Source organism: Salvia splendens, chromosome 6 (genome assembly GCF_004379255.2).
Source record: "Salvia splendens isolate huo1 chromosome 6, SspV2, whole genome shotgun sequence".
Taxonomy (NCBI): Eukaryota; Viridiplantae; Streptophyta; class Magnoliopsida; order Lamiales; family Lamiaceae; genus Salvia; species Salvia splendens.
In genome coordinates, this window is record NC_056037.1 from 12,725,189 (window position 1) to 12,794,522 (window position 69,334).

At 37.8% G+C, this 69,334-nt stretch overlaps 10 protein-coding genes and 2 non-coding genes across 14 annotated transcripts; 6 read left to right on the top strand and 6 right to left on the bottom strand.

Moving 5' to 3' along the window:
- Positions 1–216: 216 nt before the first annotated feature.
- LOC121809782 (thioredoxin-like protein HCF164, chloroplastic) lies at positions 217–2,292 on the bottom strand. Its single transcript, XM_042210582.1, has 4 exons — positions 2,070–2,292; positions 1,789–1,998; positions 1,061–1,164; positions 217–600 (listed from the first exon to the last, which is right to left on the bottom strand). Exons 1-4 carry the CDS (start codon positions 2,235–2,237, stop codon positions 318–320), a joined length of 765 nt encoding a protein of 254 aa, XP_042066516.1. The 5' UTR covers positions 2,238–2,292; the 3' UTR covers positions 217–317.
- Positions 2,293–3,980: 1,688 nt separating this feature from the next.
- On the bottom strand, positions 3,981–4,053 carry TRNAR-ACG. The gene has a single exon. It is a non-coding gene; the product is annotated as a tRNA-Arg (tRNA).
- Positions 4,054–4,471: 418 nt separating this feature from the next.
- On the bottom strand, positions 4,472–7,342 carry LOC121809699 (NASP-related protein sim3-like). Its single transcript, XM_042210456.1, has 6 exons — positions 6,946–7,342; positions 6,424–6,641; positions 5,604–5,798; positions 5,395–5,485; positions 5,047–5,275; positions 4,472–4,973 (listed from the first exon to the last, which is right to left on the bottom strand). The coding sequence occupies exons 1-6, from the start codon at positions 7,245–7,247 to the stop codon at positions 4,629–4,631; spliced, it is 1,380 nt and encodes a 459-aa protein (XP_042066390.1). The 5' UTR covers positions 7,248–7,342; the 3' UTR covers positions 4,472–4,628.
- Positions 7,343–8,999: 1,657 nt separating this feature from the next.
- TRNAR-ACG lies at positions 9,000–9,072 on the top strand. The gene has a single exon. It is a non-coding gene; the product is annotated as a tRNA-Arg (tRNA).
- Positions 9,073–9,284: 212 nt separating this feature from the next.
- LOC121808563 (oxygen-evolving enhancer protein 1, chloroplastic-like) lies at positions 9,285–10,772 on the top strand. The gene is made up of 2 exons (XM_042209117.1): positions 9,285–9,563; positions 9,923–10,772. The coding sequence occupies exons 1-2, from the start codon at positions 9,342–9,344 to the stop codon at positions 10,676–10,678; spliced, it is 978 nt and encodes a 325-aa protein (XP_042065051.1). The 5' UTR covers positions 9,285–9,341; the 3' UTR covers positions 10,679–10,772.
- Positions 10,773–24,140: 13,368 nt separating this feature from the next.
- On the top strand, positions 24,141–25,778 carry LOC121808284 (senescence/dehydration-associated protein At4g35985, chloroplastic-like). The gene is made up of 5 exons (XM_042208688.1): positions 24,141–24,774; positions 24,879–25,006; positions 25,075–25,241; positions 25,324–25,408; positions 25,477–25,778. The coding sequence occupies exons 1-5, from the start codon at positions 24,172–24,174 to the stop codon at positions 25,640–25,642; spliced, it is 1,149 nt and encodes a 382-aa protein (XP_042064622.1). The 5' UTR covers positions 24,141–24,171; the 3' UTR covers positions 25,643–25,778.
- On the bottom strand, positions 25,247–29,500 carry LOC121808283 (4-hydroxybenzoate polyprenyltransferase, mitochondrial-like). Of its 2 annotated transcripts, none has more exons than XM_042208687.1 (9): positions 28,740–29,500; positions 28,259–28,394; positions 27,903–28,024; positions 27,310–27,379; positions 26,967–27,116; positions 26,293–26,428; positions 26,104–26,200; positions 25,761–25,844; positions 25,247–25,580 (listed from the first exon to the last, which is right to left on the bottom strand). In XM_042208687.1, the coding sequence occupies exons 1-8, from the start codon at positions 29,144–29,146 to the stop codon at positions 25,775–25,777; spliced, it is 1,188 nt and encodes a 395-aa protein (XP_042064621.1). In that variant the 5' UTR covers positions 29,147–29,500; the 3' UTR covers positions 25,247–25,580; positions 25,761–25,774. The 2 variants fall into 2 exon arrangements, with proteins under 2 accessions (XP_042064621.1, XP_042064620.1); XM_042208686.1 differs by having other exon boundaries at positions 25,247–25,589.
- A 143-nt stretch (positions 29,501–29,643) lies between these two features.
- On the top strand, positions 29,644–31,953 carry LOC121808285 (cytochrome B5-like protein). 2 transcript variants are annotated; one of them, XM_042208690.1, is made up of 7 exons: positions 29,644–29,800; positions 29,996–30,085; positions 30,163–30,200; positions 30,704–30,781; positions 30,886–30,977; positions 31,164–31,253; positions 31,635–31,953. In XM_042208690.1, the coding sequence occupies exons 2-6, from the start codon at positions 30,007–30,009 to the stop codon at positions 31,228–31,230; spliced, it is 354 nt and encodes a 117-aa protein (XP_042064624.1). In that variant the 5' UTR covers positions 29,644–29,800; positions 29,996–30,006; the 3' UTR covers positions 31,231–31,253; positions 31,635–31,953. The 2 variants fall into 2 exon arrangements, with proteins under 2 accessions (XP_042064624.1, XP_042064623.1); XM_042208689.1 differs by having other exon boundaries at positions 29,645–29,800; positions 31,654–31,953.
- Positions 31,954–32,499: 546 nt separating this feature from the next.
- On the bottom strand, positions 32,500–34,874 carry LOC121808526 (uncharacterized tRNA/rRNA methyltransferase slr0955-like). The gene is made up of 2 exons (XM_042209064.1): positions 33,013–34,874; positions 32,500–32,745 (listed from the first exon to the last, which is right to left on the bottom strand). Exon 1 carries the CDS (start codon positions 34,632–34,634, stop codon positions 33,030–33,032), a length of 1,605 nt encoding a protein of 534 aa, XP_042064998.1. The 5' UTR covers positions 34,635–34,874; the 3' UTR covers positions 32,500–32,745; positions 33,013–33,029.
- A 5,984-nt stretch (positions 34,875–40,858) lies between these two features.
- On the top strand, positions 40,859–44,524 carry LOC121809994 (receptor-like protein kinase HSL1). Its single transcript, XM_042210865.1, has 2 exons — positions 40,859–43,786; positions 43,859–44,524. Exons 1-2 carry the CDS (start codon positions 41,167–41,169, stop codon positions 44,272–44,274), a joined length of 3,036 nt encoding a protein of 1,011 aa, XP_042066799.1. The 5' UTR covers positions 40,859–41,166; the 3' UTR covers positions 44,275–44,524.
- Positions 44,525–61,550: 17,026 nt separating this feature from the next.
- Positions 61,551–62,973, bottom strand: LOC121808811. Its single transcript, XM_042209385.1, has 5 exons — positions 62,622–62,973; positions 62,417–62,501; positions 62,149–62,323; positions 61,944–62,089; positions 61,551–61,890 (listed from the first exon to the last, which is right to left on the bottom strand). The coding sequence occupies exons 1-5, from the start codon at positions 62,971–62,973 to the stop codon at positions 61,551–61,553; spliced, it is 1,098 nt and encodes a 365-aa protein (XP_042065319.1).
- A 4,797-nt stretch (positions 62,974–67,770) lies between these two features.
- LOC121807234 lies at positions 67,771–68,618 on the top strand. Its single transcript, XM_042207452.1, has 2 exons — positions 67,771–68,200; positions 68,285–68,618. The coding sequence occupies exons 1-2, from the start codon at positions 67,986–67,988 to the stop codon at positions 68,502–68,504; spliced, it is 435 nt and encodes a 144-aa protein (XP_042063386.1). The 5' UTR covers positions 67,771–67,985; the 3' UTR covers positions 68,505–68,618.
- The last annotated feature ends 716 nt before the right edge of the window (positions 68,619–69,334 follow it).

Genomic DNA, 69,334 nt, shown 5'->3' on the forward strand with positions numbered 1-69,334 from the left:
GCATCGGGCATGCTATAGTCCGCGTCGCCCTCAATGGGGCGAACGATAGCACGCCCGATGCGTGTTCCATGGCCTATCGTCCGCGGACGATCCATAGGGCGCGGACGATGCATCGGGCATCGTCCGCATAGCTACAGTGGCTGACGATAGCACGCCCGATGCATCGGGCGGACTATTGTCCACCCCACTGTGGATGCTCTAAGGAAATACTTTGCATTTTTAAGAGTGGCAGTTTGTCAAGGCCTTGTTCTGAAGGAGTGTAGTTTAGTAGTATTCCATTTTCATACAACGGTTTGGCCAAAACATGCCTAAATTGCCTATCCATGACTTCTAGGATCAACAACTTGATGAACTCTTCTTGCTTCAGTACTTGAATATTGTCCTACAACACGAGCATGAGGCACGTTTGCTTCCCCCCGAGCCAGGGCATCAACATTTTCAAGCAGGTACTGTCGTGGGAGGCGGCCGACCACATTCCCCTCCTCATTACCATCTTTGTCCAGAAATGCAAAATGGGGAATACCCTCAACACCAAATTCATCAAGCTCTTGTTCCCACTTTGTATTATCAACGTTCAACATAACAAAATTTACCTTGTCCCTGAAAGCATCAGCCACAAGTCAGAGTAGGAGAGTAACTTTTAAAGAAAAATTACCATGAGTTGCCATTCAACTCCATATATGAAATGACATGTTTGAACTATCATACTTGGATGCAAATCATTCACAGAAATTAAGTGGTCAGGTGTCAATGTAACCAAGGAACAAAAATTCAATAACCTGAGTGATTTCTTATCTCATGAAACCATAATAATCAGAGGCAGAAGGTAAAGGAACAACAAACAACACAGGCATTGAAGACGTTAAATTTAAACTCAAATACTAGTGCATCAAACAGCAAACATTTCAAATGGTGGCAGATACATATAATAAACAGTAGTTTAGAAAAACAATTGGATGTTTAGCATTAAAAAAGGTTAAGATACACGTACACCACACATGCATTCACAAACAATTGTGACGAGCCAATACATAACATGTAGGAGCCTTAAAATACTTACTTAAACTGTTGTTTGACTTTGTAAACATCCGGTGCTAACTCACGACATACTTCACACCAATCTGCATAGAACTCAACAACAGTGGGTTTGCCATTTGCAAGAGCCTGTGCAGAGAAAGGCAAAAGCAAAAGGTGATTGGTTACAAACTCATGAGTCGAATAAGCATTACATGATTCAGAGTTATAAATCACGCAAAAACAGCTTCAAGTGCAGCTCCTTAGTTAAAAGAGTGAATTAGTACTAATCTCTGAAGATATTTTGAATACATCTAATCCCATCAGTCATGAACCAAATAGTTAACAATGAAATCTCCCAATACTTCAACAGTCTCTCAGTTTAGGGTGCATTTACTTATCATGATTAACATAAGATACATGATTGAGTAATTGTATCATCAATACTAGGATTTCTCCAATCCCAACATTTCAATGGGATATGAACCAAACCAAATTAGCTGAAATGAGAGAGATCACCAAGGGCAATATCCCAAAGTTACAATCCATTTTAGTAACTTATGGATTAGCCTATTTATATCTTTCTAGGTTAATCCTCAAAAGCAAAGGCGCTCATAAAATTAAAAGAAGAAACGCAATACAGTCAATCTCAAGAAATCTATTTAAAGTAAAAACTGCGTGCAAAAAGTCATTCAATACATGGAGCTAAATGTTACTAAATCTAGGAAACAGCGATTAATTGTTGGAGAAGTAGTATAGCAAATAGGAGCAGACCTCTTCATAAGGCAATGCTATGGCGGAGAGATCCTTCAATGATGTGCCGCCAAAGTCCAATCGCGCAGAGGCGAACAGTCCAACAGCCCCAAGCACAGAAGCCACCGCAACTCGGCGGTTGAGATCCTTAGTTGGATAGGCCGGCAATCCAGCGCCAACCGACGAGGTCGTTTCTGTCGCGGCGGCAACAATTCCAGATTCAGGCTTCTCCTGCAAAAAATTGGTTATGTTAGCGAAATAATCGGTGTTGGTCAACTAGCGGGAGACAAAATCAGCCGTACCTCCGTTGGGGAGGGATCGGAATTGTTTACGCAGAAAATCCTGTGACGGCGGAGATCAGTGTTCTGAAAATGTGAGGAGAAATTCACGAAGAGCGGAGGGTGGGGATGAGAGTGGAAAGATGATGAGCGGAATTGGGGAATGGTAGTGGCGCTGGAGGTTGAAGCCATGGACGGTACGGTGGTGTTTGTGTCACAAAAATGGTCAAAGGTACTACACTTAGTTGCCTTCTAGAGTTGTACTACAATACTTGTACTTTGCGGTGGTGTGGAACAAGACACGTCACTTACACAATTTCAAACGCTACCAAAGTATTGAAGTTTTATACGGAAAGATTTAATAATACAACAGAAAACAATTGATAAAATTACAAACTTTGATCAAATTTTATAATTTTTAATAAATTTAAAAGTTAATTAAAATTAAAAAATATCATAAACTTTGATATCGTTAAGCCTTTCTCAAAAACATTTCTACATTTCTTATTAGATAATCTTGATGGCTTAAACAGAATTTAGTATTTCTCGTATGTCATGTTTCTTATATTACACTAATCTCTTTCCATATCAATATTATGCTCTTGTGCAAAATATGTTTTCTTATATAATTGTAACTCCGTTATTTGAAAGTTCATATTATACTCTGTTCTCTTGAGAATATCATGCATTCTTATATTTGGAGTTTCAAAGTCTATAAACACATACGATGCATTTCATTCATTTATTGTACTTTTATCTATCAAAAATTATATTTATAAATTTTTCTATCAAATATTGTATCGTTATTTTGGAAGTATGTTTTCAACTTCAAATTCACATAGATTATTTATTTGACTTTCTCCCGTGAACTTAACCAGTGTTAAAAAGATGGTAATAAATAAATTTCGAGTTGCATATTGATTTTTTCATTAGACTCACTTTCCCAATTACAAATTTCAACAAAATAACGGAGGGATTATTATGTACTATTACTACGGTTATGGCTATCACACAAAAGGCTTCTCATGTAACAATTATGGACTAATCACTTTTATTATAATAAATAGATATGGTAGTATCTCATGTAACAATTATGGACTAATCACTTTTATTATAATAAATAGATATGGTAGTATTTCAGAGCATCCACAATGGCGGCGAGCGGACCGGCTAGCCGATTCCTGACGCTGGCCGGTCCGCTCGCCGAACCATTGCAGCAGGCGAGCGCCAAATCGGCTAGAAAAACGGCGAGCGCACGCCGATTCCCGGGCGCTGGCCGATGCGCTCGCCGATCGGCTGGCTGCCATTGCAGGCTCCCGATCTGCGAGCGATCGGCCAGTCGATTTTTTATTTATTTTATTTAATTTTCGAAATACTATATATACGTAATTTGCACGTCATTTTCATTCGCACCACTTGTTTTAACGAGTTTTCTCTCTATCTTAACGGGTATTTTCTGTAAAGTAAATATGTAATCCAAATTCAATTACAATGCCAAAAAAATTACAATCTTTGAAATATCTGCTTTAAATAATCATATGAGCTACATTTTATAATATATTACTAATAAAAAATTACATTATGATTTTTAAAATATTAAAATCTTAAAAAAATTACATCATGAAGAGCAAGTATTAAAATAAAAAATAAAAAATTATAAAATATCAATATATATATCAGGTATTTTCGGGACTATCGGAATTACCCGGAGGCGGGGGGGCTCGTGTGTGGAGGAGGAGTTTTTTTTTAAAATTAATGTAATTTTTTTTAATTAATGTACTTTTTAAAATTTTAATATTATTATTGAATTTTCCTATATCTGTGTCGTAAATTTAATTCCATAGTTTGTGGCTAGGCTATGGCTGGGCTATCTCTATTGGAGAGAATAAGAAAACAAAAATAAGTAATCATTAAAAGTTAATAAGATTGATTCAGTGACTCTGCTGGGGATCGAACCCAGAATCTCTGGTTCCGTAGACCAGCGCCTTATCCATTGGGCCACAGAGCCATGTGTGATGCTTATGAAACGACTGAATTAACATACTGAAATATTTCTAACCATTTTGACTCACTTAATCAAAAGAAATTATATATGCAATATTTAATTTTTAATTTATTAATAGTACTATCTCATAAGAAAATTTTATATAAACTCCCCCTACACTTGGTACTTTTGACCTTGAATGCCAAGAAAAATAGTTTATTTTAAAAGATTAATGGAAAAAACGTTCTATGAAGGTGCTAAAATGTTATGCTTTCTAAATCGAAAAAACAAACAATAAATGGAAATTGGTGAAAATGGGTTGTGACGATTTTGATGGCATGTTTTCAAGGACACTACTGCTAATGCCCTTATCAGTTAGCAATGTGCTTAGGCTACCACTAGCCCACTAGGTCGTTAAAATAAAAAGTAACAAAAGGATAGATTTAAACCATAAGGTAGACTTTATTTTATAGCCGGACATTAAATCTGCAAACCTTAAACCAGAAGCTGAATTACATTATCTTAAGGGAGTCCAGTCCATAAAATGAAGCATAGATGCAGCAAAATAGTTGAAGACAACATATAAGCATAGGCTAAAACTATTCATTCTTCTCATTCGTTCCTGCATTGATGTTGGCATCACCATTGTTTGAGGTATCGATTGCAGGTTTCTTAGCAGGGCTTGATTCTGCAGTCGAACTCATCACAACTCGCTTGACTCCTCTTCCCACCACGCCTAGATGTGTCACTCCAGCATCGCCACTTGTGTGAGCTGTAGAAACAGCTGGAGAGTCTGCGCCAACAGTGGTGACAGTACCCATCTGTGATGAGCTCATTGCTGGCTCATTCTTCTCAAGAGCCCTAGCTTTTGCAGACATAATCCCGCCCAGGATATCTGAGAGGATAGATTTCGGGTTTGAGACAAGCTGTTGAAGGTCTTCAAGCTGCAACCAAATAAATAATAGTTAATACAATGTCAAAGAAACTCTTCGTGCGTGGTCCTTTCGGTCGTCTTACCTTCTTTTCTAGTTCCCCACAGAGACCAATCAGTGTTTCAATCTCTGACTTTTTATCAAGAACAGTTGGTCCTGTCTCAGAAGTGGTTGATGCTTCTGCTGGTAAGCTCTTTGCTTCATCTGAAAGTCGCTGAACTCTTGACTTGCAAACTGAAATAGCTTTTTGACAATATGGAATAGCTTCTTCTGGTTTCGAACCAATTTCAAGACACAAGCACATCCTAAAGTTCCTGAATTCCAGTTAAGGAAGATAAACTTTAATTTTCTGGAACATGCTTGGAACACAAAAAGTAATTCTATATTTACACCTACTAATCAACTTGTAAATATACAATTAAAACAAGGATACAGTTCAGCAATAAGCCGACTATCAGGTTCAACCAAGCGCTCCAACATAGAGAGTGCCTTCAAGTAGTCACTCTGTGAAGTCTCAACATCTTCTGTGGACAAAGAAAAAGGCTCTATAATGAGCAAAGAGAGACCAAATGACCACTCTCCATTGGATAAAATGCTATAGTAACGATTGTTGTGAAAAAAGGAGGGAAGAAAGAAAAGGACCTCTTTCTAGAGCCACTTCTGCCAAAGCTGACAATATGTCCACCTTTTCTATTGTGTCGCCTGAGACCTTCTCAACGATGGCACGAGCAACATCAAGCATTTTCCAAGCCAAATCAAGGTCAGACTCATCCTCATCACCATCAGGCTGGTCTTCAGCATCACTTTCACTGTCTCCTTCATCTTCCGCTTTCACATCTAATTCCCATCACAAGAAGTCATCAGCAAATGTACATACAAATAGTAATAACTCCTATTAGTAGCACATGATCAGATATACCCAGTAAACAAAATCATTATTTTGTCCACAGTAATTGAGGAACTAGGGCCCACAAGAACTATGTGAAGCCGCTATTGGTTAACACTTCTAACTAGGTTAATATTTTTTGGTTTTGTGATGTACATAACATATGTCACAAAAAAAATTGAGGTGATATAAATGTTACTCATGTATTCTAAGCATGAAATGGGATAAATATCAGCAAATCTAAGTACAAGAACCACATTTTTCTCCAAAGCAACATGTAAGTTGTAACCATGATATGAACGTGCTCTGAACATGTATCAAAGCCAAAAATACATGAACAAGCTACTACTTAAATGCCTAAAACTGTTACTCATGTTTAGAACGGCAAATGTAAATAAATCTTGATATATCGTTTACAAACAAAATCTACTACGCACATATTCAACAGCACAATTAGCTCACTTAAGTTAAACATGTCACATGATCCACAAAGATACTATTGAGAACATCACCACACATTGAAAAGGAGCACAAACTGTTATTGAAAATCCCTTTGTGATAAATTTGCATTTTCACCTTGCTCCACATTTTTTGCAGGTGAGGTATCTGAAGATTGGCCATTGACGTGAAGTTTTGATGAACTTTCTTTACTGGAATCTTCACGAGAGACACCCTCCTTTTTTGGCATAGAACCCAGGGGATCAGACTCCTCTTGCGCTTTGTACAGCAGAGCACATCCATATTTATAGTAAGCAGCAACACACTCTGGAGCAAGTTCACCAAATTTCGCAACCCTAAAACCAACCACATCCAAATTTCAGGCTAACGAAAAAAAACAAATCACGCGAAAATGTCTGAACACTGTGGAATACTTATTATACTCAGTAAGCTAGAAATAAATTAGAGAAGTAGCAGAAAAACAACCATAGAATACAAACATAAACTCTCCTCTAACTAACTAAGAAAATTGAATTCTCTAACATAGGAAAATGTGAGGTTCGGCATCCGAATTCCCTCCATGGCTCACCTAGAATACAAAAAAGCCAAGTTCCAGCTCTAGTGCAAATATACACACATATACATATATGATGAAATCACCTGATTTCTAGGGCACGGCTGTAGCAATCAGTGGCTTCGGCATAATCGCCATCCTTGGCGGCTTTAGAGCCACGAGCCATCAACTCGTCGGCGAATTCCAAGGTCTGTTCTCGTTCATCGTCGTTAGGGACGGCGGAGATTTTAGAAGCATTGTTGTTGTTGTTGTTGTTGTTGTTGTTGCAGGTGGATTCTGCGGGGCCACCACCATCGCTGGACTCAATCACCGCATTGACAGAGTTGGGGTTTTGATCGTCAGCGAGGCCTTGCACTATGGAATCCGCCGCAGCATCTGCCATTTTCATATTAACAAACAAGAAACTGGAAAAATCTCTGGTTCAATTTCAAACGGGAAATGTAAAGCAAAACCCTATGGCGCAAATCGATTGACACTTGAAAAATAAGTAATGAGTTTATATAAAAAGCTCGCTGGGTGAAACGACATCGTACCCTGTTTTTCAGGGTCTCTTACCGAAAAATAAGTTGGCTCCTAATATACAGAAAAATAATTAGCAAAATTGATTTGGAAAATTATACTTGTACTAGCTTTTTTGCTATTAAATCTTCATAGTTAGTAATTAGTATATGTCCCAATTCACCCTACTAGAGTAACTTTTATTTTTTTAAATCGTTGATGCTTTAAAAAGGATGCACAGATCCACCCCTCCTAATGAACTCAAAGTTATTAAAGAAACTTAATATTCACACTTTTTCAGTTTTATTGAAACCACTTATTTTAGCATTTTCATATATAGTTCTTTGAATGCTTTTCCATAAATCTTGAAATTAAACATTTCTTCTTGGCATTTTGGTTGTAGATATTGGTTCAGAACTATCAAGGACTCAATAAAGATGATCTTATGTTTATGCTTTACTTCGTTTTAACTGTACATTTAATAAAGATGATCTTTTGTTTATGTTTTGCCTTGTTTTAACTAATGGTGATAAAATGTCCACTAAAATGTTATATCAAAATTAATCACCAATTTTGAGTTTCATAGAACCGAAAATATATATACTAGTAATATTACATTAATCAAAAGAGACTAATCAAATTATTAGTATGCTTCCTCTTCGTTTTCCTTTATAAGAAGACGTGTTTGCTTTGTAAAAATTGATTTATTATATGGACTTCAAATCTTCAATAGACAAGCGTAACATGCGTTGGGAGTTGAGCCACAAAATGCTTTGGCATTCCCTCCTTAACCACAAAGCAAATGTTGAACTTCAAATCTCCAATAGTTCGAAGCCCTTCTCCCATTGGAGTTGGTTTCGCTAGAGGTAGCAAGCGTTAGTGATTTTAGATTGAAGGTGGTCGCAACATGTCACTCGATGATATTTATTTACTCGGTGATATTTATTTGTTTATCGATAGTTTAAATCTTTATATTAAATTTTCGTAAACTCTTCGAATGCTTCATTTTCGAGTCTAAATTAAATCAATCGCGGCAACCCTTAGTTTTGTCTCTATAACGTCTGATGTCAATGTCAGTTACGATGACCCTGATTTACGCTAAAAACAGTTTAGTGATTTCTTATTATGACATATGTTGACTTCAAGATATCTTGGAACCACTTTAAGCTACTCAATTTTGTAAATCAATGGGTAGTTCTCATCGTCATCATGGAATTTCTCGTAAGTCGTAATATGAATATTTTTGTGTGATAGCATGCTTGTAATAGAGGTTTACTATCTACTTTGTTCAATTTTTTTTTAAAAAAAACTAAGACATATCAATTCGAACAATCTAGTGCTATAGCTTAGAAATTTTGCACTCTTACTAGAATTATTTATTTGTTGATGGAAGACATAGTAGCTCTACTTCATATGCAACCATTACCATATTGTCTATTTTCTTAAGAAGACATATTTGCTAGAAAGAATACCAAGTCAAGAGTTACTACTGACTTGCAACATATTTATGCTTAACAGTTAACACATGTTATTGAATAGAATTACAAAGGATAAAGAAAAGTATCGATGAAGATACGAAAAAATATCAATGCATTAAACACCATGATGACAAAATTACATAGCGGTACAAGTTCACATGTAGGACTCTGTGGCCCAATGGATAAGGCGCTGGTCTACGGAACCAGAGATTCTGGGTTCGATCCCCAGCAGAGTCGATACCATTTTTCCATTTTTCCATGTAACCGAATCTTAATTAATGTGCATGGGCCATTTTGTAATTTTTATTTTTCTATGTATATACTAGGAGTACTTGAAAATTTAATTTTCTATATGTCCACGTCAGGGAGAGGTTGAGTTGGACCAATGACAGAAGCTGTTATCCTATCTCTTTATCTTTGAAAAACTTTAGAACCATACAAAATCAAATTTATTTCAGGGATTCGCAGTGGCATCTCCTCTCCTCTGTAATCACCACAAAAAAATCATGGCAACGTCATCGTTACAGGCGGCCGCCACCTTGATGCAACCCGGCAAGGTTGGCCGTAGCAGCCTCCAGCTCCGCCCCGCCCAAGGCGTCAGCAAGGCCTTCGGCATCGAACCCTCTGCCGCCAGATTGACTTGCTCTCTTCAAGACTTTGCTCACAAATGCACCGACGCTGCAAAGATCGCTGGTTTTGCCCTCGCTTCTTCTGCCCTCCTCGTCTCGGTATTCATTTACCTCCATCTTAATTATCCTTAAATTCAAGGTTTTATGATCTGTTTTATGTTGTGTATTCTCACACTCTTTGGCTCTTACTAAAAATATTTTGAACTATTGAAAATATCAATTGAAATCACTAACTATCATGTACTCCTATTTATTAAATAGATCCAGGATATGAAATCTATGAAAATGACTAGGCCAGAATATGAATATTGCCGTCAGTTCATAGTTCATAACATAACTATAATTGTAGTTGCACTTAATTAGGTAGTAGGTATTTATATGGTGATGGCATTTTTGATAAAATGAAAATGATTAGAGATATAATCTGCCGTTGGTTGCAACACCAATGTTGTTGGTAGGGAGCAAGCGCGGAAGGCGTGCCGAAGAGGCTAACCTTCGATGAGATCCAAAGCAAGACCTACCTGGAAGTGAAAGGCACCGGCACGGCCAACCAGTGCCCCACCATCGACGGCGGCGTCGACGCCTTCGCCTTCAAGCCGGGCAAGTACAACGCCAAGAAGTTCTGCCTGGAGCCCACCTCCTTCACCGTAAAGGCGGAGGGCGTGAGCAAGAACTCCCCCGCAGAGTTCCAGAAGACCAAGCTGATGACCCGCCTGACCTACACACTGGACGAGATCGAGGGCCCCTTGGAGGTCTCCCAAGACGGCACCCTCAAGTTCGAGGAGAAGGACGGCATCGACTACGCCGCAGTCACCGTCCAGCTCCCCGGGGGCGAGCGTGTCCCCTTCCTCTTCACCATCAAGAACCTGGTAGCTTCTGGGAAGCCCGAGAGCTTCGGCGGGGAGTTCCTGGTGCCCTCGTACCGGGGCTCCTCTTTCCTCGACCCGAAGGGCCGCGGTGGATCCACTGGGTACGACAACGCGGTGGCGCTGCCGGCTGGAGGGCGCGGGGACGAGGAGGAGCTGGAGAAGGAGAACAACAAGAATGTGGCGTCGCTGACGGGGAATATTACGCTGAGCGTGACCAAGAGCAAGCCGGAGACTGGGGAGGTGATCGGAGTGTTTGAGAGCATTCAGCCCTCGGATACGGATTTGGGATCAAAAGCGCCCAAAGATGTGAAGATCCAGGGCGTGTGGTATGCGCAGCTTGAGTAATGTTTGTAATTGAAAAGGGATAACTCAACTCCTTGGTGTATATTAACTTTATGATTTTCAATTATACGTATTTCCCACATACAAGTTTTTGATATTTTGAGGCCCTATGTATTTTGCAAACTCATGCATAGAGCCTTTTTTACTCCATATATTGTACTATGCTTATGATCGTAAGGATAGAAAATTAGCTCATAACACAAACAAATAAAATAGGTGTATCTAGCAAACTGTAATTAAACATCTTCATTTGGTGAGAGTAGTTACAGAGATTTCAATCAGCTTCCAAACAGTCCAAAATCAAATACCAATTGTTGTACAGCAAAACTCGGCAATAAACCTTTTATAATAAAATATTTGAATCCTAGATTTCACTTGTGGAATGAATGAATTGATGAATATTTGATTTAATTGAGATCGATTTTTATACATAATTTTTTCATTTCCATTAGTATAAAACAGAGGGTCTAACATCATTTCAATATCCGGAAGGAACCGCATTAAAAAATAAATAGGTAGATGCTAAAATATTAGAGCATCTCGTGCTCTTGCCAACGAGAACGGATGTGGGCCCGGACCCACTTTTATTACTTTTTTACTCCCTGCTCTTAGGCAAGAGTACAACACCCATATCCGTGCCCTTCCGCAAAGACAAGCTCAAGGGTCCCACCATTCTATTATTCAATTTAAATAAAAACATTTTCACAAAATTAAAATGCATTAAAAATTTCCGGAATAATATTACAAATTACAAAAAAATTTAAAATTACATAATTAAAATCCTAAAAATTTAAAATTACATAATTAAACACCTAAAAATAAAAATTACATAATTAAACTCTTAAAAATAAAAATTACATAATTAAAGGCTAAACCCGTGGAAGACTATTCATCCGGTTCTACCCCCAATGTTCTTTGGAGACCCCGTATCATTGCCACATGCGATCGAAGTTGCTCGGGGGTCATATTTGACCTATCGGCCAAATTGAGTTGGGCCAAAAACCCCCACAACGAGTTGGTGAGGGGTTGGGGACGCACAAAGGGAGCGGGATCGGGAGCGGGGGCGGATGGAGTCGCGGCGCGACGGCGGTTGGCCGCCGACTTCTTCCTTCCTTGCGGCAGGCGTTGTGAACTACTCGGGCCGGCGTCCGAGCTACCCAAGTTAGCTCCGGCGAACTTGGTGGACACCTCATCGGAGCCGACATCGGATAGGGATACCGACCTCGACTGGTTGTCGGAGGAGCTAGAGGAGGATGCTACACCTCCCATATACTTCGGATGCCCACGCACCTCCTGCCAAACATTGAGGTACTTGAACCGTTTGTAGTGTTGGGATTGGTAGGTCGCCAATGCGGTACTGATGATGTCGACCTCGCTTCGGCCGTTCCCCGCCGACCGCTCTTCTTGGAGGTAATACCCCTAGAACTTTTGGATTTCTTCGTTTGCTCTGTATATGGCATTGCGCACCATACTCTCGTTGCGATCGATTGTTCTACCCGGCCGGTTTTCATTGTACCGGCGACAGATGCACCACAAAAAATAGTCCCGGATTGGTTCGTGCCAATCTCCGGATCTTCGGAGATAGACACGAACGCTTTGAATAATTGCTCCATCTCCCCCGGAGTGTACGAGGTGCGGACACCACGAGTAGGAGTTTGAGAGCTGCCGCTCCCTCCCGCTCTAGGTACGGGTGGTTCGGGTGCCCACCCGTATTGCCCACCGGGGGCATCTTGGTTGTCGAGTGGGTAAGGCCGGTAGCCACCCGGAGCTTGCGAACTTTGGGTTTGAGGAGGGGCCGAAAATTCCATTTTCGGACTACGAAATGATTGTGAACCGAACCATTCGTAGTTCCAACCATGGGAGTCGGAGGGGTGATCGCCGGAGCCGGACATTTTTTTGTTAAGAGTGAAAGAAAGATTGAGAATTGTAAGAATGGAAATGAGAGAATTTAGATGAGAATTGTGTAGTGTGGCGTGAAATTTTTTGTGTGGAAGTGGGGGTATTTATAGATGAAAATGTGTATTTTTGGGAAAAAATTGAAAAATAAATTAAAAGTGGGAATAAAACGGATATAATTTTTTGGAAAGTGGGAAAATATTTTTTTTAATTTTTAATCAGATTTTTTTAATTAAAATTCAATTTAAAAAAAAAATTAAATTCCAATGGATTTGCCGGTGGTCAATCAGGAGCCGCCACGCCAGCTGCTCGCTGGCACGGACGTGCTCTTAGCTAAGAGCAGCGACGCGCCAGCGGCAAAAGCGCAGCGGCGAGCAGCGTTCCGCCGCGCCGCTGGCACGGACGCCGTCCTTCTACCGCTGCGGATTAGTACTAGTATTATTGATTTGGATCCTCAATAGTCAATACATGCTGCTACCGACAGTCCATCTATAAGCTAAAACATATTGCAATCTTAGAACTCTTAACTGGTTGGCTAAGTATATATATATACTAGAAAGAAAAAAAGGAAAAAAACAAGAAGCAAAATCTGAACATTTGTGAGGATCGATCTGATCAGAATAAGAAGTCAAACAGAAGAAATGGTTCCCGGCGGCGAACAGTTTTGACGGCACAAGGGGCAGGAACAGACGACGGAAAGCCACCTCAAAATGCAGTCATAATGGAAAACATGGCCGCAGGGGATCCGCTTAGCAGCCCCGCCTAAGCACAGCCCCTCCGAGCAAACTGCGCAGTCGCCGCCTCCTTCCACCGTCGGCAGCTGATCAAGCAGGCGGGTGGCCGCCTTGGCCTTCGACTCATATTCTACTTCTTGGTGGCTATCGATTGGCTCATCCGCCATCGTCAACGCTGCGTCGAGGTCGAACATCTCATCAATGGGGATTTGGGATGCCAGCATGTTCATCTTAGCAAATTAAATTCAGTTTTGAGATGTCAGCTGTGTTTGATTGCTTAATTATTATATAGCCAGCGAGTCATATTTTTAATTATTGAATGGGACTAATTCACCGTGTAAAAAGGCCGGTTTCATTTATCTCACGTTACACCCAAGTGGATTGGGTCAACACTCTACTTGGAACGAACCAAATCTTTTTGTGATACTATAGTTTTTTAAATATCAAAAGTTGTGGTTTTTTATGTTTCAGGACCTAGTTTTTACATAATTTATATTAAATTTATTGCTTTGTTTAATCACTTCGACAAGATATTGACAAGGTAATACACATAAACCTAGTTATAGTTAATTGAATTATTGACCTAGTTAAAGTTAGGTCAGGTGCAACTATAAGTTTATTGGTATAGACATAACAAAACTGGCAAGTATATATACCATGATTTAATAGTACTATAAATATATCCCTAAACCGTGACGGCGTTGTGCATACATGATTTTTTTTAACATTTACTCAAATACAAATAATAGTACTAGTACATTTTTTATAGTGTAATTAACTTACATTTAGATTGTTATAAAAGATTTTTGGAGTATATTTGACATAGTCAACGATGTGAAATCACAAGCGACATTATTTTCAAGGCAATTTGCTCATCACTCTCTAGATAATTTTCACCACACTTGCATATAAATACAGAAGGTTCCACTTCCACGTGCAACAATCAATCACCTACAACTAACTCGTTGTGATACCATTCATTTTGTAATTAAATGTACATAATTTTGGCAGTGGCTATACTAGTGCCAACCAGGACAAGATCAATGCAGAAGAAATAGTGCAAGAGACAGAGCAGCAACCACGTTGCCAAAGATTAGTTTAATCCTGAAATATTAGTTTTTTAACCGAACAGGTACTACCTGTATATATCTAATTCTAATATCATAGAGTCTGAAAATGTACAGAAAGAGAAGAGCACTCAAGAATATTGCCGTTTCCTAAACGAGTTTTGGTGGATTGTCATTAAGAATTTAAAAGGTGATAATTGTGATTCTCTATTTTTACTTTTGGTGTTCCCCTATCAATTTTATACCTCTACTTCAATCTCGTTTGTTTAACTTTAATTTTAAAATTATGCATCTGGATTCGTTAATCCAAACCCAAGGATGCATCATTCACATACAATAGTTAAAAAAAACCAGATGCCGTTCAATACTAATCCATTTTTTTAACCTAAAGTAATAAAGGTTTAAAACTTACCAAAGAAGTAGAGAATAAAGTCACAAATTATAGCACCAAATCAAATTATAAATGTTTCCCTCTGCATGATCATTACCACACATAAAATTGTTTCAAGAAACAGTGTTTAATAAAAAGGCTAAAGAAAAGATGAGCAGTTGCATACCAACGAAATCAACAACCGAGAGAAACTTATGTCAGCAAACATCAAACCCACAAAACAACAATAGTAGTATTAACGTAACACGCGACATTCTTGTGAGAATCCCAGAATGCATGGTTATTCTGATGAACGAGGGCGAAGCCGGGGAGGTTGCCGCGGGCTACTTCGAGCTCCAGTGGATATCAGACGGCGATGTAGCGCTGGCCGCAGCCGCGAAGGTCAGGGAGGAGCTCCAGTGGCCGCTGACCAAGGACGAGCCGGTAGTGAAGCTTGACGCTCTTAACTATGATGAACGACGGCCAGCCTCTCAGCTACGGCGTGGCGTTTGCGGAGACAAGTGGCGGCCACTTGGGACAGTTGGATGCGTTGCTGGCGAAGCATTGCTTGTTCACCGCCGCACAGAACAAGAAAAATGTTGGCATCGATTGGAAGAAGTTTGCGCCGTCGGTGGATAAGTATAATTGCCAGAGGCACCGGCCACGTTATTAGGGGCATCTTCAACTGCACAGATGCTTATACTAATAAGGTAACTATCTTTCTTATTCCAAATTTTTGCTCTGGTATCATTTATTTTCAAAAATAGTCATGGACTAGTATAAAATTATATGAAGGCGATGGCTTGATACTAATGAACAACTTGTTAGTATTAAAAGTGAATATATACTTGACAGGTGCAGGAAATAGGGGAAACAATCCTGATTCCGGCAGTTGGGGAGAATAACGCAGACCAACCTGAAAAAATATGTGACAGTGGAGCAAACAAAAACAAGGCATCGTTCGTCCCTCAACAAAGCCTTGATACAGTATGTATATACATGTATGATTAATGATCTTCTTTCACAATATATAGTCAATGAAAATGAAAATAAAAAATTTGATTGGCAGCGCCAAGAAATTGACAAAGATGACATATGAAATAACCAAGAGCATGGTTGATGTGATTGACGAAGCTTCAGAATCGGTTAGAGAAGCGCGTGTGGCTTCTTCCATTGAGGCAGTTCGTAAGTTCATTTCAGTTCAAAGCCTAGCGCATAAGCTTTTTAATCTGTATGAGAATTATGTTGTGAATCCACAGAAAAGTTACTAGAGGCGACTGAAGAAGCTAATAAGAGAGCAATGGGAGCCAAGCTGCCGTCACTCGTAGGTAAGGAAGGCAGTCGTTGAGATCTTCCATTCCCATCTCATCATGATCAATTAATAGTAATAGTGTTTCATCTTCGGATTATGCTGCGGAGAGAGAGCTGGGGAGAAGACGAGGCACGTATTTGACATTGTAGGATATTGTGGCTCTACTCTTTGCAATATATTCAAGATAAGAAAAGCCATAGTCAGTTGTTGGACTGCGATATGTTGTTGTTCAAAGACCAACAAGAATTACATCAATTGGAGCAGGTCAGTTGTTCCTCAGTTGCTCATCGGCTCGAATTACATCAATTGGAGCAGGTCAGTTGTTACAGCTTTGATTGCTAAGAATAAATTGCCGTTTGTTGATGGATCCTTGGTGCGACCATCCGATGATGATCTACTTTTCTCCGCTTGGATTCGATGCAATAGTATGGTGGTTTCATGGATTAGGAATTCAGTTTCCCCTCAGATCTGTTCAAGTGTTATGTACCTTGACAATGCTCATGAAATATAGTCAGATCTCAGAGATCGATTCTCTCAATGCGACTCTGCTAGATCCTATCAATTGAAACAACATATCATGTCTCTGGTGCAAGGTCATTCGGATGTTGGCACCTATTTTACAAATCTTCGAATTATTTGGGATGAATATAAGCATTCTCAGCCCGTTGCTTGGTGTATTTGTAACAGTTGTCGTTGTAATAGTGCAGCTCGTTGGCATACTCACCAAGAGAATGACTGCACAATGCAGTTCCTGATCGGATTGAATTCCTCATTCTCTCTGCTCCGGTCTTCTGTTCTGTCAATGGTACCGTTGCCCTCCTTATCTAAACTCTTCTCTCTTGTTGTTCAGGAAGAGAGACAACGGAGTATTGATAGCAACATTGCAATGCCTATCTCTACTCCTTCGAGTGAACAACCATTCTCTGTCAATGCCGCTTCTTCGAATTTTGGCAGAGGAAAACTCTTGTGTTCTCATTGTGCTCGAACTAATCATACTGTTGATATGTGTTTCTCTCTTCATGGCTTTCCTCAAAGTTATGTTAGGGGCAAATTAAAACCTGGCTATAAGGACTTCTCTAAGGAGTTTTCTAACTCCAAAGTTGTCAATTATGTTGATGATTTGGTACCTGAAGGTAGTGAGAAGATGCCTCCAACTTCACTGCCTCAGTCAGCTATGCCTTCTCATGACCAATTTCAGCAGTTGATTTCTCTTTTGCAGACACAACTTGCTTCCACTTCTCCATCCTCTTCATCACCATCACCATCTCCATCTCCTGCTCATGTTTCTGCCGCACAAACAAGCTCAGTCCCTAATCCTCTACAAACTCCCTTTACTGGCACTACTTTATTTTCACCATTTGTTGTTGTTACTTCATCATATTCATCTTTATGGCTTCTTGATACTGGTGCCACACACCATGTATGTTGTGATATCACTTTCTTCACTGACTCTTCTCCTGTTAGTGATGCTTTTGTGAATATACCAAATGGTGCAAAAGCCAATGTCACACATATAGGAACCATTCACCTCACACCTACAATCACTCTAAAGTCTGTTATCTGTGTTCCTAATTTTTCTTTCAATCCCATCTCTATCAGTTCTCTCACTTCCTCTATATCTTGTTCCGTTTTTTTACTCATGATTCTATACTTATTCAGGGAGCTTCTCCGGGGACTGTGATTGGGAGGGGTAGCAGACTTGGTAATCTCTATTTCCTTGATGTTTCCAATGTATCCAATCCAGGTTCCTCTGATTCCTTTGATGTTTCTTGTGTAAATTCTGTTGTAGCCATTGATCTCTGGCATAGGAGACTTGGCCATTTGTCTAATAATAAACTCAAAACAATGAATGATGTTTTGTCTTTCTCCAAAAATTCTTACACTCTCTGTGAAATCTGCCCTTTAGCCAAGCAACATCATCTTTCTTTTTCCAGTTCTGACTCAATAGCTTTAGATTTTTTTGATCTCATACACTGTGATATTTGGGGTCCTTTTTCCCCCTGTACTACACAAGGATATGCCTACTTTCTGACAATTGTTGATGATAAGTCTAGGTTTGTTTGGACCTTTCTGATGCAACACAAATCTAATGTCAAAACTATACTAACACAATTCTTCCATACAATCTCTACTCAGTTCTCCAAAAATATCAAAACTATTAGATGTGATAATGGACCTGAGTTCAATCTGTCTGCTTTATACACTTCTTTTGGGACTTCGGTTCAACATTCCTGTGTAGAAACTCCACAACAAAATGCTACATCAACATCTTTTGAATGTGGCTAGAAGCCTTCTTTTCCAATCTCATCTTCCTGTTACTTTCTAGGGGGATAGTATACTCACTGCCTCATATATCATAAATAGAATTCCCTCTTCTGTTCTACCTGATAACATTTCTCCTTTTCAGTTCCTATTCCAAAAATCTCCATCATACAACCACTTAAGAGTCTTTGGGTGCTTATGTTTTGCCTCCACTCTTCTCAGGCAGAGAGAAAAGTTTTCCTCAAGAGCCTCTAAGTGTGTTTTTCTGGGTTATCCATCGGGTTACAAAGGGTATAAGGTCCTCAATCTTGACACTATGCAAGAGATCATTACCAGAAATGTCATTTTTCATGAAGAGATATTTCCCTTCACTCATTTATCACCATCTACTTTCCCTTCTGCCTCACATAATAATACTTATGCTCCAGAAAGTTCTTCAGCCTCAGAAAATGTCACCATACTCCCATAAATACTTCAAATAACTCTTCTGCCACTGATCAGAATAATCAGGTTACAAGAGCTGGAAGACTCACTAAGCTTCCTTCTCATTTAATTGATTATCTCTGCAATTCTGTGTCCTCTTCATCCTCTTATCCTATCTCTTCTTATTTCTCTCTATCCAAATTATCCCCCACTCACCTCAAATATATTGTTCTCATGACTGCTGTCTTTGAGCCAAAATCATACTCCCAAGCTTCCTCTTTCCCTGACTGGCAGCAAGCCATGCATGAGGAACTCACTACTCTGGAGAAAACCAACACTTGGAAAATTATGCCTTTACCGCCGGGCAAAATCCCTATTGACTGCAAATGGGTTTACAAAGTGAAGTTTAGAGCTGATGCTACAGTTGAGAGGCTCAAGGATCGATTAGTTGCCAAAGGCTTCACACAACTTGAGGGTGTAGATTTCCTTGACACCTTTTCTCCAGTTGCCAAGTTGACAACCGTTAAATTCATGCTTGCTCTTGCTGCTACTAAAGGCTGGACTTTGTCTCACCTAGACATAAATAATGCCTTTCTCTATGGGGATTTGAGTGAGGAGATCTGGAAGGGTGACGAGAGCGAGCGCATATTTAGGATTGGATCAAGCTATATGGAAGATAACTGAACCGGATGGATCAGTTAGCAAATGTCGTTGCCACTTGATCAAGTCGTTCACGCTCTCGCTAGCCAACCAATGTAATTTATATAACTCCCAATTTTGCACTACTTTAATAGTAAAGCGGCAAGTTCGGGATCGATCCCACAGAGAAGCGGGTGTATCCAGCGTGTGCGTAGGCTGCTGCCATGCTTTAATTTTAGGAGTTATAACTACTGAGTTTACACTAGGCAAAAAGTAAACTATCTACTGGATCAAGTCACTGATTACTACTGGATCAAGTAATGACAGGCTGAAAATAAGAACTCAACTAACTAAGCACGCTACGGAAAACATGAAGCATCTTGCCACTCCACACGATTGAACACTTGGTCAAAGAGTAAAAAGCTAAACTGAACTTGAAAATAATAAACGCGAAAATAAAAACAAAACAACTTGATTTTATACTAAGAACTCAGAACAGTACAGCGAACATGCGAATTAAACTAAGCTAACACTTGGGAGAATACGAAAGCAAGTAAAACCGAGAGGTCCTCGGCGAGAAACTTGAGATTACGTCGACAGATATCGAGAATTCTGTAGCGCTTCCTTCGGTCGCCCTTTCTAACTAAAAACTTCTCTATCTAAGCTATCTCTGGAACTGAGCTAAAGAAAAACTAAAACTAAACTAAAAGAAGAACTGTCAAAAGAACGCCCTCAGCTATGGTGGCACATCCTCTATTTATAGGCACTTCACGCAATCTCCAGCTGGATAACGATCTTGGCAGAGGATATTCGCTCACGCTGTGAGCGAGCGACTCATCGATTGCTACGTGCTTTCCTTCTAGAATGACGACGCTTTTCATTAACAGATTGATGACTCAGCTCCGTCCTTGCGTCTCATGTATCAGCATGTGTCCTCTTCTAGAACGTCATCCTTGCTAACAGAATGATGCGCATCATCCAGCTCATTAGCCTCACGTGTCCTTCCTCTGGAAGCCAGTGGTCCCCTCCTTAACTGCTTGATTACTCCCCTTGATCAACTCCCCTGATTTTTGGCCTTTTTCGCCTGCCGTACTTGCTTGATCAGTTTGGTCTTGTTTCCTTGGTCAAGCGGCATTCCTGCACAGTTAACACTTGCTTTTGCGCGATAAACCGATCAAGTAGCGTACTTTTTACCCCTAAACCGAAGCATGAAATAGGCCTTATCAAGATCTATATGAACCTGCCTCCTGGGCTGATTGTTGAGGGGGGCAGCTCTTCTGGGCCAAAGCTTGTCTGCAAGCTAAATAAATCTTTATATGGTCTAAAATAGGTATCTAAGCAATGGTACCTCAAGCTCTTTGAGGTGTTGGCCAAGTTCGGGCTCCAACAATCAGCATCCGATCACTCATTCTTTTACAAGAGTGACAGTTCTACTTTCTTTGGTATAGTTGTCTATGTTGATGATATCCTAATTGCTACTTCTAGACCTGACATGATAGAGGCCTTCAAACAATTCCTCTCACAGTTTTTCAAACTCAAGGATTTAGGAATCCCAAAGTACTTCCTTGGCCTTGAGATAGCCAGAAACAAGAAATGAATTTTGGTTTCACAGCAGAAATATGTGATGGACTTGCTCAGAGATGCTGGGTTGTTGGGATGCAAACCATCTTCAGTTCCCATGGATCCAGTGAATCAGTTGAAGCAAGACACTCGAAATTCCATGAAAGATCCATCCAAATTTAGAAGGCGGATTGGGAAGTTGCTTTATTTATGCATCACACGACCTGACATAACATTACATAAACTCAGCCAATATGTTTCAAAGCCCTGTAATGAGCATTGGGAAGCAAGTGAGAAGATACTCAGATATCTAAAAGGAACTCCTGGCCATGGTTTGTTCTATTCTAGTGATAATAAACCTGCACTTAGTATTTTTCAGATGCAGATTAGGCCGCATGCTTAGATACAAGAAGGTCTATGACAGGTCATTGTTTGTTCCTTGGCTCTTCATTGGTGTCATGGAAGGCAAAGAAACAGCACACCATATCTAGATCATCAGCAGAGGTAGAATACAGGGCCATGTGAAGTGGTCTGGGCTAAAGCTTTATTGGGAGACTTTGGCATTACAGTGGAGAAGGCTGTACCCTTGTTCTGTGATAATCAAGCAGCGGTTCACATTAGCTCTAACCCCGTGTTTCATGAGCGTACGAAGCATATTGAAATTGTCTGTCACACTGTGAGGGAAAGATACTTAGAGGGGGTAATCAAGCCCTTACATATAAGGAATGATTTGCAGCTAGCTGATATTTTTACTAAACCTTTGGGAGTTTCTGCTTTTGAGGGAATTTTGAGCAAGATGAACTTGCAGAGTCTGTATTGTCCATTTTGAGAGGAGGTGTTGAAGTTGTGATTCTCAATTGAGATCATCAATTTGGAACGAGAACAAAAGAAAGTAGAAAGAGAAAGAGTTGACCGTTGATGCCAGCTGGACTTTATTAAGTGTGATTTTTTTACTTAGCTTTTACTTAGCTTAGCTTAAGTGTGGTTAGCTTAGAGTATAAATAAGGATCAACACTTTCTTTGTATTATTGTATCAGTCAGAAATTCAATCAATAAAAAATCTTCTTTCTTTTTCCTCAAGTTTTTCCTCTTCTTCAAGTTCGTATGGTTTGTTGTTTGATGATTGAATCGTATAGCTTCAACAGAAAACAATGGATGGTTGACAATGACAAGTATAGATCAAAGGAGGGGAAAAAATCCCGATTCACGCAGTCGAGGAGGACATAGAAGCACCTAACAAAATTCATAGCTGGAGAAAACAAAAAGAAAGGCGCTCTGAACAAAAGCTTGAAACGGTATGTATCTTTTGTCACAATAGTTGATGAACATGAAAATTCAAAAAATTTAAGGTGGAAGGGCGATGGAACTATCGAAGATGACAGAGAAAATGAGCAAAGGTGTGCTTAATGTGGCTGAGAGTGGTTCCGGTTCAGCAATGGCACCAATTCTTAAGTCCCAGAGCGGGGAAGGCCTTCTTGTCTACGATGCCAGGAGAGGTTATATTGTCTTCCCTTGATGCAATTAGTAAGTTCATTTTTATTTCTTGTAATAAGTCTACAAATTTAAATGAGTTTGTGATCATATTGTGAATGCACAGACAAAATAACTGAAGCTGCTGAAAAGCAATCAATGGTAGCAACCTCCGGTGCAGTTAAAACAACCGTCACTAATAAGTAAGCCAATGCTAGCTTAGTAATATGGAATTCATCTTCTCAACTGTGTTTACGATAAAATAGGTTTGGAGAGGCGACAGAGACCGTGTTAGCAACTGTAGGGAGTTGTGTAGGCACTGCTTGGAATGTATTCAAGATAAGACAAGCCATCAACCCTGCCGGCTCTGCATCGTCAACACGAGTGCTCAAGATAGCTGCTACTAAATCTATTATGAAATAAATATATATAACAATCATATGGAGTTTCCAACAATACTTATCAAACACTTGAAAGATATCAATTGGAGATACTTGTACCAAATACGTTCAATCATGGAGATTCGAGTTAGACGTTCTTACAACATAAATTATCATACAATCGAGTCTCAAAAGAAATACAAAAATAAACTTGCTTATTTGCACATCGGAAGCAACTAAAACATGGTTGAATGTATGAAAACATGAACCTAGGAGAGTTGAGACAAAACCGGATTAAGCCCACTCGAATATATGTACTCCACTTTATCACGGTTCAATCTTTAAATTTAGAAATACATGCATGACTGAGTGCGATGGTACTCAATGGAAACATTTCCAAAACACACAAATATAATTTGAAATTTTTGCCAAGCCATCGAGTAACACTAGGGAGTTTTTCAACATTAAATTTAGAATTAAATGCTTTAATTCTAATTCAACATGCTGCAATTAGAAAATACCCAAAGGAACCCAATTCCAATTATGTCTCTCTTAAGAAATGAACCATTTGTAGTGATTCAATTATTAGATTTATTGGTAGTTGAATAAGAGGTAGTATTATATTTATTTCTTTTAAAATAATTTTAGTTAATTTTTGTTAAGGATATTCTAGTACATCTACATTAGAAGAGATATTATTTCCGCTTTTCATAATTAGAGCTAATATCATCTTTTGCTAAATAGAAGTGGTTATAATGACCCATGAATTCAAAATGTGTGTTTCTTTAATTACTTGTAAATTTATCTTTAAAAATTTATGCATAAAAAGGTCCCACCTATTAATTTTTTTTCTTTCTTAATCGCTCCTCGCTCCTTTCATTAACTTTTTTTTCACAATTTCGTATTCCTTTACTTCAGTATAACAAAAAATAATTATCATGATCTATATTAATATGATAGTACTAAAGTATTGAATAATATTGACATGATCTATATTACTAGTATCAAATTAATATAGATCATGATGATATTTATTTATATAGATCATAATATTATGATTTTTATTAATATAATTAATAATATCATTATCTATATTAATATGATACAATAACAAGATAATAGAATCTGATCTATATTAATATGATGCTATTATTCTTCTTTGTAGTAAAAGAAGGAATAGTATAGGATGAAAATTTTGCGATGGATAAAGACTGAAAAGAAATGAGAATTTTTTGAGTGAAAAATTTATTGTTCACCGAAAGTAACAAGGAATAATTGGCGTCAACTTTCTCAACAAGCACAGAATAAAGTTACAAATCATAGAATAAATCAAGCACATCAATCTAAACTCATTAGTTTAGTCTTTGAAATCGCAAAGAAAAGATGAACTGCTGCAAGCCAACGAAATCTAAATCTCACAAAAACGCATCACTACCAGAACCACCCCCACCCACTCAAGTTCAACAACCTTCAAACCAAGAAACATTAATCCCACAAAACAACAGTGTTAACGTAAGGCACGATGTAATTCTGAGAATCCCAGAATGCAGGGTTCATCTCATGGACGAAGGAGAAGCCGTGGAGCTCGGCGCAGGCGACTTTGAGCTCCAACGAATAACCGATGGCAACGTGGCAATCGCCACCGCTGTGAAGGTCGGGGAGGAGCTGCAGTGGCCGCTGACCATGGACGAGCCGGTGGTGAAGCTGGACGAGAAGCACTACCTCTTCTCGCTGCCCATGAACGACGGCACGCCACTCAGCTACGGCGTGGCGTTTGCCAGCGGCGGTTTGGAGGAGTTGGATGCGTTTCTGAGGGAGAATTGCTCGTTCACGGCGTCGAAGAAGAAGAGAGATAGTGATATCGATTGGAAGGAGTTTGCGCCGGCAGTGGATAACTATAATAGTTTCTTGGCAAAGGCTATAGCTGGTGGCACTGGACAAATTGTTAGGGGCATCTTCAAGTGCAGCAATGCCTATACTAACAAGGTAACCTTCAATCCAAAATTGATGCATGATGAAGATCCAAGGAAAAAGGGAGATTAAAACTTGATGATTCTATTTTGTTTATGAAAACAATGGTTGGTTGACAGGTGCAGAAAGGAGGGGAAACAATCCTGATTCACGCAGTCGAGGAGAAGAAGAATATAGTAGCACCGAACAAAATTCAGAGCAATGGAGCAAAGAAAAGCAAAGGCTCCCTGAATAAGAGCTTGAAACGGTATGTATCCTTTGCACAAGAGTGTATGAAAAGGAAAATTTATATGAAATGTATGTATAACATGGCAGGGCGAGGAAACTGTCAAAGATGACACAGAAATTAAGCAAAAGTGTGCTTAACGTAGTTGAGAGTGGTACTGGTGCAGTAATGACGCCAATTGTTCAATCCCGGCCGGGGAAGGCCTTCTTGAACATGATGCCGGGAGAGGTGCTCTTGGCTTCCCTTGATGCACTTAGTAAGTTCATTCCTAGTTTCTTTGTATTTATTTGCTACTACCAATTCCAATGAGTTTGTGATCATATATTGTCAATGCACAGACAAAATAATAGACGCAGCTGAGGCTGCTGAAAAGCAAACAATGGTAGCAACCTCGGGTGCAGTTAAAACAGCCGTTACTAATAGGTAAGCCAATGCTAGCTTAGTATGGAATTCCAGATCTTCTATTCTCAACTGTGTTTACGACAAAATAGGTATGGGGAGAGCGCTGGAGAGGCGACAGAGCACGCGTTAGCAACTGCAGGGCATTGTGTGGGCACTGCTTGGAATGTATTCAAGATAAGGAAAGCCATCAACCCTGCCACCGCTGCAACGTCAAGAGGAGTGCTCAAGAAAGCTGGTAAATCTATGATGGAATAAATACATGTAACAACTATGATAACAGTATGGAGTTGCCAACATATTTTAGAAGAATTAATCACATCTGTAAGATTCATTGAAGGATTATTTATTGCTGTATTGGGTTTTAATTCTATACCTGAAGTTAATCCATCAAGAAAAGAGTCTTCCAAAAAGAATCCCACTGCAGATAATTGCTCCAAACCATTTATTGGATACAAATCTGATGATAACCAAAGAGACACAGGAAAAAAGTAGTCATTACAAATGCTTCAACGATCAGACCCCAAAGAAGACCTGACTAGTTTGAAAATATTACACAAATAAATGCGTCAATTTTCATTATACTGTTAAATATTCAAAGTTTTAACTAGCTTCAGAGATGTACAACATACTATTAGACAACGGTATGCACCCATGAAGATACACACAAACATAAACACCACGTAAACAAACAGAAAATCATGTATTCAGATACTCACTTTCTGTTGCAATCAGCACGGCTTGAAAGGTCAACTGTGAGTATCTGCCAAGCTAATTGTGTTGATCCAGCAGCTAAGAATATGTAATATGTCCATTCTGTATCAGCCATAAAAAGATTATGGAGAGTCATTACTACCAGAAAATAAACAATTATCTGCTGGCAACGAGAAAAGAATAAACTAGCAAACCTAGATTGGCATTATATCCACTCAGAGCAAGGCTACCGATACATGCTGCTCCAAAGCCAGAAATCCATTCTTTTGTTGAATCTGCAAACCTCAAGGCTGTTGATTTGACACCCACTATCATATCGTCTTCCTTGTCCTGCATATACAATTGTCACCTACTTCAGTGGCACTAGAACCAAAATTTTTTGTTATTACGAGCTTCTCGGGCTTCAGGATTTAATGCATTCAGAGGAAATAATATTGCAAACATCATAGTAATTGTTTGCAAATCTCAATGTAAAAATATTTTAAAGCACTTATTTAGTACATATAGAGAAGCTCTTCCTGATTTTAGAATACAAGTAATCCAAAATAGAGGGTTTTAACATTCAGCATAAAGTGTGGTAATTCATAAGCTCGTACTTACTGAGACTTCTCTTTTTGTCTTTTCTTGCTCGGAGCAAAGGATAGAAATTATGTGTTTGCCAAAGCTAAAATGAAAAACCAGGCTAACTTTTTCCCCAAAATTTTAGTAGGTGCTAAATGTTATCCATATTATATAACTCAAGAATAAAGTATCAACTTCCTAAAAGCCCTAAAGATATCAGATTTCCTTGATTACAATGAAATACAAATCCAGTTAGGAATATATCAAGAACCAGTCCACGAGATAGGAATCAAAGATAAGCCTATACCTGATGTGCATAAATTGTATCGTAAACAAGGGTCCAAAATACACCAGAAGCATAAAGAGGGATCACTACAGCCAGATCAAGGCTTCCTCTAATAGCAGCCCAACCAAGTAAAGCACCCCAGTTAAACGTCAATCCAAGATAGGCCTGAGGCTGCACAGACATAGATTCAGTTAAAGATATAGCATCAAATAATCCAACAAAAGTGTTTGTCGAAGTACAGAGGCAGATACAAGTTCCTTGGTGTTTTCGTGCATGTGTGCTGTGTGTCTCCCATCACCCCACCTGTCTCAAGACAGAAGGATGACTACTATGATGGAAAAGGATAGAGATCAGGATTCATTACCCAATACGTCAGTCTCTTCATCAGAGGATATGAAAATACTAGCAGCAGAGATGAAGCTCCCAGAACACGGCTGTAAAATGTTTTATGTGTCAAGCTATAAACAAGCAACATACACATCCAATCCCATCTTATTTCTTCATGATCTCATAAGCAACAGTCAATTTACAAAAAAAAAAACAATCCTATTATGTTTTGTTATTCCGTCATATATCCTTCCCAAGCGACGATTTTCTCTTTCTTTACTAAAATTCTCTCTATAACTTAAAAGCTCAATTATCCAACTTACCAACTCATAAGCTCTTAAGACATCACATCTTATAAGCACTTGAAACACCTTATAAGATGTCTAAAACAAGCTTAGTCAAAGACCCTCTCAGTATGCAAGGTCACCAATTGAATCCTTTAGACATGCAATCCGTTGATGGAGTATGAGGAAAAATCAAATACCTATACTCAATATATTTTAAGAGCTTCTAAGAGAACTTCACCACTACAATCTACAGTACATAGATTAATTCTAAGCTGTTACAGAAGCACACCTTTTCAAAGAAATGGACAGCGACAGTCAAAGTGAAGAAAGAATGAGTACAAACCTAAAATTGTTCAGTTGCAAAAGAATTTCCAACCCCAAAAGCAATTGAAAACCAAGAAAACAAAGTCCCTGAAATGGTGACAGTACACCACTTGCTATGGGTCTCGACCTTGTCCTTGCTACCTACACCATATTAAACTATCAAAAGCAGAAGCAATACAATCAATAGAGGGAAGAAGGATGCAAACTAAACATGAAGACAAATCATAAACTCCATTACAATAACTAAAGATATTAAGATTGGTTTTCTCTTGGTACCATCCCTGACCACAGCATTAGAAACTAAAGCATTCCAGATGATTCTTTCTACATCTTGAATACATACAAACAATGATGTGCGGAATTAAGGATAATTACCTTGGTGTCAATATCTCGATCTAAAAGATCATTTATGGTGCACCCCGCCCCACGCAACAGCAATGCCCCTGTACCAAAAAGCATCATCATCTTAATAGCCGGAAGGTTCGCTGGAGCTGCCGCCATCGTAATTGACCTTTAAACCCAAAATATCACCAATAAACTTTCAAATCATCACAATTAACTTCTTACATTCTTTGGTCATGCATTCTCTCAGGATGGATAGAAACTAAGACTAAGAAAAACAGTTATCTTTCTGAAGCAATTACCAAGGGAAATTGATCTAACACCTACTTGGGTCATTGATCGTGTAATTCAATTTCTTGTTCACATCATATGCAATCTTTAAACCCAGAAAGACAGTTAAGGTTAGCTCTTCACTTTCCTAAATGTGATAGAAACAGAGTAAATAGAGAATACATGACAGCATAGCCATATAAATTGAGAACTTTAAAAAAATAAAAGAGATGAACAAACTTACCACATACACGGCCAAGCCAAGAGCCAAGTCCCAATCGGCTTGTCCAGCCGCGCTAGCCGAGCGTAGGGCCGCGCCTTTTCCGGTAAATAAACATCTATCCACGACCGATCACATTCAATACCCTTGGAATTTTTCGATTCTTCTCGTTTCTCATCGGGTGGTGCAGTGGAAAAGCTTGAATACTGGAGAAGGCGGTGATAGGATCCAATTGACCGGAACGAATTGCTGTCATTGTAAAATTGATTGTCGGAGTGAAAATATCCGGAGACTTGGAAGAGGTGACGCGAGTGGCGGCTTGAGTCGTTCAATGGTATAGGCGACTGGAAATAATAAGTGTGGGCGGTGGAGAGAGAAGAGTGACGGTGGCGGAGGCTCCGAGCAGTTCTTGAGAGGCGATAAAATGCCATTGCTGAGACGACACAGATTTTTCCTCCCAGCTTCAGGCCTCAATCATCATAATTTCTTCAAATTTCTCAGAAAATTCCCAACATCAGACTTTTCCCGACCGGCAACTCAAAATTCACATCTACTGGTAAGTTTTCAAAGAGCCCAAATTTCTTACATGCTAAACGACGAGGGAGACACCGGGAAGAAAGTGAAAAAATCAGGAGAAGGCGGCGGGTAGTGATCGTAGGTAGCCAGGCGACCGTGTAGAGAGAGAGGAGAGACCGAAGTGTAGGCGGTGACGGCGATGATTAGTTGCCGCCGGAAATTGGAGGAGGAAGCGCAGAGAGATGAGAGAGACGGGCTGGTTAATGGGCTTATGAGTTATAAGCAAGCCCACTATTTTTGTTGGACTAAATGTTTTGTTAAAAAATGTTACCCATAATTCTGTGTAAAGGAATTCTCAACAAATTAATATTTAGAAAATACTACTCCATTAAATGTATGCGTTCACAACTTTACACAACAAAATCATCCCCAAGTCCCAAGACCCAACTAATAATTTTTAGCACACTTGAGTAGGAGGTGGTGTTCCGTGTTCATCCAAATTAGTATTACTCCGCCGGCGAAGTCTGACTCCTCTTTCAGCGCCGCCGCCGCAATTTGTTCAATCTAAGGTACATATCATCCATCTCTTCTTTATCTCTTCCAGAAACGCACAAAGCTCGTTAATCATGGTGGAATTACTGGAAATCACAATGAGCTGCTTCAGCTTATCATATACTAATATGAATGCTCCTTCGTTGCCTGTTTTCTATAATTATAGCAATTATAATCTTCTTTTGCTCATGTCTTTCTATGCTCGTGGGCAGATAAACTAACTATGGATCTATTAATGCTGACTCTGTTTCTTGGATTTGTATCGGGGATCCTCATTCTCATTCCTCGACTTCGTAAATCTGGTTAATTTTCTTTTTCTCTATTTTGTTTCTGTCAATTCACACGATTTCGGCTGACTCAATGAATTTGGTTGATGCAGATACTGGAAAAGGGGCGCAGCAAAAGTTTGCTTCTCAAGTATAGATTCGAATCTGTTGTTTTTTTGTTCCAGGCAACTAATTCGAATTTGGATTTCTTCAAATCAAAAACTAACTTTACTCTCATGTTGGCTTACATATATATGTTGTTATGATGAAATTTAAAAGAACCGGATGTAGAGAATTCTCAAATTATCCTTGATTTTTTGTTGTCATTAGTTTCTAAATCATGATGATTCTGGAAATGAAACTGGCAACCATTTTTAACCTTGAGGCCTGTTTGCCTTAATTTGCAGTTCTCTTTCTTAAAAGATTAAACGGAATTTACCTACAAAGGAAAATACAAAGATAATTATGAATGCCACATGTAATATTCAGGGTAAATGATGTATAGAGTTTGAGATCAACCATTTCAATTTTGAATGTCTTTTAGTCTAGATTTGCCAAATTATAATGCATGGTTTTATTGAATTACTTGGTTGGTTCACTGTTGCCCTTTTTCCCTCTTAGTCTCTTTCTGATTGTCACATTTAATTTGTTTAGGCATCCAAAGCATACACCAAAGCTGATGTTTCATCACACAATAAGAGGACTGACTGTTGGATCATCATAAAAGATAAGGTTTTCTTCAGAACTCAAATCTGATAGATTTCTTGAAGTCCCTCTGTGATCACCACCATATGGACTTTCTCTGAGAGATACCGATTGATATGTTGTGCTCTTAGGTCTATGATGTTACCTCCTATGTAGAGGAGCACCCTGGTGGTGATGCTATCCTTGTACATGCTGGTGATGATTCAACTGAAGGCTTCTTTGGGTATGTCTTCTATATCATCAATAAGTCGTGACTACAGAATGTGTGACGCAATATTTGACCTACTTCTTGAAGATCCTACTCTACCACTGTTTAATCTTCAACTGTTCCACTTCATGTTTCACACCCTTCTCTTGTTTTGCATAGTCTGATGAGTGAAAATCTAAGACAATCTATTTCTTGTAACAGGCCACAACATGCTACACGTGTCTTTGACATGATTGAGGACTTTTACATTGGTAATCTAGTGAAGTAATTATTTGGACATTGACTCAATCGGTCAGTTTTCTTCAATCATGTAATTTTGGAGCTCAATCGTATTATTTTTTAAACGTTGCAGTGCATTCAACTTAATTCCTCGTTTCTTTTTTGTTAATCAAACTTGTGAACCCTTTTGTTCTTCTAGTTTGATCACTGATTTTATTTCTTCCAGTAGTATCAGATTAGGAAAAGTGCAAACTGCTCATGTCTTAGCGAAGATAAACCCAGTATTAGTCGGAAATATGATTAGCTTGGTTTACTTGGCCATACATAGCACGTCTTATATTCACTACTCCTGTTGCATACTGCTTGAAGAATAACTGACACATACTGCTTTCAAGTAGGAAGCACGTTGCATTACCTAAATTGTGGAAAGTTTGGGTTTTCTTTCTTTTATAGTTCTTCGATATGTATGTAGAGGCTCAAGACAGACCCTGAGGATTCGAAAAACCAACATGAATATGTATCTGAAGTATCTGGTTGATTGCAAGTGAATTCCTTAACAGAATAACTGCTGCACTTCTCTAGTGACCGGAGTGGAGGACTCAACTCTGATAACTTTTTTTACATTTGATACGTTATGCACTTATGCTTCATCTGTACTGCTACAAGTGGCGTGTATACCTTTTTGAGCTGTCCTACTATAACTGAGACATGGCTCAAAAAAGAAAACTTTTTACACACAATACTAATGAATTTTACCTCTTTAAACACAAAACACAAGTTTCATTCTGTGTAATTCATGTAGGCCGTTAGAAGCAAGACATTCGGGTTAATATGAGATAAATATAATTTGGAGCGGTAATATGGATGTTAAGAACTACTACATATTTAGGGGTTCATACTTAATTTGTACCTAAAAGTACTGTAGTTGAATCTTGATGAGCAAATTCCAAAAAAAATATCTTTGCACAAAATAATGTTTTAGCAGACAAAAAAAGCTCTATAACTGATGGTTGCAAGTGAACTAACAGCAACTCTTTTATGAGTATATTGCTTAGAAAGTCATCTTACAACTTATACGACTTTTCATTTCCTTTAGTTGGACGCTTTAGTGGTAACTACTTCAAAATAGCCAAATTAAAAACAACCTAGTAAAGATTTTTGGCATCCGATGTTAACCACTTTACCACTATGTCAACTTACGCACACATTATTTCATTCTTCAGCCACGCATTCTTCATTCTAATTAATAGTACTATATAACATGCACATTTATGCAAAAAAATAAAGCGAAATTACATTTTGGATACATATCATTTTTTTGGTGGTAATTCTATACAACATTTTTTAACTTATGGAAATTAAATAAGAGAAAAAAAAGCAGGTGTAAAAAAAGGAAGACAAAGAAAGTGTCTTTAAATATTGTAGCAACAACATATTTAACGCCAAAATCCATCTTCCAAAGTAATAGGGTCTTTTAATGATGGCCTGATGGGAATCTGTGTGTCTTGAGTATAAATATATGCAATATAAGACTGATTTCGACATTGCCAATAATCCCAAGAAACTGCATTATCATTAAATGAAAATATATGTCATGGTAAAAGGTCTCGTGATAGTGATTCACTTGAATGATGCATAAAATCAGCAAAACCCTTTTGTCACATGAAAACAGCAACAAAAATTTTTAAAATAACATGCTATCATAAAAATAGCCAGATAAACAGATTTTTGGCCTGTATCTGGAGAGAAAAGGAATACTATGTTGGACGACCATCTAAGTTGAAGCATACATTTATTTAACCTCAAACCAGACACAAGCTCAGTTGATTACCGGAACATCTCATTCGATTATGATAAATTGCTTTCGCATGTATGGCTGTTGTAGCCGCTTCCTGTTAGGTGATTGAGCAGAACACCAGCTGCAACACTTACATTCAAGCTTTCCACCGCCAAGAAGGAGGTCAATTCTTGAGGACTCTCAGCATTTTCCACATCCTCATCTCCTGTTGGCATCAGATCAACTGGTAGATTTCCAGGAATCCTAATTAACTGAGTGCACGATCTTTCCACCAATGGCCTCAAACCAGTTCCCTCACTTCCTAGAACGAGTATCGTTGGTGCACCAGGAACAACTTCATCCAAAGGAATAGCTCTTTGAGAAACTGCACCTCCAAGAACCCGCCAACCGTTTCCAGCTGAGGATGTCAAGAACTGCATCATATTCTTACAAGATCTAAGTTCCATTAGTTCAAGCGAACCAGCACTGGCTTTGCTCACAACACCACTCAAAGGAGCTGAGTTCTTAGCACACAACACTACTCCAGCAGCTCCAAAAAAGTAAGCAGAGCGGATGATTGCCCCAAGATTCTGAGGGTCAGTAACTTCATCCAATGCCAACCAAAGAGGGCCCTTCTCTCCCTCTGTAGAAACCGCGTCCAACTCCCTTATACCAACCATTTCCAAGGGAGATGCATCCAGAACCAAACCCTGATGAGGCCTATTATCAACAATCATGTTGAGATCATGCTTGGACAGCTCGTTTGTGCTTAGTCCGATTCTGTCTGCCATCTTCAAGATTTTCTCAAACCCCTTCTTATCCTTTTTCTTCCTATTATTACTACTTAAGTCCAGCCCTTCCTGAACATACAAAGCATAGAATTCTCTCTGACCAGCTGAAAGAGCAGCCAAAACAGGACCAACTCCATACACACCTTCTCCCACTATTCTTGGCATTGTAGACTCCTTCGCTTCTTTCCACGTCTTTCTACCAAAACTTTCTTCTCTGTTCCATCTCCTGGCTTCCGGTCTCTCAAGTGCTGGCCTTGCTTCAACATAGTTGGCATACCTCTTCCTAATGTTATACCACCTAGAATCATTCTCGACCTCAGCCTCCTCCTCCTCTTCATCCTCGTACTTAACATAACCACTACTTCTATTCCTGAATCCATCTCTCCTGTTCTCTAACTGTGGCCTTTCGGCATTATCTTCCGTGGAAGCACCACCTCTAAATCCATTTCTCCTCCTCTCTAACTTTGGCATTTCGACACTCTCTACCGTAGGAGCCCCCCCTTTTAAGAACTTCTCCGCCGACTCCTCCCACGAAGACTTAGCCCCCTTGCTTGCCCCATTTTTCACAACCTTTCTACGAGCCCCTCTTTCCTCGGACGCAGCTAACCAAGGAAGGGGCTTTTCACTTGTGTCAGCCGCCTTGTTTACGCATGAACTCGAGAAACTCCTCCCTCCAGATAGTGAACAGTTCAGGAAACGATTTAGCACACAATTTCTGGGCCCAACAGATAGAAACTTCTCGAGAGGTCTTCTTTTACTCGACCCAAGAATTAAATGGCAACCAGCAATTACGGAGACGGGCTTTGGAGCTTTAAGCTGACAAAGAAACTGTGTGGGACGTGAAGAAATCCTAAATGCTAAAGGTAACGCTGCAGGCTTGGACATGGTTACTAGTTTATGGAAAAGATGAGTTATTTGGTACGACTATGGATTAAACCGTCAAACTCAAAATCGATTCTGATAGGAGGAGGTGAAACGAAGAACTGAGAAATCAAAACGTATTCTGCATATAATTTAATGTATAGAGATACCTTTAATCAGAATTTTGACGGTGGGTTTAAGCCTCTCTGAATCGTGGAAGGGGTTTATCCATCTTTCATGTAGGAGGACTGCCAAAACTGCAAGAACGAGTGAAACGATGCCGTTGGGTGCCTTGGTGATGTATTTCATCAAAACATTATTGATTGGACTCAGTCACGACAAGCCCAACGGCCCAACCCATTTATGATGATCCAATCTTGAAACCGAACATATCCAAATTCCTGAAATGCAGGTTAAAAAGGAAATCAATTTTAATAAAATAGTAGTAATTCAAATTATATACTGTACACATTAAAATATGAATTTACTATTGTCTTTTTCCTAATTGCATCATCTTGCCTACTTATTTACAGTGTAAATTCTTTTGTTTTTCTTTACTTGTTGTTTGAGGAGTGGTTTGAACATTTTATTTTTTATCATAAAAAACCTATTGAGATAACGTTAACATTGTAAATGGATTATAATTTTTTTGTTGAGATGAAAATGGATTTTATTTTATTTTTCTGTTTTCCTTAACACAAATAATTAACTTTGACTAATTTTCTCGGTGAGCATTAGTGTGTGATAAATGGATTTGGCCGAATCACTTTCTCATTTTCTGCGGAGATCCACAAAAAAAGAAGTTGATTTGTCTGTAGTAAATTATTTTCCAAGATTGACTGGAAAAAATGATAGAAAAATCACGGAATTCATGTGTATAATCAAATGATGAGAATTCTTGTGATTCATTCATATTTTCCTACAACAACTCTACTCTTTCGAATCAGATGTGCTTTCATTTTATAAAAATGAAAAATTAAAATTTAGGGCTAATTAAAAGATTTTAATTTTAATATTAAAAAAAATAATCAAATCACAATCAAAATTAAATTTACCAACAAATTATTTTGATAACTAAATTGTAATTTTAATTTTTGTAATTAATATATTTAAAAATTTCATAAGTAGTATTTTTTATTTAGATTTTTTATTTTATACTCCCTCCGTCCCACAAGAATATGCATTATTTACTTTTTAGTCCGTCCCACAAGAATATGCACTTTCCAATTTTGGAACCAATTTTAGAAACTCCTTTCACTCTAATGAGGTGGAGTCCATTCTCCACTAACAATACTTTAATTACTTTTTCTCTCTATCTCTCTCTTACTTTTTCAATTTTGTATTAAAACTCGCGGTACATATTCTTTGGGGACGGAGGGAGTAATAATTTAAGAGAAACAGAGAGAAAGAGGATTTGAAATAAAGTGATTGAAAAAATGAAGTGAAAAAATATCATTTTATCTATTCAAACTATAAAAAAATATCATATAAAAAATTAGAGAGAAATAGAGAAAATATCATATCTCGTACCTAGATATGAAAGTCCAAAATGCCCACCATGCCTGCCTTAAGGGGCATTTTTGTGTAAAATTGTGATGAATAGTGAAAAAGTACTATGAATGTGATTACATCTTAGTTCAGGGAATACCCATGATATTTTAAAGTTCAGGGACCGTTTGCGTGCGAAATGCATATTTCAGAGACCATTTGTGTTGTTCACTTATAGTAATTTTATAGAAAAATGTGAGTAGATATTGTAAAATGTTTTAGTAGAATATCAAAACACGAGATCTACTTAGTAAGTAGAGTAAAATTAAATGAAATAGTAATACGATATTTAATTTTTGAAAGAGATAAGTATTTATAACTAGAGTGAACTACATAAATAGCATCTGATATTTCATTTTGCACAAAAATGTTACCTGATTTTTTTTTATATTTGGTACCTAAAAATCACATTTTTTGTATCTGGTGATAATTTTCAGCCCAAAAGACCATCTAAAACACATTTTTACATTTTTGCCATGGGGGATATTTTTTCACATACATAGTAAAAGGACCTAAAATAATTATAAAAATCTTGTCTCTTTTTCTTATTTTCTTCTTCCTTATTTCATTTCTCTCTCTTCCCTAATTATTTCTTCTTTATTTAATTGGTGTGCCCAATTTGTAGGTAATTTTTTTGTTTACTTTTTTAAGATAAAAGTAAAATTTGATTCAATGTATCACAATTTCATTTTTATAAAAAAATAATATATTAATTCTGCACTCGTGTGTTTTGCCAGTACACGCCTTTGCACGATATTACTATCTCAAAATGTTAAATCAAAGTCATGATTAATTAATTTATTAGCACGATAAAATCTTAAAGTCAAATGAAAATATAAGTATAAATTTACGCATTAAAATAATGTCACATCATGAACGATAGTCGATAAACACACCAGAAAAGAAAATGTCAAATGCTGAGAACAATAAACACACCAGCACCAATTAGTCAGCTGTCAGCAGAAGAGACGTGCGCAATGTGCCCTGACTCGTGAATCACATTCAACTTAGGCAACTCACCTTTTTTATATTTGACTAATGATATACTCCCTCACCCTCCATCATATTTTATACTAATATTCATTTTACTTTAACAAATATGTGGAATAGCATGGAAAAGTTTAGTAGAATTGAATTCTACTATTATTACATTTTTTGTAATGAAATGTGAGTGTATATATATTTAAAATTGAAACAACTAAATAATTTTTTTAAATTATGATGACATAGCAAAATGAGACATTATAATATAGAGAAACGAAAGTATGTATTTATCGTTTTATATACTTATTGTGATCGTGTTCATTTTGGTTGATTGGCTAAGTTTCTTTGTTATGGATTAGATTTAGATATTATATCCTTGACTGAATACTTTTTTATAAAAGAGTAGAGCTCTTTCTATTTTTGTTATAGGCTACTAATAGAATTCCATTTTAATGAAAGAGTTTAGTTTTATTCCAACTTTGGGAGTAACACATAATCATCATGCGTCTTTATTAATAAAACGCATAACTATCATGCGTCTGTACGTGATGACGCACAACCATTATGCGTCTTTCAAGACTCATAACCCTTATGCGTCTTAGTGTAGTGACGCATAACCCTTATGCGTACTTTTTTTATAAAAGAGTACACGGATAATCAAATTATTCGGTATTCTTGCTGAAGAAAGTATTTCATGCACAATCAAATTATTCGGCGGGGCAAAATGAGAGATTTCAAAATACAGGGTTAAATTGAACAATGTTTTAGTTCTTGAGATTAAATTAGATGGCCTTTCAGATATAACATCGGGTTCCAAAAATCAATCAAGAGTTATGATATACTCCTTTTGTCCCAACTAAAATGACACTTTTCTTTTCAATTTGTCCCAAATAAGATGACACATTTTTATTTTTGAAAATTTCCTCTTTTTAAATATTAAAATTTTCTTTTCTTTTTCCTCTTCAATGAAATATTAAACTCTCTTTCTTTCTTCATTTAATACTTACATATACCCTTCTGTTTCAGTTAAACACATTAACCAACAACTCTAAATCTTGTAATGTACTTTTAGCCGGGACAAAGGGAATAGTTAACTACTTTTAAAGTTATGATTGACCATAAGTCAACCCAAAACAATTTAAATGACAATTTTCCCTTGTGGAGTATTATATAATTAAATGACAACTTACTATACATATGCATGAGTTAACATATACTCCTTCCATCCACCAATATAAGACCAATTTAACTGGGCACGAGTTTTAAGAAATATGGTAAAAAGTGTGTGGAAAAGATTAGTAGAAAGTGAGTTTTACTTTTATATATTAGTTTTACAGTGAAATGTGAGTAAAAACAAATGAGACATTTATTGGTGGACAAAATGAGTAAGATATTAGAAATGAAGGAATGGAATGGAACGCATGAGAATGAAATTGAGATAGAAATAAATGATTTTTTTAATGATTGAACACGATAACATGAATTTTCCGAAAAATGTCACACTTTTCTTCATAAAAGATGTCACATTTCCGTATTTTTTAAAAAGTTTTTTGTCACATTAATATAAATATATTATTTTTTTTCTCACATAATATACAAAATAACATTTCTTAAAATCTCATGCTAGTATCTAAATGTGTTATCTATTATGGAACAGAGAGGGAGTACTAAATATAAGCAATAGCAAGTATCGTAATTGGACGTTTATGTAACAAATGTTTTGTTAACATTCTTGATCATGTATCTCATTTATTTTTATCTCACTGATGTCACACTTTCAAACAAAAAGATTGAACAATGGCATACATGCTAAGAGTTTATAAAACTAATATACCATATTTAATAATTTGATGATAAATATTAGTAGTAAATAATAAATAAATATTTTTAAATATTAATAAATTTAATAGTGGAATACAAAGATGTTGGAAAAAAGTAACCGAACAACTATATGCTATGATCTAAAAAGTTGAAGTTCATATGTATATTAGCAGAATGAGTTTGATCTATGCAAAACCTAATTTTAATCAGTGTTGTTAAAATCGCGCCCCGAGCGCGCTTGGGTCGCGGGTCGCAAGGGTCGAGACCGACGTCGCCCCATTGTGGGTGGGTGGGACGAGATTCAGGGGTCGCCGTTGGGGCGGCTGAGGCGGCTGGGTCGAGCGGCTGAGGCGGCTGGGTCGAGCGACTGGGGCGAGCAGCTGGGGCGAGGAAGAAGAAGAAGATCGTCGGTTTCGACGGAACCAGCGTAGAGAGAGAATGGGGAAGGGAAAGTGAAAGAGGAAAGTGAAAGAGAGAGAGTGAATGGGCTTTTGCATATGAGGTGGGGACCACTTCTGTTTTGCTAGTTGGTCTTGACAAGTTGTATATTACTATTTCTTTACATATTAATGAATATTTTTTCGTATGATGCAGTATGTTTTAATACATTTAGTAACACTTAGTTTTTTTTTAATTACACGTATTCCATGAAGTATTATTGCAATATACAAATTATATTATTATAAAAGAAGTATTATTATAAAGAAATATTATTCAACATAAAAATCAATACTTAATTTTCATAATATAATTTTGAATACTAAAAAAGTATTTAGACAATGGTTTCAATTATTTATTTTGTGTTATACTTATGACTTATGAATTGTTTTGATATTTTGATAATTTCTATTTTCCACTTTATCTCTATTCACATGAATTACATCGACATTTATATTATTTGATATATTATAAACATTAGAGTAATATATTTATTTGATTTAATATTAAAAGGCAAAAAAATTAGCCTAGATTAGTGGGTCTCTCGACCCCGTCGACTCGTCGACCCGCGACCCGAATTTTCACCTTATCGACCCGGTGCGACCCTCGACCCTAACAACACTGATTTTAATACAAAAACGCAAAATCAAGTATATGAAGGTTATTTTTAGGTCATTCTTAGTTTATTTTTAGATCATTATAGTAAGAATGACCCTAAATGATCTTAACATGATCTCAAAACCGAATTTTAAAATAGTACTATGACTTAAAACTACTTAATAATGACGCTCCGTATTTTTGCTTAATTATTGACTATTAGATTGACAAATGTCGAAGATCAGGATTTAGTCTAAATTTGTATTGATCATTTTACTTAATAGTAAAATAATTGATATGGCGATTTAATAAACAGAAGCCCGTGCTTTTCATGTAGTAAGTCGTAAGAAAAACGGCTGATAGCTTGTACTTTTATTTTACTCGAATTAATTTGTATGTCATCTGTCACTCCCCGATGCAAATACGTATACTTTATAGTACTTCATCTGTCCCACAATAGGAGTCACATTTGGTATGAGCATGAATTTTAAGAAATATAAAAAATAGCGGGTTGCAAAAAGTTAGTGGAATACGAGGTCAACTTTTTTATATTAGTTTTATAATAGAATGTGAGTGAAGTGAGTTACTGGAATATGAGACCTACTTACCATTTATGGTAAAAAAAATATGTGACTCTTATTGTGGAACAAATCAAATTGACAAAATGTGACTCTTATTATGAAACGGTGGGAGTATTTGATAACAAATAAATTATTTTTAAAATTACTTACATTTTTATAGTAATACATTCAGCTAACTCTCCAATATATTAATGAATTTGCTCAACGAGACTGATCAAATAGAATAAAGTGGACGTGTGCAATTTCTTTGGTGAATATACAAAAGCACTATTTGATCTCAAATTAGGAAATATTTTGTTTTATACGTGAAGATCTAATTACATTCTCATTATTAGTGAAACATACTTTCTTGCGTGGAGTAAATTTTTGCAACCAGTTCGAGAAAAAATACTAATCTGCAACTAAAATAATAAAATGAAACAATCTAAAATTCGGAAACGTAGCTGAAATAGCAACGGAATTTTCAAAAGTCAGCTGGCTCTGGTCTTCATTTACAGCTTCCTCTCTGCTTCATACTTTCACATTGCAACTCTCTTCCTCTTTCTTTGCTACTCCAAAATAGAGAGAGGAACATCTGAAGCTGTATCATGCATGCTTCGTCCAGCAACATGATCAAACATGGATTCTCCTTAGTCCTCATCATCATCCTATTTCTCAGCCTACCTTACAATGGTATCTCACAAAACAACGATCCTAACCAAGAGAAAAACATCCTCCTCGGACTCAAACAGCAATGGTCCAATCCCCCCTCCCTCAGCCACTGGACACCGTCGTCCGACCACTGCACGTGGCCAGAGATCACATGCACGAGCGGCTCAGTCACAGGACTTGCGATAAAAAACGGAAGCATCACGGAGGAAATCCCGCTGTCGATATGCGACCTCAACAACCTCACCTACATCGATCTCCAACTCAACTACATCCCAGGACATTTCCCCACTGTCCTCTACAACTGCTCCAGGCTTGAATACTTGGACCTCTCTAACAACTATTTCATTGGAACATTACCTGATGACTTGGATCGTCTTTCTCTGCAACTCCAGGTGTTGATCTTGTCGGCCAACAACTTCTCCGGGGACATCCCTGCATCCATAGGGAGACTGCTGAACCTCAGGTCTCTTCAGATGACAGCAAACTTGTTCAATGGCTCCTTCCCACCAGATATAGGCGACCTCTCAAATCTGGAGGAGCTGTCTCTGAGCTATAACGCTTTTTCACCGCAATCCATTCCATACAGCTTCTCTAAGCTGAAGAAACTGCGAAATCTGTGGATGACCGAAGCCAACCTGACCGGAGAAATCCCTGATGGCATTGGGAATATGTCCGCCTTGGAGTCTTTAGATTTAAATACAAATCAATTAAGCGGTGGCATTCCTGGCAGCCTCTTTCTTCTCAAGAATTTAACTAGCATGTACCTTTACAACAACAGGTTATCTGGACCCCTTCCTCAGAGTGTCGAAGCCCCAAAGTTGCAGATTCTTGATGTTTCCAACAACACTCTTAATGGGACAATCCCAATTGAGTTTGGGAAGTTAACGAGCCTTACCGGTTTGGCTTTGAATTTCAACCAATTGTCCGGGGAGGTACCACCAAGCATAGCCAGGTTACCACAAATTGTAGATATCAAGCTGTTCACCAACAATTTGTCAGGTGTATTACCGCCGGAGTTTGGGAGGTACTCGAAAATGAAAACATTTGAGGTATCTGAAAACCAATTTGAAGGTGAAGTGCCTAAATATCTGTGTGAAAATAAGGTCCTTAGAGGGGTGGTTCTCTTTGATAACAAACTGACAGGCGGGTTGCCAGATTCTCTTGGTGATTGCAGCAGTCTGGTGGTAGTGCGAATTCATGACAACAAGCTCTCTGGTAGAATCCCCGATGGTTTATGGAAGTCAGAGAATCTAACTGAGCTGATGATAGGCAACAACTTGTTTTCTGGTGAGCTACCGCACAAACTAGGCTCTAAAGTTGGATTGCTCGAGCTGATGAACAACCGTTTTTCGGGTTCAATTCCAGCTAGCATATCTTCTTGGAAGAATTTGAGCGTGATGGGGGCAAGTAACAATCTATTAAGCAGTGCGATACCACAAGCATTGACTGCTCTTGCATCTCTGACAGTTCTTTTGCTAGACGGTAATCAACTTTCTGGTCCCCTGCCATCAAATATAGTCTCATGGAAATCTCTCACAAGGCTGAATCTCAGTAGAAATCAACTCTCTGGAGAAATTCCTGCAACAATGGGCCGGTTGCCTAATCTCAACTCCTTGGACTTGTCAGAAAATGCTTTTTCAGGCCAAATTCCCCCTGAATTTGACTCTTCAATGGTATCTTTTCTCAATGTCTCCTCAAATAAGCTGTCGGGAAGAATCCCAAGATCGTTTGAAAATGGAGCTTTTGAAGGCAGCTTTCTGAACAACTCAGGACTCTGTTCCAATATCGTATCATTGGGACTCAGCACTTGTGGTGCTGAAACTAGGAAATCCAACAAGTTCCCTTCTGGACTCATTGCCGCAGTCTCAAGCACCGCGGCAGTGGCCTTCCTAGCAGTCTCTCTTTACACAATGTATGTCTGCAGAAGTTACAGAAAGCGAAAGCAGGATTCAAGCTCAACTTGGAAGCTCACTTCATTCCAGAGGCTAAATTTCACAGAAGCAATTATATTGTCAAGCTTGAGAGATGAGAATCAAATTGGAAGTGGAGGATCTGGGAAAGTATTCCGTGTCCCCATAAGTCGCTCAGGAGAATATGTGGCTGTTAAGAGGATCTGGGACAATGTCAAGTTAGATGAGAAACAATTCCTAGCTGAAATTCGTATACTGGGCACTATTCGGCACTCTAACATAGTGAAACTACTTTGCTGCATTTCAAGCGAGAACTCAAAGCTTCTCGTCTACGAGTATATGGAGAACCACAGTCTGGATAGATGGCTTCATAGCAGAAACAGATCACACAACATCTCGGGCCATGTTGTCCTGGACTGGCCCAAGAGGCTGCAGATTGCAATTGGAGCTGCTCACGGGCTCACCTACATGCATCATCACTGCTCACCGCCAATTATCCATCGAGATGTGAAATCAAGCAACATCCTGCTAGATTCAAAATTCAATGCAAAGATCGCAGATTTTGGTCTAGCAAGAAAGTTGATCAAGCATGGAGAACCAAATACCATGTCAGTAGTAGCCGGCTCCTTTGGATATATGGCTCCAGGTAAGTACTATATTAGTATGATTTTATAAATCTCATCTGATTCCTTGAACTTATTAACCACATACATTTCAGAATATGCTCAAACAAGAAGAGTGAGTGAGAAGATTGATGTGTACAGTTTTGGGGTGATCCTTCTTGAATTGATAACTGGAAAAGAGGGTCATTACGGAGACGAGAGTTCATCCCTTGCTGAGTGGGCATGGCGTCACATTCAACAAGGCAAACCAATACTTGACATTGTGGATGAGGATCTAAAGGATCCCCTCTACTTGGAAGACATAAACACTATACTGAAGCTTGGATTAATCTGTACCAGCACACAACCTTCCAGCAGACCAGCAATGAAGGACGTTCTGCAAATCTTACTTCGATGTCAGCCCATCAGTGACAAGACAAATGGTAACGAATATGATGTTGTTCCTCTCCTCCAAAGTTCTGACCCAGATACCTGCTTTCAATCTGATCAAAGTGTTTTCACTTCCGTATAATGATGAGTTAGATGAGATCTACATTTATACATCTTTACTAGTAATCTCCATATAAATTAGCAGGAGGTACACTGGATGTTCAGATTTAGTAAAATCATTATAAGCTAGTAGAAAGAAATAGGAACAGAACACCAGATATGATGTGATTGTACCACGAGTGCAAGTTTTCACCTTTCCTATTTTTATTTTGGCTGTCGCATTTACCTATTAATTACAACTATATAGATTAATAAAGTGTTTCAGTATTGCACGCCTGTATGTTATATATCATCTGATTAACTGAAACACAGAAGTCAGATTTGTGTTCTAGATTGTGATGTTAAAATTTTCTGCACAGAATTCCTACGGCAGAATTTAATTTGGAAACTGAATTAGGCCAACTAGTATTCAAGCTTATATTCACGATATCTAGTTAGCAGATTCTACAAAAGTTGGAATCACAGGAACAAGATAATTCCCAATTTCCATATTGAGCCTCGTGAAGCTGATGCATTCAATGTCTATAAAATAGCCAAAACTACAATTGCCACAAATTTGTGAGTGACAAACAAATCATAACCAGAATGGATTTCATCGTCGTATTCAATTCAGCATCTCCGTTTTCGGTCAATGGGAGACCAGGACTACACAGAGTCATAGATGAGCTGATATCACACACACATAAAACACTGTTAACTAATCAAAAAATCAAGAAAACCAACATAATACGTTTGCCTAAAATAGAGATCCTTCACTGTGGCTGAAAAGCTAATAGTTGGAATTGCACAAGAATTTTTTACAACTCGCTGTTGCTTGCAGTCCAAATCCTTCAATAATTAATTACCTGGAGGAAATTGAGGCTTAAATTTCATCATAATTTGGGATTTTGGTCCTCAGCAGTATTCAATCGATTTCCCAAAGTGATGATCTACAAAACACCTAAAACATCCAACATCAAATTATACATCTGATGCTTCTAGAACCGCTTCACAACTTCCTGTAAATTAATGCATGACATGCCAACTCATTGTTCATAATTTAGATTTTAGACCATGTTTGGTCGTGGATTTTATCCGAAAAAGTAATCTGATTCCTTAAATTTTAAAATCATGTGTTTGTTTCGGGTTTTAATCAAATTGGGAAAGTAATCAGAATCCCGAAACAAGGAAAGTTAGTACAATTTTCCAGGATTCTGAATCTATAACTTTTCTTAGGTATTCTTTTTCCAAGTCTTAGGATTTTTACATATTTAATGCAATATAAGTATAGTTATTATTATTATTATTATTAATTAGAATGTATAAAAAATATTAAAATTATAAACCATACTTAATTATGGTATAATAAATAACTATAATTAAAATTATCATAATTATAACTATATTATTATAATATTTTTAAATATATATTTGTTATTGTCATAATACTAATTAACAATTTATTAAAATAATTAAAATATTATTATATAATATAGATTATATAATAATAAATAATAATTATTATTTTATAAATTAATAATTAATCAATGAAATTTTAAATTATAAAATTTATTCAATTATAATATCTGTAAATATGTGTAATTATAATTATAATAATTATATTTATTATTATAATCATAAATGATTATAATAACTCCATGTAACTATAATTGCAATTATATTATTATATATTATGATGGATAATCCATATTTAAACTAATAAATATATTAATATAATTATTATCATTTGTAATTAAATAATGTATTAAAAAATTATATTATTATTTTTTATAAATAAAAATAATAATAAGTAGGAGTATAATTTTAGTTTGGTGTTTAAATCAAATATAAAATTTAAAATCTTGATATAGTAAAGTTACTAGGAATCACATCCCCGAGATTTATTTTCCCAAGAATCATTTTCCTTGCCAACTTTACTTTCACGTCAACCAAACATGGCCTTAGTGTATAGTCCAGTTTTAACTAGACTACAATTAAGTATCGGTTCGGCCGGGTCAGTTATGGTTTAGAAAATTAATTGAAATCAGGGTCGTCGATTTGGTATAATCGTTGTCTAATTTCATAGTTGTTAGTTGTAGACCTACATCTAATAGGGCTAGCTAAATCACGGTTTTGATCTATATAAAACTAGATTTAAATACAGAAACGAAGAACAAAATCATCGGTATGACTTTATTTTTAGGTCATTCTAACGACGTTAAACCCGAATTTTATAATATAACATAAAACTGCTTAATAACTACCCTCCGTATTTTTGATTAAATATTGAACTTAGATCACTTAATCCTAGGGCCAAGATTTGGGCTGTAGATTTAGATGCATTTTTGTTTGGATCAACTCTCTATATTTCATAATTAATTTTATAATTGAAAAATATATTTTATGTATAATTATATTTATATTTTACGGTATATACCGCAAATTCGATATATTATGGTACATACCGCAATTGTGATATACCACAATATATTATGGTATATAAAAATTCATACCATCATATTTCAGTAAGGTGACATACTGTACTGAAAATCACGATATAGTAAAATTTAATATTTTGAATTTTTTTAGTATAGTACACTAAGAGTGTCCACAGTGATGGCGCCGACGGCCCACTGCTGGACGTGTAATATCCTTAAGTTAATTTATTTATTTTTAGTTAGAATTTATAGTTTAGTAAATAGTGTGTCTTTTATTAGTTATATGTTAGAATTAGGAAAATAGAAAATTGGAAATGGAGATAAATATGAGATAAAGAAAAAAGAGAAAGAAAAAGAATAGAAAGTTGATAGTAAGTTGGAAAAAAAAAAGTGTCACATGGGAAAATTTAGGAAGAAGAAGAAGAAGGAAAAAGAAAATAGAAAAAGTTTAGAGGTGGATTTTCAAAACTCATCCCTCTCCTCTCTCTTTCGCTCTCTCTCCACGCTAACCTCCTCCGTCTCTGTATAAATTTGATAACTCCTCTACTCCCTCCGATCAGCCACCGTGACAACTCCAACCACTCCACCATGATACGAGTAGCACACACCACCAATCGCAGCTCTCAATTCCTGGCTAAATTCCACGAATGTACGTCATGGGAGATGATATCCGCCATTTGTACCCGGAAGAAAAACATTTCCAGTGATGGGAAAGACGCGTGAGCCTCTTGCGTGTTTTAACCAAACACGCGATAGTCTCTTGCGTGTATACAAAACACGCGTTACTCTCATGTGTGTTTTAATTAAACACGCATCAAGCTCATGCGTGTTTGAATGAATGAAAAATCGACGCTTCTCCCCTCTTCCTTCACTCCCAGCAACTCCCTCTGCACGCCCAGCGATGAGACGGCGAATTCGACATCTAGCCGACGAAAATCGAAGTGAATCCGACATCTAGCTACTCCCATTCCTTTTTTAAGTGTTGTTAGGTAACTTTTTACCCTTAATTTCGATTTTAGTTGGTTATAGATTTAGGGTTCATGGTTTGAAATTTTTTGTTGAATTATTGAATTTGTGAATTATTGAAATTGGTGTCGAATTTTTGTTGAATTATTGAAATTGGTTTCGAATTTTTGGTGTTGGGATGAATTTGTGATGAATTTGGTGTTGAATTGTGATGAAAGACATATGTTAAAAGACATATTAAACTTTACAATGTTTATCAATCTTATTATTTTATAATTTGTTCCAATAAAAAAAGTATACTTTGCTTAATCGGATTTAGAATAGTTAAAAGCAAATTAGTTGAAAGCACCCTCAACTTTAGATTTATTTAGTTCTCTTAACAATAAAAATTGATTTGTTTTGATAAACTAAGATTGTTGTTTGATGAAAATTGTTGTTAGTAACTAAGATTTGGTGTTGGATTTGATCTCAGAGAATTGAACTCTATATGAGCTGATTGAATTTTGAAATATAAGTAAAATATATGGAGTAATGTATACTAATTGATTTTTATATATACACTTAACTAGATGACGAGCCGAAGATCCTTCTATATTATAATTAAACATGTTGTTAATTGTTGATTATATTAGGATGTCGCGATATGGACCAGAAGATCCTTCTGTATTGCATTATCAGCACAGTCATATATCTCGCAAGGCGTGGGCAGGCGACGAAACAACTCCTTTCAATATTCGACGCTTTGAGGGCCATTTTTGGGAAATAGATAATCATCACATACGCGTGATTGATTATGTCTGCAGATTTGGTTTTGGTGGAGTTTTTTACTGTGGGAAGTCTCTAGATGTAGATCATGCTTTGATCACAGCTTTGGTTGAACGTTGGAGGCCAGAGACACATACATTCCATCTTCCCGTAGGAGAAACTACTATTACATTACAGGACGTTCAAGTATTATGGGCTCTACGTGTAGATGGAGTACCCTTGATGTCTGTCTGATATTATGCACACTTCCTGGTCATGCTTTATAATATGCACTCTGACAAGATTCAAAAACCAACTCCAACTCTCATTTGTTTCTTCATCAACAATAGCAAAAGCAACAGGCAAACAGTTCTTATTTGCATCGTAACCTACTGCAGCAAGTAGTTTACCTTTCAGTCTTCCACGCAGGTGAGTCCCATCAACTGATAAGACCGGCTTTGCTAGTTGGAACGCCTCTATTGCTGGCCCAAATGCCCAAAATACGTAGCGGAACACCTTTGTATTACCTTGACTCAATATAGGGTCATGCAACCACTCAACGATTGTCCCAAGATTTTGACTTTGCAACTCAGTCAGGTAGCTGGGGAGTTGTCTGAATGATCCCTCCCACCCACCATATACAAGCTCAATAGCATTTCTAAGAGCATATCATGCTTTCTTGTAGCCGATTTTCACGTGAAATTTATCTTTGATATATGTACCTACCGCAGAAGGCTTGAATTCAGCGTCGTTTTCAATTTGACTTCGAATACAGAGAGCAATCATGGATGGTGTAAGATTAACATGTTCACTTGGATCGTGATTTCCCATACAACAATGACGATCAACCCATGAGTTGATAGACCAGTTACCATCGCGTTTCTTAAACGTTGCTTTAACCTCCCAATTACATGGGTATCGTTGCCCAAGGTCCTTGCCTTTTCTTTTCGGACCAAATGGGTCCCTACAAACTGCATGTCATCTTCTTGATTTACTATCCATAACCTCATACATCCGACATGTTCCCACATGCCATAATGTTACAACAGTTTTCAACTGCAATTTGCTATCAAATTTCGTTCCCACATCTATGTTTCTCGGATTATCCTCATCCCAATACCACATATCTTCTTCACCCACTCCATGGTCTTCTGAAAAGTAACCTCGGCTGCCTTCACGTGGTAATGATCGAAAAAATGGTAACCCTTCAGGCACATAGTGGGGAACAGGTTGCTCCCCACGAACAGATGGTTGTACATAATTCTCAACCATCATATCAAGTGTCTCGTCGTCTGTAGAATCTTCACATGATTTTGCACTATAATCAAGATCACTTGGTTGAGAACCATCGGAACCATCACAATCAGAACCATCTGAACCATCACAATTATCAGAACCATCACAATTATCAGAACCATCACAATTATCAGAACCATCTGAACCATCATAACCATCACATGTCACATTTGGTACATCTAGTTGTTCATCAACCTCCCTCCCAAATGTGTTGAATTCAAAGCTATGATATTCATCATCTCTCCTAGATGTCCCGACATCAAAACTATGATAATCATCTCTCCTAGACGTTCCAACATCATGATGAGTGATAGGTGGTTCAAATTGCAACGCAGTAGTAACCGGAGTATATTCAATAAAAAGTTCAATTTGACGTGGATTTTCAGCAAACATATACTCCAACAAATTATCATCCACTGGTGTAGCTATATAATTCACCACTCCACTAAAAACCACAGGATGCCTCCATGTTAAATCAATCGTATGTGCATCCAAATCAATTCCAATTTTTTCACATATCATTGAAACTAGCTGATAATAAGATATCTTTTCATTCAATATAATAAATGATTTTGCACGAGGGGGATCATAAGCAAAACCTAAACCTGGGAGCTGAATAATTTTCCCATCCCAATATAAACTCACAAACACAATCAAACCTGCAAAATAAGTACGACAAAACATCATATACTCTAAATTCAACATACTTAAATAAATATTGCACAAAATTAAATACGAAAATTCAATACCAAGTTCAATGCTTCGATTATATATTTAGTTTACAATGCATACATATAACTACATCAATGGCCTAAATTCAATGTTTTTCTTGTCACACAATATCAAACCATGAACCCTAAATCTATACCTAACTAACATATAGCAATGATAATTGAAATTAATGGTCAAAAATTACCTAACACCACTTAAAATAGGAATTAGAGCATCAAAATATCGGATTCACTTCGATTTCTGCCGGCTAGAGACGTTGGGCGTCGCTGAAAGTGAGAGAGTGAGCGAGGTGGAAGTGAAGTTTCTGCCGCCTGGACTGGAACATGTATCCAAGGCAAACACGCGAGAGCGTCACGCGTGTTTAATCAAATACGCGAGAGCGTCATGCGTGTTTATCAAAGACGCGAGAGGCTCACGCGTCTTTCCCATCACTGGAAATGTTTTTTTCCGGGTACAAATAGCGGATATCATCTCCCATGACGTACATTCGCGAAATTTACCCCTCAATTCCCCATACTTTTTCTTAATTTTGGAGCCTAGGTTGCAAACCCACCTTCACTTAGCTTCCAAAATAGTTGAAATTAGAGGTTAGATTCTTTCACATGCTTAATCTTGTTTATGAGCATAGTATTGATGTTAGTTGGATTGAATTTAATGCCCAAAGTTGAATAGGAAGAAGCTTTAGTTTTGCCTTTTTGTTCTAGCTTGATTTTCGAATTTTGATAGAAAGTGCTGATGAAATATAGTTCTATTATTGATTCCTTGCATGGTTCGAGTATCAAAACTGAATTTAATTGTTGTTTTTGTAGGAGCCGAAAATTTTGGTTCATAGAATTGGGGGTTTTGTATTTTTAATGATTTTGTGTAAATTGGTTATGAAAATATACAATTAAGTTTATGCTTTGATAAAACAAGCATGAAAAGGATGGAAAAATCTGATTTTGAGGATAGTATGTGACATTAAGCTCCTGATATTGATTTTAAAGTTACCTTCTTGATGGTTTTGATCTTGTATAATGTTGGGGCTGATTTGTTGTGAAGTTTGATGTTGTTTGTTGATGCTTAAGCTAGCTGAAAATTCTTATAAAGGAGATGGTGAAAGGGGTTTAGTTGTTGGTGGATATCAAAAGATTTTAGTTATGAGTTTAGCTTCAAGATGTCAAATTTTTGAGTTTTACTTTAAAATAAAGTGGCTGTCCCATATTTGCAAGATAGGTTTATTTTATGGAGAAAATGGAATTGTGAAGTTCATATTTTTGGGACAGCCGGGTATAGCTCTCTTTTTTTCGGAGTTATTGAATAGTATTATCGAATTATTTTTGCTTCTTTTTGGTATAAATGTAGTTAGAAATGTGTTAACTTGTATATATGTTTCTTTTGGCTTGTTTTGTGATAAAGAAGATAGTGTGAAAGGGGAATAGATAATCGTGATAGCTTAGCTTTCGTTTTGTGTTCTAAGTGTTTATTTATGAATTGTATACATGTTTAATTTAAAACATAGGCAAACCTGGTGCAAGCACAAGTGATAGGGGGAAGAGGCAGATCCAAGGTTGACTAACCAAGTAAACAATTTTTGTGACGTGTATAGGTAGTGTACGCGTATCTCAGAATTTAATGTCTTTAACTTTGATAAATATTATTACGTGTTTATATGATGAATATATATGTACACTTGAGCTTTTATATATATATATATATATGTGTGTGTGTGTGTGTGTGTGTGTGTGTATATATGTGTGTGTGGGGGGATTCGTGAGACTTCTTTGCTTTTGCTTATTAATGTGAAATAGTCTTACTGTGAGCCTATGTGGAGTTGTTAGTTCAATATGACATAATCGAAATAGTGATATTGAAAGGTGAATGTTTAAGCTATATATATTGATATTGAGCTATTTGATATGAAAAGTAAGCATAAAAATGGTGGAGAATAGATGTAAAAAGGGATTTAAAAGCTTTAAATGTGTTTAGCAACGTGAAAAGAGATGTGAAATATGTGTTATGCCCTATAAGCTTAAGTGAGTCACATGGTATAGTTGGCATGCCGTAGGACAGCAGTACTGCACACATGTTTGATCATTCGTCTTCTTGATAACCGAAGCGATGATCGATATGATATGTTGATAGATGATATGTGCCCTATACGAGTAATATGTGACAGATGCCTTACGATAGGCCATATGAGAGATGTATCATCTGATAGTATCTCACTCAGATGTATATGATAGAGAGATGCACAACATCTGATAGTATCTCATACTAATGTATATGACAGATGCCCTCATCGGGCTACTTATAGTGTTCGTGTCCCCGTATCCGTCACTAAGCAGAACCTGGGGCTGAATGTGTTACCTATTTGAGAAATGATGTTTATACTTTTAACAATATCTAAATGCTTATGATAATCTCAAAGTATATATAGTGTTGGCTGTTGAAAGAAAGTGATAAAATGATGTGTCATATTGTGTGTTAGAAATAATGGGAAGAAATTCTCAAGCCGTGTACAGGCGGTACTCTAACTATTACAATCAAAAGGAAACTTGCAACAAAAAGAGGAATGAAAATTACAACGGAAATAAAGCAAACCAAATTTATAAGTCGAGTCGAGGAAAGCCCTCTTTCCGCAAGACAAATTACGCCCCGGCTAGTGCTCACGGAATGGCGTATTGCCCCCAAAGATAAAACGACTTCCTCCTAGCGTGTAGAAGCACCTCAAACCCGCTAGGCACCGGCGAACTTGATGGAGTTCCGAGAATCGAGCTAGACAATGCTCCTAAGATGCACACTATGATGTAGAGACCTTAGAGAGAAAAGATGATGATGTTTGTTGTTGGTGTTCGTCTCTCTACAACTCCGTGCCTTTTATAGGCATCAAATGTGGACATGGAAGGTCATGGAATTAACCACCATAAACCACAAAATTAACACAAGAACATGAAACACCAAAGGACATGAAAGTGAAAGGTTTGAAACCTTTCAAATGTCACACGTTTCCAACAATCCCCCACATTGGTTAGAGCATTGCAAGCTCAAACCAACACAAGACGTGTATGCATGCATGCAGACTCTTTGCTCAATTCTTGAGAAACAATATTGCATTTGGAATAGTAGCTTGGGGCTTTGAACTTTCCATAGTCAACACTATCGGGCATACCGGCGGCCTGGTGGACGTGATGCCTTGAACCATTCCTCCTTGGTGTATACCGAGACAATAATATTGACACAATATTATTTACAAACTCATCAGTTCTCACGTTTGTGTCCTTTACTGGACATGGAACACCACTTTGGATTCATAAGTGATTCACATGTTGAAGCGGCCCACACTTCTTCACTTACATAGGTGATTCTTTTCTAGGTATCCTGCAATACCCACCTCCTCGAGGTTTCTAAGAATCATTAAAAGTCAAAACTTAGCCTCTTACCACAAGCAGGTTACAACACTCAATGCTTTCTAAAGAATGGGTGAAGATAAAAAATCTTCCGAGTGTTACAACTAGATTCATATAGCTTCGTTTTCCCATTGAACCAAGCCCATGGGATCTCCAATCGTATGGTTGGGTTACCACTATAATCATCTTTTAAGATGTGGTTTTCAGTCCCATTCCTTTTAGCAATTTATGCATTTGATCACGGTTTAAACCTTTTGTTAACGGATCCGCTAAGTTATCAACTGACCTTACATAGTCAACTGTGATAACACCACTTGTGATCAATTGCCTGATGGTATTATGTCGCCGACGAATATGTCGAGACTTACCGTTGTATAGGCACTATGTGCTCTCCCTATAGCTGCTTGGCTATCACAGTATATCACTACTGTCGGCACTGGCTTCTTCCAACATGGAATACATTCTAGGAAATTTCTGAGCCACTCGGCTTCTTCCCCTGCTTTATCCAATGCAATAAACTCAGATTCCATGGTGGAACGAGCAATACACGTCTGTTTCGTTGATTTCCACGAAACAGCACCACCCCCAACAATGAACACATAACCACTCGTCGAGAACAAGTCTTTTGAATCAGAGATCCAATTTGCATCATAATACCCTTCAAGTACTTGGGGATATCTTGTGTATAGCAGCTCAAAGTTAAGAGTATACTTCAAGTATCTCAAAACCCTACGCAGAGCTTTCCAATGTTCCTTGCTTGGGTTGCTCGTAAATCGGCTCAGCTTATTCACCGTACACGCAAGATCTGGTCGGGTGCAGTTTGTGATAAACATCAAACTCCCTATGATCCTTGCATATTCTTCTTGAGCTACAGGCTCACCCGTGTGCTTACTCAAATGCACGTTGGGTTCCAATGGAGTCTTAGCTGGCTCACAATCGAATGAGTGAAATTTCTTTAGCACTTTCTCAATATAATGAGATTGTGTCAGAGCAATTCCCTCATGATTCCTTTTAATTTTGATTCCGAGAATCACATCAGCTAAACCCATATCTTTCATGTCGAAATTTCTCTTCAACATGTTTTTGGTTTCATTGATAATGGCACTATTGCTGCCCGTAATCAACATATCATCTACATAAAGACACACAATAATGAAACCGTTATCTGTGTTCTTAATGTAAACACACTTATTGCACTCATTGATAGTGAAACCATTTGCCAACATCACGTTGTCAAATTTTAAATGCCATTGTAATGGTGCTTGCTTCAACCCATATAATGACTTTACCAGTTTGCATACTTTACGCTCTTGCCCAGGCACAACAAACCCTTCGGGTTGTTCCATATATATTTCTTCTTCCAGATCACCATTCAGAAACGCAGTTTTCACATCCATTTGGTGAATCTCAAGATTGTGCAAAGCAGCAATCGCAAGAAGCACCCGAATGGAAGTGATTCTCGTAACAGGTGAATAGGTATCAAAAAAGTCATGCCCTTCTTTCTGCTTAAAGCCTTGGACAACTAGGCGAGCTTTGTACTTATCTATAGTACCATCGGGCTTATATTTCCTTTTCAGAATCCACTTGCACCCTAAAGTCTTACAGCCTTCAGGCAAGTCTACTAACACCCAGGTGTTATTTCTCATGATGGATTCAATCTCACTGTTGATAGCTTCTTGCCACCACGCTGCGTCTGGGCCAGACAAAGCTTCCGCCACTGACTTTGGTTCGTCATCCAACATAAAAGTTATGAAGTCGGGACCAAATGTCTTAGCAACTTTAACTCTTTTACCACGTCTTGGTTCAACATCCTCAGGACTTGACCTCGTCCTTTTTGGAGGATTAGAACTAGTGGATTCATCCATCATTCTTTCACTAGAACGATCCTCTTGCCTCTTACAAGGGTAAACATTCTCAAAGAATATAGCATTCCTTGACTCAATCGTTGTTCCTTCAGCCACGCCAGACACAGCTGACCTATGGACTAGGAATCGATAGGCACTACTATTAAGTGCATGGCCAATAAAGATGCAATCGACTGTTTTAGGGCCTATTGCAACTTGTTTCGGAGGTGGCACTTCTACCTTCGCTAAACACCCCCACACTTTGAGGTATGAATACGAAGGTTTCTTCCCTTTCCACAACTCATAAGGAGTTACATCCCTATTTTTTTGGTGGAATTTTGTTCAGGATATGATTCGCTGTTAACACAGCCTCCCCCCACATGTTCTGGGGTAATCCTGAATTAATCAACAAAGCATTCATCATCTCTTTTAGTGTTCGATTTTTGCGTTCAGCAACACCATTTGATTGAGGAGAATATGGAGCTGTGGTTTGATGAATTATACCACTTGCATGACATAATTCTGCAAACGGAGCTACATACTCACCACCTCTATCACTTTGAACACACTTAATTCGACAATTAAGTTGATTTTCGGCTTCATTTTTGAAGTCTTTAAACGCTTCAATTGCCTCATCTTTACTTCTTAATAAGTAAAGGTAACAATACCTTGTGAAATCATCTATAAATGTGATGAAGTACTTTTTACCACCTCTTGTTTGCACAAATTTCAAATCACATACGTCTGTATGGATCAATTCAAGAGGTTTTGTGCTTCGCTCTACCGAATGGAACGACAGTTTAGCCATTTTGGCTTCAACACACACTTCACATATTTCTTGTGAGTTAAACTTATCTACTTTTAGTAAATTAAGATTTACTAATCTTTTTATAGCATTTAGATTTACATGTCCCAATCTATTGTGCCATAAGTCATAGCTTTCAAGCAAATAAGAGGATGTGTCATTTTCCTTATTGCTTATTCCTTTTCCACGGTGAATGACCGTAACATTCAGCTCAAAAAGCCAATTCACTAGGTGACCTTCACCTATGAACTTTTCATACTTGGTCAATATAACCTTTTCACACTCAAATTCTAGTGAAAATCCATGATTTACTAGAAGTGAGCCTGACACCAAATTATTTCGGATGTCTGGGACATGCAGTACATCCCTAAGGGTAAGAACTTTTCCAGATCCTAATTTTAGGAACACATTACCCACACCAACCACCTTAGAAGAGGCTTGGTTTCCCATACGTACTTTTCTACCTCCAACAGATTTGTAGGTAGAAAAAACGCTTCTTTCGGAGCACACATGACATGTGGCACCTGTATCAACAAACCATTCATTTGGATTGTTACCATGGTTCACATCGGAGACCATTGCGATCACCTCGTGATCTTTGTTGTTTATAACAACACGTTCAAATAATTTGCACAATATTGTCTCCAACAATAAGTACACAATTATATTGAACCATATGTGCATTGGTATATTCAACAACCCATGCATCCAAATTATTACTACCAAGTCAAAATTGGTCTTGCTTGTCAACTGACAAACGATAAACACAATTCTCAAGAGAATAGATCTCAAGGAATTAACCATTTCGTAGCTCATGAACATTGGTACTGTTCGTTTCTTCATTCCAGCTTTGGTGCTCATGTTTCCTCCAACTTCAATTGGTATAATCCTGTCTTAGAAGAGTACACTAATTTGTCTTGCGATTGTTAGAAATAATGGGAAGAAATTCTCAAGCCGTGTACAGGCGGTACTCTAACTATTACAATCAAAAGGAAACTTGCAACAAAAAGAGGAATGAAAATTACAACGGAAATAAAGCAAACCAAATTTATAAGTCGAGTCGAGGAAAGCCCTCTTTCCGCAAGACAAATTACGCCCCGGCTAGTGCTCACAGAATGGCGTATTGCCCCCAAAGATAAAACGACTTCCTCCTAGCGTGTAGAAGCACCTCAAACCCGCTAGGCACCGGCGAACTTGATGGAGTTCCGAGAATCGAGCTAGACAATGCTCCTAAGATGCACACTATGATGTAGAGACCTTAGAGAGAAAAGATGATGATGTTTGTTGTTGGTGTTCGTCTCTCTACAACTCCGTGCCTTTTATAGGCATCAAATGTGGACATGGAAGGTCATGGAATTAACCACCATAAACCACAAAATTAACACAAGAACATGAAACACCAAAGGACATGAAAGTGAAAGGTTTGAAACCTTTCAAATGTCACACGTTTCCAACATTGTGATATATGATTTTTGATTGGCAGGTGGTATATCATATTTGAAAGTAATTTGTGAGTTAAATATGAATATATTGGTTGTTTGATTTGATGGAATTATTTGAAGCCTAAAAGTGTTATTTATTTGAGAATGACTTACGTGTTTTAAATGATTGAAATGAATGATTTGAAGCATATGTTGTGTTGATAATTGAAAGAAAGTAACTAAGTTCAGTACGGTTTGTTATAATAGGTTATATGATGGTGAATATAGTTTATTGTCAAGTAGCTTTTTAATGTTGAAAGACAGTTGATTAATATGATTATGCTTGTTATATGAACAGATAGAATTGTTATTATATAAATTGGTATATTGATTGATATCAGATTTGGGAGATGTGATGAATAGATGTGCGGCATTCCAGGTAAAGAAGTAATTGTGTTGTAATAGTAATATAAATCGAAGCCTTAGACATTATATTTTTGGAATGCGATTACACTACGAGCTTTCCAAAGCTCACACCCTTATTTTTATCTCCCTATTGCAAATTAAAATAACAAGGTAGCTCGCTTGTTGGACAGCTGCGCGTGTCAAGTCATTATCCTTTCTTTTGTAGCTAAAGTCAAACGTGGCGTGTCAAGTCACTATCCTTTCTTTTGTAGCTAAAGTCAAATGTGGCATGCTTAGTTGAAGATTTTTGACATGTATAGTTGAGGTTTTTGCTGCTAGCAGGTTGGGTGGTCTATAATAGTGTCAGTTGTTATGAAAAATAAAAAAATGTACAAGTTAGAAAGACAAGTTGTTAATAAGAGGTTAAGCATATCAAAATGTGACACCATTTATTCGGTATAATAAACCGAGTAACAGGACGCGTATTGCTGCAGCGGGGGGTGGCAGGAGCGGCTTAGCCACATTTACGGCGAGGAAGGGGCGCATTCGGCGGCGATCGGGCGACCGCCGGCCGTTGCCCGACCCTGTAATTTTTTTTTATTTTTTCTGAATTTATTTATATAAAATATCTATTCACAATTCATTTTTTCCACTCCATTCAATTCTATTTATTTTTATCCAATTAATTTTTTTCTAATCCAATTAAAATATATCAACAATTGATAAAACAATGTGATTTATGGCTGTGACGTGACTGTCCATTCGGCAAGACAAGTTTTTGTGGCTTCGAAAGTATTTTTGTGGCCGTGGAAGAGTTTTTGTGGCGGTGGAAGTATTTTTATGGCTATAGAAGAGTTTTTTTTTGCTGTCCCGTGATTGGTGTCTACCATTCACTCTAAGACCAGTATTTCCCAAATCTGACAACTGCTGGATTCTCAAATAAATGATTGCGGTTTTGAAATTAGAATTCTTATTTTTTACCTTTTTACTCTCAGAAGTTATACTTTTTTTGCTCCATTTGAATCCATAAATTACCCTTTATTATCATTTTTGTACATTTTGTGTTCACTAGAATCTCTCTTTTTAATCGACTAAATTCTATACTTCCATTAGTCCTTCATTTATACTCAAATATTGATTGGACATCGATTTTAAAAAATTATTTCATTTTATAAAGAAAAATGAGGAAATAAGTTAGTGGAATGTGGACTTTACTTTATATATTCCCTCCGGACTCCATTAAATGTTCCATATTTTCTTATTTTGCCGGTCTCTAATATGTCTCATTTCAATTTTATAATTTTTAGTAAGTGGACCTCATATTCCACTAAGTCACTATACTCGCAATTATTATAAAATTAATACTCTATATAAAAGTGGAGTCCATATTCCAATAATTTTTCCACTCACTTTCCTTCTCAAAATAAAACTATTTCTTAAAACCCTTGGTCAAATATGAGACATTTAATGGAGACGGGAGTTTTGTTTTTATGATAGAATATGAATGTAATGAGTTAATTAATGGTGAAGTCTACTTATTTAAAATAGAAAAATGAGACTTTAAATCCAGTCATCCCAAAATGTCAAAATGAGGTACTCCATCCTTCCCTGAAAATTTGTCTCAAGTTACCATTTCGGTCCGTCCCTGAAAATTTGTCCCACTTCAAACTTACTAAAAATGGACATATCTATTTACTCATCCGCATTATTGTTATTCGCATTTTGGCCCTCTCTCACTTACAATCGGGTGAATGCATTTTGCATCCCACCCTTTCGTCTCCCTCATTACTCCACCGCTTCATTCACTCTACACAACCACCCACCGCCTCCTTCATCAATGCACAACCACCCCACCGCCTCCTTCATCAATGCTACACAACCACCCTCCATCGCCTCCCTCATTTAAATCGTCGACGGCCACCCCCTTCCACCCGCCTCCTTTCCTCCACCGAAACCCTAGGTCGTGGAGCACCTCCTTCCTCCACGATTTGGTTTTCATGCAACATTCACCTCATCTAGCCCCGATCGAAAACCCTAATTTTTGCTGAACCTTCGCCTCCGTCCTAATGTCTCATGGAAACCCTAATTTTGGTGAGGAGGCTGGAGATCCCGATTCCTGGGCTGGTTTGTCGGCCGACGATCTGGAAGACATGGTCGTCCCAGACACGCCAGAGCATCTGTGGCCTTCATACCCCCCTTTGTCGCCCCCTATCACGCCGGAACCTTTACCGACACCGTTGTCCCCGAAACGGAGCCGGAGAACCTCCCCCCACCTGAGATGTGTGTGTACTATGGCTCTGAAAGCCCATACTACGGTCCACCCCCCAGCCACCCCCTACCCCGGTCCACCTCAAGCTTTCCCCATCGTGTATTCGGCTGTTGAGAGAGAAATGTTTGCGATCTTGCTGCCTAGGTTTTTGGATCTAATCTAAGTATGTTATCCCTCAAATTCCTATATTTCGGCTGATGATTTGTGTTTGGATGTTGTGGTTGGTCGATGGGTTGGAGGCTGGGGGTTTGGATAGATTTAAGGTTTTGAGACTGGGGGTTTAGATGGGTTTGGAGGCTTAGATGGATAATGGGTTTGGAGGCTGGATGTTGTGGGTGTTGATGGATTTGGAGGCTGGGGGTTTGGATTGTTCTTTACACTGGAGGCTGTGGGGTTGGATGCCATGTTTGATGTTTACATTGGAGACTGTGGGTTTGGAGGATGTGGGAATGAAGGCTTTGGTTTTTGCATGATGCTGCTATTGTGATTGTGATGAATGGTTATGCTGCTTGTGTTGCTCATACTGAGGCTTTTGCATTGTTTGTTGTGTCTGATGTGTTCTGTGTTATGATGTTGTATGGTTTGCTGATGCTTGTGTGGTCCCTGTGATGATTTTGTTGTGTTGCATGTTGCTGAGTTGTTCTTATTAATAAGCCACCCATGTTCTATGGTTAGGAGGCTTATCTGTCCATGATTTACACATGCTATCTGAGGGATTGAGCTTAAAAAACCATACACATTCATGATATAAACACTTGCACATTACAAGTCACCCCTTTACATGGTTAGGAGACTGTTATGTGTGATATGGACCCTTAGAAGCCACCCCTATACAGGTTTGGAGGCTGCTCTATGATGAAAGATTTCTGAGGGATTAGGATTTTAGAAGCCACCCCTACATTGGTTTGGAGGCTTTACAAAATGACAAAAACAGTTGAATAGCATAAGCCACACCTAATTCTGAGGCTTACTCAACCAACTGACAAAAAGTATGATTCCTACATGATTACTTATAAGCCCACAGCTTCTGTGACACCTGAGATATCATAATTTGTACTCACATCTTGCTCTGGCTGTTGGAGGTATGCCACAGCTGCCTTCACAACTCCTTCTTCAACCTCTAATGCTTGTGGCAGTGTCCCCATCCTTGCTAACCTCTCTTTATTCATGTGTGGAGTCTTGTATCCATTGCACCCTTGCACCTTAAGAATCCCAGTTAGACAATCTTGTAGAGTAAGGAAAACATTATTGAGTGTGTATGGGCTAAGTTCATCAAATGAGCTATGCACATTCCTCAACAACTCATCCACTCCCTTAGCCACCTTATCATCCTGTAGAGATTGGATTGCTCTAAAATATCCAAATCCAACACATTGCAATCTGGGGATTGTGGTGGTTGGCACCTGATGTGAAACTTGAATCCATCTGAGGATGCTACTGCCAGAAAGTCAGCATCATTGTGGTGTATATGAGGCTTGGTATTGTCTTGTTGTATGAATATCTCCTTGCTCATATTCTCTGGCCATTTTGTCTTGATTGCTGGTATGATCTACACAAATATGATATGTTACTATGTGATTGTATACATAAAGAAATCAGAAAGTGTACCTTCTGAATTAGGCATGCTCTCATCACTTCCTTGTTAACTGATTGAATTGGCTTTGTCTCCAGAGTGCCTCTTGGTCTGTTCTTGGACTTCCTCTTTGCTGGCTCCATAGTTGTGAATGGAAATATGGCTATTTTTCCATCAAAAATTACTTCTCCATTTTCTGCAAAATGTGGCCTACACACAGCACACATAAACATTACTTTTGTGATGAACCTCTTTGACTTACATGCTCTGTAAGGCTCTGTTTCACCTGGCAGCAGGTAGTACCTTTCTGAGGTCTTAGTCACGTAAAACCATTTTTCATCTATGTGCACCACATTGTGCATTGGGTGATATTTTAGCATACCATTGGCTATGAGGGGTTGAATATGGCTTAGACTCCATCTCATTCTGGCAACTTTGTTTCAAGAAGTAAGTATAGGCTTTATGGCATTTGTGTGTGGCCTTAGTTGGTGTCCTTTCACAAACCTACCAACTATGCTCTTGCTTACATCAAGTTTATAAGCAAGCTTACGGATGTTAGATCTCTCAAGAACTGACAGCTCTCTTACCTTGGCAGCATCAAGCTGGAATTTGTCTTTGTGCTCATATCCCTTAACTCTGCCTCTTATGTTGACAGGTACTCCACTCTGAATTTGGAGTTTTGCTTCTACCCAAATTCTCTGGGCTGTCTTCCTGCTAACATCAAACTGTGTTGCTGCCTTTTGAATAGCTCCATGTGGTACTTCTCCTGCCTTGCTCCATTGCAGCAGTGTCTGTACTAGCAGATTTTTTTTGCTGGTTGGTATTATACGTGAGTCTCTTCCAGCAGGCTCCTCCTCCATAGCCCAGTGATGAAAACTTTCTGAGGGCACTAGTTCTACAAAACTGAAGTTGTAGTTAGATGTAGTCCTATTATAGCTATGTTTAGCTTGAAATTCCCTCCATATTGTGTGTTGTAAATTGTGTTCCCTCCATTAGTTTGAATTGTTTTCCCTCTTTGGAGTAGGTAGTTGAGGTATGGCCTCTCAACATGTATGGTATAGGGTGCTAGCCCTATCATTTGGAAATGCAGAGACATGGTTGTATGTATGTGATCCATATTTGTGTGGTTTTGAAGAATTTTCACTTCACTGCATTTGAACATATGTTTGCAGGGTGATATCCCCAAAAATTTCTCATTCATTGTTACTCACAGATTTTCTAATCACATTAATTATTTAACCACATTAATTATCGTATTAATCCATTTAATCACATTCACTTTGTAATCACAACATTAAGTAATCACAATAATTAGTTAACCACGTTAATTTCGCATTACTCCTTTTAAGCGCAACATTAATTAATCACACATGTGATTAATCACAAATGTAATTAATCACACTAATTATTTCACCACATTATTTTTGCATTACTCCTCTTATTCACAGATTTTTTAATCACAATACTTGTGTAATCACACAATTAATTAATCACATTAATTATCGAACCAAATTAATGTTGCATTAATCCTTTAATAACCTTAATTAGTTTATGCCATTAATTATTTAATCACACCTCATTTCAACAACAATAAACGAAATGCATCCATGCGGGACCCACACTCCACTACACTCCTTCATTTAATACAAAGTCAAACAACTCCTTAAAACCCGTGCCCGGTCAAACCGGGACGAATTTTGGGGGACGGAGGGAGTATTATTTTTACTGAGTAATGGAGTATATTCTACTTTCAATTTACTTATCTACTTACTGGGTGTTATTCTTGCAATTACAATTTAATTACATAAGGCTCTAATGTACTGCTAACTTGCTATAATGTTGTTGACCAGAATATCTCTTCTGAATCGACTAAACCCTATTTATTCAATGTGATGCAATAATGGTGTTGATTTTTCGAATCTTTATTATTACATGTCATTTTCAATAATAATTAGCAATCTTTATTAATCTTAAAAATGATCAAAAAAACTTAAATTTTACTCCATATAATTCTCTTGATTTAAAATATTTTTCGCAAACCATATATTCTTCCAAATTTAGCAGCTAACTTTATCCATCTAAAAGAATTTGTTTTCTCTTAACACTAAACCATAATTACAACTATACAAGAAATGGAACATAAATAACAAACGATCAGCCCTAAAAAATCATCTACATATTCTATATTCTGTATTGTGTCTATTATATATAAATATGTACAACAAATTAGATGAGTTGAGGACGTTAATGTTGTTGTTCGACCCGGCTACGCCGAAGTATAAGCATGTCAGATCCAGAGCCGATGGTCAGCGACTGCTTCGAGGATCATCGTCGGGTGGTTGCCCTTGCATCCACTAGTGAATTGGCCTCTCCACGCAATCGGACAATTCTTCCACTGTCAGTGCATACAGTCGATGCTCCCTAGCATCCCAGGAAAGCCGTGCGCCGTCTCGTGCAATCTGTGGCAGTCGGCTTGCGCAAATATGTGTCATCGTAGGCCTCCACAACTCCCCTACAAAATCTCCTCAGGCACTCCCGGCCTGTTGTATCCCCGACGTGGAGGTACTCGTCGAAGATGTCCGCCGTGGTGCCGTAGGCCAACTGACGGATTGCAGCCGTGCACTTTTGTAACGGTGTAAGGCCGGGTCTGCCGATGCCGTCTTCCCGATACGTCATGTATTCATCACGTGACGACAACGTCCGGACAATGCTGAGGAAAAGGTAACGCTGCATTCTAAACCGGCGGCGGAAAACAGTCGGTCCCCACCGTGGTTGATCGGCAAAATAGTCTGCAACCAGACGTTGGTGAGCTGTCGCGTGGTCGCGTCGGACAGACGTCCGACGTCGAATAAGCCTGTGGATCTGCTCCGCCGCCGCCTCCTCGCACTGCATTTCGACTAATCATTCCGCCATGGCCTCTTCAACTGCTGCATCTAAGGCTTCCGAGGTCGAACTACCTGACTCTGAGGAACTAGAACTTGTGGTCTCGTCGTCGTGGTTCATTTTGGTATGCGAGAGAGGTAGAAATGTGAGAGATGAGCGAATGAGAGAGACGAGATGTTCGTATGAACAAGTGAATGAGAAACGAGGTTTAAATAGACAAAATTCGGAAAAAAATATCAAAAACGCATGCCATCGTCCGCGCCCATCGTCCGCCTAGCCCACAATGGGGCGCCCGATGGCGCGGACGATGCATCGGGCGTGGGCGTAGGGCGCGGATGATGGCGGGTACCCACAATGGAGGCATCGTCCGCGGAAGAAGCGCGGACGATGGCCGCCATCGGGCGCCCCATTGTGGGTGCCCTTAGCAATGGGGGCGCGCCCTATGCACCGCCACGTCATCATTTTTATCCTTCTACCCTCCCATCTGCAGTGGGGCTCCCTAAGGCGCGCCCTATGCATTTTCTTTTATTTGAATATTTAAATGCTGAGAAAAAGGTAACGCGGCATTCTAAACCGGCGGTGGAAAACAGTCGGTCCCCACCGTGGTTGAATATTTAAATGACTCTGAGGAACTAGAACTACTGTCGTCGTCGTGGTTCATGTTGGTATGTGAGAGAGGTAGAAATGTGAGAGATGAGAGAAATGAGAGATGCAAGATGTTCGTATGAACAAGTGAATGACAAACGAGGTTTAAATAGACAAAATTCGGAAAAAAATAAATCAAAAACGTGTGCCATCGTCCGCGCCTATCGTCTGCCGAGCCCACAATGGTGCCCGATGCCGCGGACGATGGCACGCGTTTTTTATTTATTTTTTTCCGAATTTTGTCTATATAAACCTCGTTTCTCATTCACTTGTTCATACGAACATCTCGCCTCTCTTATCTCTCACATTTCTACCTCTCTCACATACCAAAATGAACCACGACGACGACACTAGTTCTAGTTCTATCTAGACAGGCCTCAATGCGCAACCAACAAGACCATGCTCAGCTCATGAAAGACATGATTGAAGAAGTGTGGGCCCGTAACCGCCGTCGCTGAGTTTGCGTATTTTTTTAATTCGTATTGTAATGTATTAATTCGTAGGAGGATAAAAATGATGACGTGGCGGTGCATAGGGCGCGCCTTAGGGCGCCCCATTGCTAATGGCCTAAGTATAACAACTAATATAAGTCGATCTATATTTCATGAATCATAGGCTAAAAACTCTGATTTGGATTATTTTGATTCACATATATTTCATGAATCATAATTCATAGGCTAAAAACTCTGATTGGGATTATTTTGATTCACACTTACTCTATATTCATAGTAGGAGTATTATTCACGTCACAAAACTTTAAAAATAAAAGTTATACACGAACACCTGAAAATCACAATCCATGTTCCTTACTTAGTATTAAAAAAAATGGATATTAGTCCCTAAGTCATTAACTATGTCCAAATTATGATATTTCTCATCAACTTTAAAATTAGTATCACACATTTTATATTTTGTTTGTTACTATTTATCAATCCAGCACAACCAAAATAAAATATCTTTGGTGAAAAACTTATTATATGCATATAATTGTAAAATATTTATGATTTTTTAGATTTTTTTAATGTTCGTGACGAGTAGGATAAAAAATCAAGTAGAAACTATGTTGATACTAAGATAAAAAAAATAAAAAAAAATAAAATGCACATAAATTAGTCGGACATGGTGATTAAACTGCCATGAAAAATAATAAACAAAACTCAAAATTTATAATATTTAAGACCAATTTCGTAGAAAATACAAAATTTGCAAACTTTATGATTATAGACTATTATCCCTTAAAAACTGAACATTTGGATTGAAGAAAGCGAAGTAGATTGGACCCTATTTTGGGCCAGACTGGCAACCTAAATACGCATATATGATTTATTTTGAAGCCCAATGCACCAATTCGGCTTATGGGCTGCACTGGCCCGGCCCACCTCACAGAAAAATAGGATTAAGCACTGAGATAATCAACTGAGCTAGATGAAAATTTAAATCCACCTGATTTTCAGGCAGCCATTGATAGTTTACCCTTATTGGATTGTTTTCGTTTTTGTTAGATGAGATTGGATGACTGGAAACACGTCTATCATATCTTATACACGTATGATTTATTTACTCCGATGTGGTTTTTTTGCAATATTGTTAATAATGCCTGCCCATTTAATTAATTTGCAGTTCTTTTCTCAATTATCACACAACATTTAAACTCCAATTCTAGATATGCATACTATATAAGATACGTCGTGATTTGATTTTTCATAATCCTTATTTTTTCCCTCTTTTTTCCCGTCTTTACGGGATTCTAAATTTCATCTTTGGTCTTTACTTAAAATCTCGGTATTTCAGGAAAAGAATATTCTAGACTGCTAAGGCAATAAAATCGCGGCGGCAGTTTTAAATTTTTAATTAGGTAGTGCAAACAATAATATAATTAAACAGCAAATCCATAAATATATTACTCCATGGTGATTAATTGCGCCGAATATATTACTAATTGATTTAGGTAGGGCCATTGTCAATTAAGGCAGTAAATTGGAGTGGAAAAAACATTAAAGAGGCAGCCATGTCGTTGAAACAGCGCCAAGATTGTGACTTTAAATGCAAAGGTGGTGGTGACTCGGATTTGGATTTGCTCAAAAACCAACCTTATCCACTCTTCCTTTTATTATTGGACAATGGAAAAGGTAAATAATTCAAGCCATATGAAAATGACTCATCTCTCTTCTCCTCGCAAATACCCATTCAACTACAGCCCACACACAACATATATTATCCCTCTCCACAAAAATAATCATTAAAAATTGCAGCAGCTTAATTATATCCTCTTTAAATCAGACAACCCCAAGGCGTATATATACTTAGTGCTTGCTGCTAGGGCTCAAACACACACCATATTTTCATGTCAATTTTGATTTCAATGGAATTGGAAAAGGAAAAGTGTGGGCAAGTTAGGTGGGAAGATATGAAGAAAGATGAGAATTGGGAATCCATGGAGTCTTGTTCCTCCTTGAGTGATTCAGCTTCAGCAGAAGAAGAGGAGGATGATGCAACAACTTCTTCATCTTCCTCTTCACTCTTTGAATTCACTGACCTCATGGCTCAACTCCCCATCAAGTAAGTTGTTACTTTGAAAACGCATTCAAATTAAGGAAGTGGATAGTAATAAAAAAAAATGATGATGCATTATAATTTGTTCAGGAGGGGTCTGTCCAAGTTCTATAATGGAAGATCAGAGAGTTTTGGGTCGTTGAGGAGTGTGGAGAGTGTGGAAGATCTAAAGAAGAAGGAGAGGTGCAGGAATAGTAAAAGAATGAAATTGTGCAAGAGCTATGGAAATCGCCACAGCCTTAGCCCAAACCCTACCATTGCCAAGAGATCATCATCGCCCAACCCTACATATGCGATCCCTCTAGTTTAATTTCGATTGAAATATGCAGATATGTTCAGCTTTATAAATTTTGTGATCTACATTTTGTCCTTATTTGTTGACATTGTTGTGGAAATCAATATACAAATTTAGCCAGGTGACTAATAGTAGTTTTCTTGAGCTTCAGTTTTCTGTTCACACCTGGCATGGGCAGCCGGCCAACCTCTTTTTTTTTACCAATTTTTGTTTAACTCTAATTTAAATAATTATTAACTCAAAATTTAATAATATATTAGTATTAAATTAGTAAATTCAATTAAAATTGATACTGTCTCACTTTACTTGAGTTGTACCCAGTACTATTTTTGTATTGTCCTACTGTAGTTGGAGTTTTTTTTTTTCAAAAAACAACATATATCATCTCTCTTATTTTATCTTGTCTCTTACTTTATTGTCTATTTATCTCTCTTTTTTCCAATTCCTACTTTATTTTATCATCACTTAATTTACTTAACACATTTTTCTTTAAACCCGTATACAAAGGAAATGCTTCTAATCTCGCTTTTAAGATAGTATGTATACGTAGAGAAAAATGAGTGATAGTAGAATGTGAGTCCGATTACTATTGTGTGCTGTGTGCTAGATACTGAAAAAAGTAACTAGGTGTTAGGACAATAATAATAACAATCAAAATAATTAGAAAGCAAAAACATTAGGTCATCTGCAACGCTGTCTCTTATCCGTCCCTTAAATTACTATTCATGGGTCCCACTGTACTTTTTTACTTCATCTCTTAACTAAGGGACGGAACCTGCAACCCTCCATCTCTTATCCATCCCTTAACCGTCTCTTAAATTACTATTCATTCAATTTCATTTTTT

Coding starts and splice junctions, on each gene's coding strand:
- LOC121809994 (XM_042210865.1), top strand. CDS start 41,167: ATGCATGCTTCGTCCAGCAACATGATCAAACATGGATTCTCCTTAGTC. Junction 43,787..43,858: donor CTTTGGATATATGGCTCCAG/GTAAGTACTATA, acceptor CATACATTTCAG/AATATGCTCAAACAAGAAGA.
- LOC121808284 (XM_042208688.1), top strand. CDS start 24,172: ATGAACTGCTGCAAGCCAACGAAATCTAAATCTCACAAAAACGCATCA. Junction 25,007..25,074: donor CTGAATAAGAGCTTGAAACG/GTATGTATCCTT, acceptor ATAACATGGCAG/GGCGAGGAAACTGTCAAAGA. Junction 25,242..25,323: donor GGCTTCCCTTGATGCACTTA/GTAAGTTCATTC, acceptor GTCAATGCACAG/ACAAAATAATAGACGCAGCT.
- LOC121809782 (XM_042210582.1), bottom strand. CDS start 2,237: ATGGCTTCAACCTCCAGCGCCACTACCATTCCCCAATTCCGCTCATCA. Junction 1,165..1,788: donor TAGCATTGCCTTATGAAGAG/GTCTGCTCCTAT, acceptor TTCTCTGCACAG/GCTCTTGCAAATGGCAAACC. Junction 601..1,060: donor AAAGTCAAACAACAGTTTAA/GTAAGTATTTTA, acceptor TGATGCTTTCAG/GGACAAGGTAAATTTTGTTA.
- LOC121808563 (XM_042209117.1), top strand. CDS start 9,342: ATGGCAACGTCATCGTTACAGGCGGCCGCCACCTTGATGCAACCCGGC. Junction 9,564..9,922: donor CTTCTGCCCTCCTCGTCTCG/GTATTCATTTAC, acceptor TGTTGTTGGTAG/GGAGCAAGCGCGGAAGGCGT.
- LOC121808285 (XM_042208690.1), top strand. CDS start 30,007: ATGGATCTATTAATGCTGACTCTGTTTCTTGGATTTGTATCGGGGATC. Junction 30,086..30,162: donor TCCTCGACTTCGTAAATCTG/GTTAATTTTCTT, acceptor TGGTTGATGCAG/ATACTGGAAAAGGGGCGCAG. Junction 30,201..30,703: donor AGCAAAAGTTTGCTTCTCAA/GTATAGATTCGA, acceptor TAATTTGTTTAG/GCATCCAAAGCATACACCAA.
- LOC121808526 (XM_042209064.1), bottom strand. CDS start 34,634: ATGTCCAAGCCTGCAGCGTTACCTTTAGCATTTAGGATTTCTTCACGT.
- LOC121807234 (XM_042207452.1), top strand. CDS start 67,986: ATGTCAATTTTGATTTCAATGGAATTGGAAAAGGAAAAGTGTGGGCAA. Junction 68,201..68,284: donor ATGGCTCAACTCCCCATCAA/GTAAGTTGTTAC, acceptor TAATTTGTTCAG/GAGGGGTCTGTCCAAGTTCT.
- LOC121808283 (XM_042208687.1), bottom strand. CDS start 29,146: ATGGCATTTTATCGCCTCTCAAGAACTGCTCGGAGCCTCCGCCACCGT. Junction 28,025..28,258: donor ATCGAGATATTGACACCAAG/GTAATTATCCTT, acceptor AATATGGTGTAG/GTAGCAAGGACAAGGTCGAG. Junction 26,201..26,292: donor TGGATATAATGCCAATCTAG/GTTTGCTAGTTT, acceptor TGGCTGATACAG/AATGGACATATTACATATTC.
- LOC121808811 (XM_042209385.1), bottom strand. CDS start 62,973: ATGGAGGAGGAGCCTGCTGGAAGAGACTCACGTATAATACCAACCAGC. Junction 62,502..62,621: donor TGTAAGCAAGAGCATAGTTG/GTAGGTTTGTGA, acceptor AACCCCTCATAG/CCAATGGTATGCTAAAATAT. Junction 62,090..62,148: donor GAGCATGCCTAATTCAGAAG/GTACACTTTCTG, acceptor ATATTTGTGTAG/ATCATACCAGCAATCAAGAC.
- LOC121809699 (XM_042210456.1), bottom strand. CDS start 7,247: ATGAAAATGGCAGATGCTGCGGCGGATTCCATAGTGCAAGGCCTCGCT. Junction 6,642..6,945: donor AGCCGTGCCCTAGAAATCAG/GTGATTTCATCA, acceptor GGTTGGTTTTAG/GGTTGCGAAATTTGGTGAAC. Junction 4,974..5,046: donor GTGGGGAACTAGAAAAGAAG/GTAAGACGACCG, acceptor ATTTGGTTGCAG/CTTGAAGACCTTCAACAGCT.